This window comes from Capsicum annuum, chromosome 12 (assembly GCF_002878395.1).
Source record: "Capsicum annuum cultivar UCD-10X-F1 chromosome 12, UCD10Xv1.1, whole genome shotgun sequence".
In the NCBI taxonomy this organism is placed as follows: Eukaryota; Viridiplantae; Streptophyta; class Magnoliopsida; order Solanales; family Solanaceae; genus Capsicum; species Capsicum annuum.
The window spans coordinates 58,871,160-58,943,248 of NC_061122.1; positions in this window are offsets into that span (position 1 = coordinate 58,871,160).

Consider the following 72,089-nt stretch of genomic DNA (forward strand, 5'->3'; position numbering starts at 1 on the left):
ATCCCCAAGAATGAATAGAGCAGGGGAAGGGGGTTACCTTTTTTCAAACCTCTAGTAGAATGAAAGAATCCATGTCTGGTACCATTAATAAGAACTGAGTACCAGTTATTGGATAGAGTTCTCCAAATTATGTCAATGAAGGTTTCACCAAAACCAAATCTTCTCAGCACCAAGCAAGTATATGACCAAGACACCCTATCATATGCCTTGGCCATGTCCATCTTTATGACTATATTTCCACCAACAGTTGTTTTCTTAATGTCACTAATGATATCTTGAATAAGCATGATATTCTCAACAATATTCCTACCCCTCAAAAAACCTGATTGGTTACTGGAAATGAGAGTGGGAAGGATGGGAGCTAATCTAAGGTAGAGGAGTTTAGAAATGACTTTGTTGGTGAAATTACTCAAGATGATGGTCTATACTCAGAAAGTTTATTGGGATGAGAAACTTTAGGAAGGAGGACCTGACTTTGTTGGTGAAATTACTCAAGCTGATGGTCTATACTCAGAAAGTTTATTGGGATGAGAAACTTTAGGAAGGAGGACCAAACAAGTATGTGAGAAGTATTTGGGCATTATATATCCACAAACGAAAGCTATCACTACTTGCAGTAAATCCATACCAATGATATTCTAGCAAGTTTGAAAGAATCTCCCATTCATACCATCAGGATCAGTAGCTGAATGAGGATTTATTAAAACTACAACTGTCTTTAGTTCATCCAGAGTAGGTAGTGGCCGTAGGATCTTATTTTGAGCATCTGAAAGCATTTTAGGGATAGTATCTAACATTTCTTCAAGAATATATTCTATTTTTCCAGTAAAAATATTCTGGAAGTGTTGACAAGCAGCTGTAGCAATTGCATCATCCCCTTGAATCCACTCCCCATCATCAGTTTTAATTATATGAATAAATATTTTCCTTCTTCTTTCTCTAATAATAGCATAGACATAACTGAATTTGCATCTTCATACTTAAACCTGTGTAATTAGGACTTCTATCTCAATATAGCATTTTCCACCTTGAGATGCCATATCTATTCAGCTTGTACTCTGTGAAACTCTTGTATGTTCATATCTATGCCGTTTGAGATTGAATTCTCCTCAACCACTCTGAACTTCTCTTCATATTATATTACATTAGCATAAATATCACCAAATTCTCTTTTAGACCAGGTACTTAAAGTAGAGGTTAATCTCTTCAACTTCTGATGAAATTTCCACATAGGTGTTCCATCATAAGGTTTCTTCCAGCAAACCTCCATAGTATTACTAAATGTAGGATTTTCCACCCAGTAGTCCAAGAATTTGAAGTACTTTATGTGTGTTTCTACCCTTTCCTGCATCTTCATAAGAAGTGGACAATGATCAGATCCTACAGAGGACAGATGAGTGATGGTAGTTATTGGTATTTTATCCAACCAGGCATCTAAAACCATTGCCCTATCCAATCTTTTCCATATTCTACACAGAATACCCCTGAAATTGGACCAAGTAAATTTGGTACCATGAAATCCCAGATTTATTAGACCACAAGCCTAAATTACTCCCAAGAACTCAAAGATCTTTCTCATGTCATAAGGGATCCCTCCCAACTTTTCCTCTACTTCAGTATTTATATTGAAATCACCAATTATGCACCAAGGTAAAGGTGTTGCAGACAGTTGGACTATTTGATTCCACAAAGGTCTTCTGAGAGAGTCCCTACACTTGGCATAGACAAAGGTCACCAAATAAGGTTGGCAAAGGGCACTATGAGAAATAGAGCAAGTAATTTGCTAGTCCTAATTGGCAATGATATCATAAGAAATATCCAGAGAACAGAACATCCAAATTTTTCCATTAGGATTACAAATAGCATGTTCCATTTTGAGAAATCTTTTAGATTCCGCAAGGTGAGTAATATTTGAGAAAGGTTCCAAAATTATTAACAAAGAGATTTGATGTATGTGAATGAGTCGTTTATGAAAGTGTGATCTGGCAAAAGGTCTGGCTATGTGAGCAAGTATGCTGTGTGATGGTTGTTTGATTCTTTTTTAGACTTGAGTAACTGTCCCTTGGGAGAAAGACCTTGTTGTATAGAAATCTAATTCACCTCCATTTCCAAATCTTCAGCATTACCTGGATCAAAGACATCAAGCAGATCATCATTAAAAGGATCCTTATGATCCAAGTGACTATCTTTTATATTATCCTCAGAGTGTATCACTCTATATTCATGATCCATCTCTTGTTGAACATCATTAAAGGGGTAGTTTGACTTTTATTAATATTTTGAGCCTTGAATGACTATTCTAACAGTTGTATTAGCTTTGTAATGTAAATTTTGAATTAGTAGCATGGTTAATTCCGGTCCCGAGCCTTTGTTTTGCATTTTGACCCTCCTCTCTCCACATTTAAAAACTAGTTAAATTTGGCTTTAAAAGGGTCCCAGAGTTAATTTTTTGAAAATGATCCGTTTTTAAAAATATGTTGTCTCCATTGGTTCAAAAATGTCACAATTATCCTAGTAGCATTATTGTTTTATTTTGGGGGTCCCAAATAAATCTCGAGGGGCCATTCAGAGAATTTTTAAATTGGGGTGTTGCGGGTTTCTATTGTTTTTGGTGCATGGCTCACCCTTGTTTTCATTTGTGAGCTCCTATATTATGATCACAAAGTTTTTTCATTCTTTCCTTTGCATTTGTGATCTTGCGGAGGGCAAATAATTCTTTCATTATAATTGCAACGGAGGGCACCACAATTACAAAGTATAGTCCATGGGAAAGGTCAAGTTTACTCTTTGTGTTCATTTCCAGAGGCCCACATATGTGTAGTTTCAGATTAGAAAACATTAAGATTGCAACCAAGGGCCCATGTTCACAAAGGCCTTGACCTGGACAAATTAAACACCCCTTTTTCGGCCCCAATAGTATTTTCTTTATTTTTGACTTCTTGAGATCTTATTAAGGTGATTTCAAAGAGGTTTTAGAGGTTTATTTCATGGTTAAGTTCTCCAATCCTGATTCTATCACTCTCCAATTATTTCATCTTCAAAACAACTTAAATCTGTGATTTAAAATGTGTTTTGGGCTTTTTTACCTAGTCAAGTATAAATTAGCTTTTCTTTGATTTGAGTCTCAATTTCTTTTCTTTTTTGATTGGGTTTTCAACTATAGACTCATATAGATATAGGAAACATTATTTTTAAATGCAATTCTAGTTTTACCCCTTTTTAACTCAATTTTCAAACTCATTTTGGACCCATCTTATATATGGTCAATATAGGTATCATTAGCTTTGTTTTGACTTGTAGATAACATTCATTATTAGATTAGATGCATTTGTGGTAATTCGAGGGAGTCAATATTCCAATTGGAAAATTGGATGGTGTTTGAGCTTGTGGATCTTCATTCAAGGCAAGTTGAGATATACCTTGACTTTGTCCAAAGTGTTTATCTGTTGCATACTTGTTTGTTGTATTTTGTATATTGTTTAGAATTGGGGGTCCTACTTTGGTAAATTATGAACATCTCTGTGAGAATCGAAGTCCTTCCTGGATTGTAGTTATATATTTGCTTATCCTAGGTAGTCTTACTATTTGCAATTATCCTTAGAGTAGAATATAGATAAATAACATAGTGATATTGAATCATTAATATTGGATTGCCTATTTTAGACCTTGAATATTATTAGAGGACTTAATTGTGATGATTGTGGTTTAGTGCCTTGTTAGGGGATAATTATGTTATTATCATCATTATTGATGGAATGATTGAGCCTTTAGAGAATACCTATAGTACGAATAGACATATAATCATTGATGAGACATAATATATAGAACAATCTAGGTTTAGGTTATCCACTATTAATGTTACACCCTGAATCTGGTACTCGGAATGCTACATGATGTTCATGACTCCGAAGGATCACAAGCTAACCCATGACTGATATAAGTACCTGTACACTGCATACATCATGTAAAATGCGGAAATAGTAGGCTAAAACATGCCATAAGGTTCAAAAAATGAATAAAACATCTGATAAAACCATTTTCGAATAATGTGGTATCACAATACCAAAATTAAAGTAAATATCTAAAAATACTAAAGTCTGAATCTAGTTCGAAAGCCTCTAACTAACTGAACTGTCTGAATAAGGAGTTAATGGGACATGTACCCAACTAACTCCATCTACTAAAAACTAAGTTGAAATAATGAAATAATTAATCATATCATCCTCAAATGATGAGGACTCACGGCTAAATTTGGCTGCTGAAATCTAGAATGCTACTGATGCTCTGGAGCTCGTGCTTCTGATCCTATTGTATAAAGCACCATAGCACAAATGCGTTAGTACGATTGAATGTACTGGTATGCAAGTGAGGTAGGCTGAATACAAAGGGTTCAAATGCATGAACAATGCTAACTGAAAGTATAACATGAACGTGAGGGTGCATGCATGAATAAGTGACAATAACAGAGTTTGTGAGATTACTGACTACTGAGTTTGAATACTGATACCATGAGATACTGATAACTGATATAACTAATACTGAACGAATGTATATGGTAGTCTAGGGTATGATGGAATTAGTTGAGTTCCATAGTATTCTGAGTTGACTGTATCTAACAGTCCTGAAGGCTGTAGAACTATCTAAGTTCTATTACTGAGAATGAGACTGAAACTGTAACTGTAACTGTGGGAAGTAGTCATTTATCCGACATGTACCAAATAAAACAATATAGCTGAGTTGGGGTTCAATCTATAACCCAATTGGAAGGGTGTCAATACCACGCCACTGGTAAGGAAAAGCTGTGAGTGATCCCTCATATAGCAGGTATTCAAAGGAGAACGGTGGGACACTCTTATAATAGGTTAAGACACCTCATCTACCCTCAAAATAGCAGGTTTGATGTCTCAACCTATGCTGGCTACGTAGTTCTGGAGCGTAAGGACTGCTTCTAAGAATCACACCCTCTAATAACAGGTGAGTTCCCATCATTGGGCTCACTCGGTGCTGAATCCTACTTTCATCTGAATAGTCACTGAACATGATTAACTAAACTAAATTGGACTGAGTTCCTTGGGTTCTGTGGCTGATGGAATACTATTAAGGTTTATCACTGAACATGATTAACTAAACTAAATTTGACTGAGTTCCTTGGGTTCTGTGGCTGATGGAATACTATTAAGGTTTACTAAATTACTGAGCTTTCTAAGATTACTGGGGTTACTAAGTTTTCCTAAGTCACATTACTGTCTGAGTTCTATGGATCATGGCTTGATTGAGAGTATCTTGAAAACATAACACTGGATCTAGGCACACAAGTATATTTTCTTGGTACAAGTACCCCCAGGACTCGATAGAAGGAAACTGACAAGGCATGACACTCTTGAATACATGACCAGCATCAACAATCCATAATACAATAAGTAGGGGATTTCATGAAGTACATGGATATCATAATCTTGTACATGGTAGGAATGCATATAATCAATTTCATAATTCAATATTATAGCATCATGAGTATTTTAACAAACATCTACATTGCACATCAATAGCATGGGATAAATTTGAACATAAGGGTAAAGCATGAATCCACCACTTAAGTCACAATTGAGCTATATTACATAATTTCTAATCTCTTAGGCATTTTATCAAACACTTAGGTTACTTGACTTAGGGCATGACATAATCATCAAATTAACATATCATAACCAACTAAAATTCATGGTTTTCAACTCACATGCTAACATATTTTCATAAAAACACACAAAGGTTCCAACTTGGGAATCATACAACAACACCCACATGAACATAATCAACCCATAGCATAAATACCAAAATTCATAGTTTTAAAACTTGATTCTTGGACTTCATGGACGAAATGAATCCATCAATGAACACTATGCATACCTTGGATGGAAGATTCTTGAAAATTAACGGTAGTATCTCTTGAATTTGAAGCTCCTATGAAAACCCTAGACTTGCTCTTGAGAGTATTTGGGAGAAACAATAATATTTTGGTGAAATAAAAGCTGAATCTCATGTTTTTGGACTTATATATGGGTGGGAAATTAAACCTTTTGCCCTTCAAAATGCGTATATTTAATCACTGAAATTGGGCATCGACGCGATACCTGATACATCGTGCCATGATCTTGCCAAGCCTCAGTAGTTTTACTGGCAGTCCCTGGAACAATGTTAAACAACGCGATGGGCGATGCGGTGCGCCAAGGTCGCATTGGTCCACTATTTTAGGACACCAAACATGGTCTAATCAAGGTTTAAAAAATTTAAAACTTGTCCGGGAACACCTATTGATCTCTCTGATCATGAATTAACAAACATATTGACCATTAAAGGACATTAAGGTGGCAACATGAGATTGCTAACTTTTGAAGGCCAAAAATAAACTAAGTCTGAGAACATAGCTAGAGTTTTCTAAGTCTGGGACCCCTTGACAAGCTTAAAGTACTGAATGAAGCTTAGAAATTTTATGGGGTCTTACACTATCTCCCCCTTGGGTACTTTCATCCTCAAATAAAACTGACTGGGAGGGGAGAAACGATAACTTAAGTACATATGGTACCTTAATAACTGTAACATGATTACATGACTGATAAACTGAATGTATCATACTGAACATGCATATCTGATACATGCGTAACTTATTCAAGAATGCATGACATAGATTTCTGATAAGATGAGTTTCTCATAATGAAGATACATATCTGATGCATGAATACGCGACTGACATAATGCATGGACATATGACTGGATATGCAATGGTAATTTAATACTGAGTTTATAATGAGAATCTGAGTATGAAAATGAATGCCAAGTAGTAACTGAAATTTGGACATAAAATATGCATAAGGTTTAAGAAAAGCTATTACCTTAGGCTGAGTCTGAATTAGGGAAAAAGAGGTGAGGATACTTGGTCCACATGTCTGCTTCTGCTTCCCAAGTAGCTCCCTCAACAGACTTATTCTGCCAAAGAACTTTGACTAGAGTAACTTTTTTGTTCCTATGTTTGCAAGTTTGGTAGTCAAGAATTTTGACTGAAATCTCTTCATAAGAGAGGCTGTTCTGAATATCTATGCCCTCAATAGAGTTTACGACTATTGGGTTACCTATTTACTTCTTGAGCAAAGAGATATAGAAGACTGGATAAACTAAGGCTAGATCTGAAGGCAATTCGAGCTCATAAGCTACCTTACCAAAGCGATTGAGAATTTTGAAGGGGTCGATATATCAGGGACTGAGCTTTCCCTTCTTGCCGAATCTCTACACTCCCTTTATGGGAGAGATCTTTAGATAAACAAAGTCACAAATCTCAAACTCGAGATCTTTTTTACGCATATCCGTATAAGACTTCTATCGGATCTGAGAAGCCCGACGTCTTTCTCTGATCAACTGGATTTTTTCTAAGGCATCAAATACTAAGTAAGGGCCTATAATTGAGGCCTCACTAACTTTGAACCAACCGACCGGAGATCTGCAGCTCCTACTATAGAAAGCTTTGAATGGAGCCATCTTAATATTGGAATAATAGTTATTGTTGTATGCAAACTTAATCAAAGGAAAGTGGTCATCCTAACTACCCTTGAAATCAATTGCACATGCTTGCAGAATATCTTCTAAAGTCTGAATGGTCTTTTTTGCTTGACCATCTATCTGAGGATAGAAGGCTGTACTGAGATGAACTTGGGTACCAAGACCCTTTTGGAACACTTTTTAGAAATAAGAGGTGAAACTGGTACCCCTGTCTGAGACAATAGACAACGGAACACCGTACAATCTGACTAACTCTCTAATATAGAGTTTGGCATATTCCTCAGCTGAATAAAAGGTATGGACTAGAAGGAATGGGATGATTTGGTCATTCGATCTACAATGACCCAAACTGAATCATGCTGATGATGAGTATGAGGCAAACCCATCACGAAGTCCATGTTTACTTCTTCCCACTTCTAAGTAGGAATATTGAACTCTTGCATGGACACAATAGGCTTTTGATGCTCTATCTTAACCTACTGACATACAAAGATCTTAGACACAAACTCTGCCACATCTCTCTTCATCCCACTCTACCAATAGATCTCCCACAAGTTGTGGTATATCTTTGTGGCCCCTGGATAAATAGAGTAGTGCACACCATGCGCTTCTGCAAGAATTTGCTGCCTCAAGTTGTCTACACCTAGCACACTCAGACGAACCTGGCAACGCAATACACCATCTCCCCTTTGCGAGAAAATCTCTACTTTCTGATCTTTGACTGACTCTTTCAACTTGACTAGGCTGGGATCTCTATCCTATTTTTCTTTCACCTTGGAAACTAGAGATGATTCTGAACTATTCTGAACCTATATATTACCCTCTAAAGAATCGACTAAATTGACACCTAGTCTGGCAAGCTAATGAACTTCATGAGCTAGCTTCCTCTTACTGTCCTCAACATGAGAAAACTACCCATGGATAGTCTACTGAGAGCGTCGGTCACTATGTTAGCCTTGATCGGATGATAAAGGACACTCATGTCATAAGAGATCTAACCACCTTCTCTGATGAAAGTTGAGATCTTTCTGAGAGAATACATACTGAAGGCTTTTATGATCTGTGAACAAATCTAGATGAACTCTATATAGATGCCTCTAAATCTTTAAGGCAAAAACTATGGCTGCTAACTCAAGATCATGAGTAGGATAATTCTTCTCATGGGGTTTAAGCTACCTGGAGGGGTAGGCTATGAGCTTAGCTTACTGTATAAGGACACAACCGAAACCTACTATGGATGCATCATAATTCACTATAAAACTATGTGAACTATTTGGAAGAGCCAAAATTGGAGCTAAGGTGAGTCGAGTCTTCAACTTCTGAAAACTCTTATCACAAGGATCTGACCACTGAAACTTGACTTTCTTCTGCATCAATCTGGACATAAGTGATACAATACAAGAATATCCCTCAACAAACCATCTCTAATATCCAACCAAACCTAAGAAACTTCTGATATCAGATGGAGAGATAGGTCTAGGCCAGTGTTTTACTACTTTGGTCTTTTGAGGATCAACTCTAATGGCATCACCGAAAAAGATATGACCAAGGAATGCTACTAACCTTAGCCAAAATTTGCACTTACTGAATTTGGTGAATAGTTGATGATCTCTAAGAGTCTAAAGTATGATTCTAAGATGGTCCTGTGATCACGTTCACTGTGGGAATAGACAAGAATATCATCTATGAAGACTATGACTAACATGTCTAAGTACTGCTTGAACACACGGTTCATTAAGTCCATGAAATTTTCAGGGGCATTGGTATGACCAAAGGACATGACTAGGAATTCAAAATGACCATACCGAGTTTGTAAATCTATTTTTGGAATGTCACATTCCCTGACTCTGAGCTGATAATAGCCTGATCTGAGGTCTATCTTAGAGAAATAGCTGGAACCCTAAAGTTGGTCAAAAAAGTCATCAATTTGGAAAATTGAATACTTGTTCTTGATCGTGACTTTATTGAGATGACGATAATCAATGGACATTCTGAGAGAACCGTCTTTCTTACATACGAAAAAGACTGGTGTGCCCTATAGGGACATACTGGGTCTGATAAATCCCTTTTCTAAGAGATCTTTCAACTGCTCTTTTGGTTCTTTGAGTTCTTATAGTGCCATTCTATATGACGGAATAGATATAGGATGAGTATTTGGAAGAAGGTTAATGCCGAAGTCTATTTCCCTTTCGGGCGGAATCCCTAGAAGATTTTCAGGAAAAATCTCTAAATATTCATTTACTACTAGAACTAATTCAAGATTGGGAGTTTCAGAACTAGTGTCCTTAACTTGACCAAGATGATAGACACATCCCTTAGATATCATTTTCCATGCTCGAAGGTAGGAAATAAGCTGACCTCTGAAAGATGAAGTACTATCCTTCCACTCTAGGATAGGTTCATTCAAAAACTAAAATTGGACAACTTTATTTCTGTAGTTGACTATGGAATAGCAAGAATGAAGCAAATCCATGCTGAGAATGACCTCAAAATCAGGCATCTCTAATTCAACTAAATCTGTTGAGGTAATTTTCTGAAATATAATGACCGAATAGTTTTTATATACCCGTCGAGCTATGATGTTTTTACCCACTGGGGTAGAGACTGAAAAGGGTTTGTAGAATTTTGGAACTGACTCCGAAATCAACTGCTATGTAAGGAGTAACAAAAGATAAAGAAGCTCCTGGATCTAGCCAGGCGTAAAAATGCAAGTGAAAGATCTGTAATGTACCAGTAAGAACATCAGGAGAATTTTCCTGATCGTATCGGGACTGGAGATCATAAATTCTATTTGGGCATTGCCCACTAGTAGCACTAGAGGTGGCACCCTGTTGATTTGGGCGATCGAACTGAGCTGAGGAATAGTTAAGTTGACCCTGAGGACCTGGCTGGGGACAATCTCTGACTCTGTGGCCTGGCTTGTTATATCTAAAACAAATACCACTACCCACTCTACAAGTACCCTAATGGTGCTTGCCACATGTCTGACAAAGAGGATAGGTTCAGGCACTACTAACACTGCCCTAAGATTTAGAGCCTGGTGCCTTATCTCTATTGCTGTCTCTAAATTTTGGCACTGGAGTACTACCTGAAGACGGAGCTGAAATTGATGAGTTAGGATGAAACTGAGAATGGTTTCCTCCCTCTGACTTAGGCTGAGCAAAGTTGAAATTACTTGTCCTTGCTCTCTTATTCTGCTTCTCTCTCAACTTAATTTTTTTCTCTTCTATCTGCTGAGCATGGTTCATAAGCCTGGCTATGTTCATGTCAATATTCAACATCGCGGACCTACACTTATTGAACATACTATCATTCACCCCAGAAATGAACTTACTTATCTTGGACCTGCTATCTGTAACCACATGAGAAGCATATCTGGCTAATTGAGTAAACTTAAGAGAATACTCTTTTACCGTCCTGTTTCCCTGCCTGAGGTTTATAAATTCTAACACCTTAGCTCTCCCCAGCTCTTAGGGAAAGAATCTATCTAAGAATATAGTGACAAACTCCTCCAACTCAAAGCCCTGCATCAACTGACCTCTCTAACTTCCACTGTTTGAACCATGTATGATCCACATCCTGTAAATGATATGTAGCTAGCTTAGCACTCTCAATAGCTAACACTCCCATGATATCTGTAACCTTCTAAACTTGGTCAAGGAATTCCTGTGGGTACTCATCTGTCTTAGACCCAAAGAATGATGGAGGATTCATTCGGGTGAAGTCCCAAATCCTGGCTGCAACTGAATTGGCCACTGGGTTGGTTAGAACGATAACTAGTCATTCATTTTGAGCAGCAACTGACTGGGAAAGAGTAGTGAATGGAGCTCTAAACACTACATCAGAGTCATGTTTGCCCAAAGGATCTTTGGGCTGATGGGCTAACTGATTTCCAGTTCTCTTCCTGGGAGGTATGTTTTGTAAATGGAATAGAAAAGGATTAGACTAAGAGATTAACTTGAGATTATACTCACTGGAACAACATGAATACTGAAAGAAGACAAACTGTCCCTAAAACATCTCATAGCCTCCTGTACATAAATGTGGCGCGCAACACACCCATGTACAACACTCTACTAGATGCGGCTTTCAGACTTTCTAGGACTCTATTGAACCTTAGGCTTTGATACCAAGTTTGTAATACCCTAAATCTGGTTTGCGGAATGCTACACGGTACTCATGACGTCGAAGGACCACAAGCTAACCCATGACTGATATCTGTACCTGTACACTGCATATATTATGTAAAATAAAAAAATAATAGGTTTGAATATGGAATAAGGTTCAAAAACTAAATAAAACATCTAATAAAACCATCTCTGAATAATAGGGTATCACAATACCAAAATTAAAGTAAATATCAAAAAATACTAAAGTCTGAATCTAGTCCGAAAGCCTCTAACTGACTGAACTGTTTGAATAAGAAGTTGATGGGACATGTCCCCAACTAACTCCATCTACTAAAAACTAAGCTAAAATAATGAAATAAATAATCTTATCATCCTCAAATGATGAGGACTCATTGCTAAATCTGGCTGCTGAAATCTAGAATGCTACTGATGCTCTAGAGCTCGTGCTTCTGAACCTATGGTATAAAACACCATAGGGAAAATGCTTCAGTATGATTGAATGTACTGGTATGCAAGTGAGGTAAGCTAAATGCAAAGGGTTCAAATTCATGAACAATGCTAACTAACTGTGTAACATAAACGTGAGGGTGCATGCATGAATAAGTTATTGTAACTGAATTCATAAGATTACTGACTATTAAGTCTGAATATTGATACCTTGAGTTACTGATAACTAATATAACTGATACTGAGAAGTATGTCTGACAATCTAGGGTCTAGTAGAACTATCTGAGTTTTGTACTATTCTAAGTTGATTGTATCTGTCAGTCCTATAGGCTGTTGAACTATCTGAGTTCTATTACTGAGACTAAGACTAAAACTATAACTGTAACTGTGGGAAGTAGTCATCTATCCGACATGCCCCAAATAAAGCAATATAGCTGAGTTGCGGTCCAATCTATAACCCCAATTAGAAGGGTGTTAATATTGTGCCACTGGTAAGGACAAGCTGTGAGTGATCCCTCATATAGCAGGTACTCAAAGGAGAATGGTGGGACCCTCATCTAATAGGTTAATCCACCTCATCTACCCTCAAAATAGCAGGTTTGATGTCTCAACCTACACTGGCTAAGTAGTTCTGGAGGGCAAGGACTGCTTCTAAGAATCATACCCTCTAATAAAAGGTAAGTTCCCATCCTTAGGCTCACTCAGTGCTGAATCCTACTCCCATATGAATAGACACTGAACATGATTAACTGAACTGAACTAGACTGAGTTCCTTGGGTTTCGTGGCTGACGGAATACTACTGAGATTTACTGAATTACTAAGCTTTCTGAGAGAGATTACTGGGGTTACTGAGTTTTCCTGAGTCAAATGACTGACTAAGTTCTATGGTTCATATCTTGATTGAGAGTATCTTAAAAACATGACACTAACTCTAGGCACACAACTATATTTTTGGGTACATGTACCCCCAGGACTCGATAGAAGAAAACTAACAAGGCATGATACTTTTGAATACATAACCAACATCAACAATCCATAATACAATAAGGTGGAGATTTCATGAAGTACATAGTTATCATAATCTTGTACATGGTAGGAATGCATATAATCAATGTCATAATTCCATATTCTAGCATCATGAGCATTTCAACAAACATCTACATTAAACATCAATAACATGGGAGTAATTTGAACTTAAGGGTAAAACATGAATCCATCATTTAAGTCACAATTGAGCTTTATTACATAATTTCTAATTTTATAGGCATTTTATCAAACACTTAGGTTGCATGACTTAGGGCATGGAATAATCATCAAATTAACATATCATAACCAACTAAAATTCATGGTTTTCAACTCATATGCTAACATATTTTCATAAAAATACATAAAGGTTCCAACTTGGGAATCATGCAACAACAACCACATGAACATAATCAACCCATAGCATAAATACCAAAATTCATAGTTTTAAAACTTGATTCTTGGACTTCATGGATGAAAGGATTCCATGAATGAACACCATGCATACCTTAAATGGAAGATTCTTGAAAATTAACGGTAGAATCTCTTGAATTTGAAGCTCTTATGAAAATCCTAGACTTGTTGTTGAGAGTATTTGAGAGAAACAATAATATTTTGGTGAAATAAAGGCTGAATCTCATGTTTTTGGACTTATATAGGGGTGGAAAATTGACCTTTTTTCCCTTAAAAATGCAGACATTTAATGACCGAAATTGGGCATCGACGTGATACCCAAAGATTCATTCCATGATTGTACCAAGCCTCACTAGTTTCACTGGCAGTCCCTGCAACAATATTAACCAACGCGATGGGCGATGCAGTGCGCTAAGATTGCGTTGGTCCACTATTTTAGGACACCAAACGTGGTCTAATTGAGGTCCAAAAAATCCAAAATTTGTTTGAGAATACCTATTGAACTCTTTGATCATGAATTAACAAACATACTGATCATTAAAGGATATTAAGATGGCAAAATGATATTGCCATCTTTTGAAGGCCAAAAATAAACTAAGTCTGGGAACTTAGCTAGAGTTTTCTAAGCCTGGGATCCTTTAACAAGCTTAAAGGACTGAATGAATCTTAGAAATTTTGTGGGGTGTTACAGTTAATTATTATTATGATTTTTGTTTATTTTATGTTGCCCATGTGGGCTTTTGTGAACATAATTAAGGACATAGGTAATTATTTATGATCATGTTTTCAAGTAGGGACATGTATGCATATTACTTGTAGATATTATTACGATGCCTGATTGGGGGCTTTACTTGATGTTATTGGTCAGGTTGTGCATTAAATGTCTTATTTATTAATATGTCACCCTAGAGGGGGCTTGTCTTCTTATTGTAGGCCTTATTTGTGCATTAGAATGTTTTATCTATGCTTTTGTCACTCGAGTAGGGGTTTGATTTGACATTATAGGCCTTATTTGAGTATTTTATTATATTATCATTATAGTGATGCCCGAGTGAGGGGTTGAAAATGATAATATTGATGGCTACATGACTATTTTTTTTGGTGGTGCCAAGTTCAAATTGATATCATGAATTATTAATACACTAAGTTTATTCTAAGATTATTTATGCATGTATTGAATAGATTTTAATCTTTATACTGATTGGTTGTGAGCATTACATCCACATGTCACGCATGCATATTCATGAGACATTAGTACCACTAAGATATTCTAATTTTTGTAAGAAAACAAGACACTTATAAAATACTTATACCGAAAGATGTGCTGGTAAGGTTTATTTGAGACATGAGATTAAAATTATATGAGTATATGGGTTCTGAAACCCCCTCCCCCATGGGTCCTACCTGGTAGTTGCGAGCTCGATGGACATATACAAAAAGTTATGTGATAACTTTCAAAACATTTTATTACTATATCGCATTGCATCATTTGCATTATATTATCATCCTCGATATGGATTGATACTATGTTAGTATTTACTCTTGTATTATGTATTTCTATATTAGGACCTTGTTTGTCATTTTGTTTGAGCTTTCATTTGACTTTATTATATTATATTATATTATATCATTATAATTTTTTGGAAGTTGGAATATTTAAGCGTGGGGTATGGTTAATGCTTGATAGGAAATATAGATGTGTAGACCCTATTGGTAGTATTTACATTTATATATATTTGCACTCTCTTCCTATTTTTATATCATATTACTTGGTTGATTTTAATTGATTTCCCTTATTACTGAATAGAAATAAATAGTATTAACTCACCTAGGTTAGTGTACCTACCCTATTTTTTATAAATATGTTGTCACGACCTAATTTCTCAAGTTATGATGACACCTACTATAACCACCCAGTTGGTAACCAACCCATAGTCTGAAACAACTAGTAAAAGACTACGGGTTGGTTTACCTACTGATGGTTATATTAGGTTTCATTATAAACTTAGAATTGGGTCATGACAAATTTTATCAGAGCCTAAATTTATCAGTGTATTTGTACAAGAGCTAAGTTTTTAGTAGAGCCCTATGGATTGATACGGAGATGATTGTATCCTATCTTCAGGAGGTTACAGGGCATTTTTAGGAAATTTTATTCTAGACTCCTTGTCATGTGTCTATATTTATATCAACTTATAGCACTATATTTTACTTTATTCCTTCCCATATAGATAGAATGAGGTTATTGATAGATATGAATGAAATTTTTTCACGTATTTCTAGAGTTTCAACTTAATGTCAGGCTAGAGAGTTAGAGATAATGCCAAAGATCTCCATCATCAACCAAATAATTTGGGACCATCCCAGGCTCTGATAAAGTTTGTGTTGCCTTAGTTCTTTAGGACTCAGCATTAGCAATTTTAAGTATTTTATTAGATACCTCGCAACTAGAGATGATGTCCGATATATCGAGTGGTTCATAACAAGAGTTGGATTTATTTGTGTTTAGTAGGGTTCTCTATCAATTTTGGAGTATGACATTGGGTTTCTCAGTGGGATAGACATACTACTATACTAAATACATCAAAGCATGAGTTGGTGTATGGATTTTTTAGAGGATTGACTTTGCCACGCCACTTGGCATTGGAGCATTTGATAGAAACTAGGTCATAATATCTTCAGATTTTTGATCATACAAGGACCATAAAGAGTGTAATACCGCGTATTTATCTTAGCTCAATTTCAGCTTATAATGCATGTACAAGGGGCTTAAAACCTAAAAATTTAGCTAAGTATTGGAGACTTAATTTTATTTTTGGCCTCTTAACTTTGATGATTTTAAAAGTGAACTTTCCAAACCTGAGATATAAGTTTTTGAGTAGATTCATGTTCAGGGGTGTAAGTAGCATGTGTCGGGTAAGTTTCAGATTTTTCGGATGAGGTTTGGACCATGTTTGGATTTCAGAAATACTAAGTCCCCGCTATTGGGGCGCATTACAGTGGAATAGCGATAGAGTCCTTGGCGTATTGCAGTGAGGACTCAATCGGTATTCCAATTATGAATTTAGATTTCCCACAGGTGGTCAAGTCTTTTCCCATGGCCCCAATCTGTAAAAACACAAGATTTATTATCTGTTGAGGCATTATATGCCCTATTTCTACAATTTCTCTTTAAAATAAACCCTTTCCATCACTCAAATTCTTTAGGAAAACTCAAGAATTAAAGCTTCACCATCCAAGAACAATCAAGAACGACAGTTCTCTTGCAAGATTAAAGCCTTAAAGTATGTTAGATATTCATCCATGGGCCCTTTTCACCCATGGAGTCCAAGTACCTATTTTTGTGTTCTAAATCATGAATTCACATATTTACAATGAGTTAATTTCATGAAGCTTTTGGGAATTTCAATTATGCATGATGTTTACAAGTGTTTTTAGTTGAAAAGTAGCCTTTACATGTTTGAAGTATGCAATTCCATGTTAAATCCCCCAATTTATAGTTTTAGTGTTATGATTATGTTATTTAGACATGTTTCAATCATTCCCATGCCTAAGTTTATGAATTTCAAGTGTTTGATGAAATTGAGCAATGACTACTTATTATGCTTTTATTGTTAATGTTATTGAGTCCTGGGGTTTACGAATTCCTAAAATTTAGCTGTTTACTTAGTCTTAGTACTTTTAGAATGGTTTTCAGGCATATATGAGTACTATTAGTTCAGTCAGTTATCCTATCATTCAAGTTTAGATCAATTTAGTATTTCGAGTCAATTAAGTTGGGAGTATGATTTAGCACCGAGTGAACCCAGGGATAGGGGCTTACCGTCCAGTTGAGGGTGTGACCTTTAGTAGTAGTCCCTATGTTCCAGAACTACATAGCCAGCATAGGTTAGAGATATTAACCTACCATTTGAAGGTTTACATATATCTTAGTAGAGCACCTGCTAATAGATGGTGACTCTTTAGTCCTTTGGGACTTTATTTCAGTGGATCCACGTAGCTAGAATTATTACCCGTGGCACGATATTGACACCCCTCCAACTGGGGTCACAGGTTGGACCCCAATTAGGTCTTATTGGGGTATGTCAGTTCGATGATAGCTCCCATAGTCTCATTCCAGTATTCAGTTCATAGTTTAGTTTCAGGCTTTCTTGACCATGGCATACATTTATTAATTGTTCAATATCAGTATTTTAGTATTTTTATTTATAGACTATCCCAGTATCATGTCATATGCTTGGTCATGCATTCTCATATTTTACAAATTCCTCGCATACTAAACATTAATTATCTCATGCTATTTATTCAGTCAGTTAGTATTCATGCATATGAGCCATGCATATCAGCCTAACCTCATTTTATCATACCAGTACATTCAAAGTACTGACTACATACTCGTTTCTTGTATGATGATGTCTCATATCATAGGTTCGGATGCTTAGGTTCCCAATCGCACCTAGACATCCTAGCGCGCTAGCAGCAACAACAATGGTGAGCACTTATATTCTGAGGACCTTTATGTTTATTTTAGTGTTTTAGTTCAATAGTCATCCAGAGTTAGTTGGGGAATCGTCCCATCAACTCCACAGTCAGTTAATAAGAGGCTTTCAGGCAGTTAGTCAGTTATCAGTTATTATTGACTGTCTTTACTGTATTATTTTTAGATATTTATTTTTCATGCATATTAGTTCAGAGATATTTTTAAATATTTAAACCTTATGGCATATCCAACTTTGTTTACCGTACATGTGTATCTTTATTATCAGTTTATTTAGTTCTCACATTAGGTACCATCTCATGGGTAAGCTTGTGGTCACTTATGACTATAAGCATCGTGTGGCTTCCAAGGTGTACTCTCGGGGCGTTACAAACTTAGCATCAGAGCCTAAGGTCTTAAAGTATCCTAGGGAGTTTAAAAGTTGCATTGAGTAGAGTCTTGTGCATGGGTGTGAAGTGCACCACACTTATGGACAAGAGGCTACATGATGTTTTTGAAAAAGTTTCTCTTCTTTCAATATTCATGTCGTGCGAGTGAGCATGAGCTTAATTTAAACCCTCTTTCTAATTTAATCTTCTATTTTATTATATAACATGTCTCCCCAAAAGAATAATTGAAGGAGAAATGAGAATCAGCCTGTACCTCTACCTATTTAGAAAGATCCCCTGAACGAGCATGTTTTCCATGCTGAATTCAAAGCTACCTTCACTACTTTAGCTTACTCAGTAGCATCCTAGAATAATTAGTCGACTGCCATCCCAACCATTCAGGTGGCTAATACTACCGCAACAAGGATTCAGGATTTCACCTAAATGAACCCTCATCTGTTTTCGAGATCTAAGTCTAATGATGATCCGTAGGAGTTCTTTAACATGGTTTAGAATGGAACTGATATTATGGTTCTGACTTCTAGTGAGAATGCAGAGTTGGGTGCTTACCAGTTGTAGGATATTGCTCACACCTGGTATAAGTAGTGGAAGGGAGATAAAGGGTAGATGCAAGGCTTGTTAAATGAGAAAAATTTGCGATGGCCTTTTTAGATAGGTTTTTACCCTTGGAGTTAAGGGAAGCTAAGGTGCAGGAGTTTATTAATTTGAGATAGGGAAACATGAGGGTAAAAGAGTATTCTCTTAATTTTACTCGGCTATTTAGGTATGCTTCTAATATGGTGTCTGATGATAGGTCTAGCATGGTCAAAAACTGTAGAACTATGATGTTGATTAAGGAGATGGACTTTTCTAGGTTGATGGTCCATGCTTAATAGATTTAAGAAAAGAAGTTTAAGGAAGGAGAGAGGGAGAAGAAAAGGGCCAGAATAGGCAGTTTCAGTCTTACTCAGACAAGGTCGGAGGGTGGTAACCATCCTCAATTCTATCAGAAATCTTTAGAACCAGCTCTATCTCCAGCTAGTATTCTAATGATGAAGTTTAGAAATGATAATTGGGATAGGGTGCCGGCCCTAAGCCTCAGGAAAGTGTGATAATGGTCGCATAAATCCTCTTTGCTAGAAATGCATTAAAAACCATCAGGGTGTGTGTAGAGCTAGTAGTGATGTATTCTTTGGGTGTGGCAAGCCAGGCCATAAGGTTAGGGATTTCCTACAGAGTGGTCAGAAGGGTCAGTCCAGTCATCCCCCAGTTCTATCCGGTCGCCTGACTCAGCAAGGTGCCGCTTCTAGTGCCACCAGTGATCAGCACCTAAATAGATTGTATCCACTTCTATCTCAGTAGGATCTAGAAAATTCTCCTAATGTGGTTACTGGTATGTTGTAGGTCTTTCATTTACATAATTATTCTTTGTTAGATCCTAGAGCTTCTCTTTCTTTTGTAACCTCTTACATAGCTATTGATTTCAATGTTAGTCCTAAGACTTTAGCAGAACCCTTTTTAGTATCTACCTAGTAGGTGTCTCTATTATAGCCAGGTAGGTATACAGGAACTGTACAGTCTCAATATCCTATAAAGTCACTACAGTTGATCTTGTAGAGTTAGAGATGATGGGTTTTTATGCCATTCTTAGCTCCATTCATGTTATGTTTCAATTGATTATAGAAATAGAGTTGTTCATTTTTAGTTTTTGAATGAACCAGTCCTAGAATGGAGGGGCAACACTTTAGCACTTAGGGGTTAGCTTGTTTCACACCTTAGAGCAAGAAAAATGATATCCAAGGGGTGTGTCTACCATCTTGTTTGAGTTAAAGACTCTAGTTTAGAGACTCTTATTCTTGAGTCAGTTTTAGTACTGAGGGAATTTCTAGATATGTTTCCCAAAGATCTTCCCGAAGTTCCTCCCTAAAGGGAAATTGACATTGGAATAGATCTTCTTCCAGATACCTAGCCTATCTCAATTCTTCCATACTAAATGTCTCCAGAAGTGCTTAGGGAGTTAAAGAATAGGTGAAAGATCTCTTATATAAGGGATTCATCTGGTCTAGTATTTCTCGATCGGTCGCTTTGGTCCTTTTCATGCAAAAAAAGATGGTTCTCTTCGTATGTGCATCAATTACCATAGGTTGAGAAAAGTCATAATTTAGAATAAGTACCCACTCCCCAGAATTGATGACTTATTCAACCAACTTCACGGTACTAGTTACTTCTCTAAGATAGACCTCAAATTTGACTATTATCAGCTCAAAGTCAGAGAATGTGACATTCCAAAAATAGCTTTTAGAACTCGATATGGTCACTTCGAATTTCTAGTCATGTCTTTCGATCTTACAAATACCCCAATAGCTTTCATGGATTTGATGAATAGTGTGTTCAAGCAGTACTTGGACATGTTCATCATAGTCTTCATAGATGACATCCTTGTCTTTTCCTATAATGAAAATGACCATGCAGACCATATCAGAATAGTATTGCAGACTCTTAGATCCCATTAGTTATTTGCTAAGTTCAATAAGTGCAAGTTTTGTATAAGATTAATAGTTTTTATCGGCCATATTATTTTTGGTGATGGCAATAGAGTTGACACTCAAAAGACCAAACTAATGAAAAAATAGCCCAGACCCATTTCTCCATTAGATATTAGGAGTTTCTTGGGTTTAACTAGCTGTTACAGATGGTTTGTTGAAGAGTTATTATCTATTGTGTCCCTCATGTCTAGATTGACTTAGAATAAAGTCAAGTTTCAGTGGTCAAATTCATATGAAAAGAGTTTTCAGGAGTTGAAGACTCAACTCACCTCAGCCCCAGTTTTGACCTTGCTTGATGGTTTAGATAGGTTTGTTGTTTACTGTGAATCTTGCAGAGTTGGTTTGGATTCTGATGTAGAGAGGTAAGGTCATAGCCTATACCTCTAGGTGACTTAAGCCTCATGAAAAGAATTATCCTACCCATGATCTTGAGTTAGTAGCTGTTATGTTTGCCTTAAAAATTTGGTGGCATTATCTATATGAGGTGCATGTTGATGTGTTCACAGATCACAAATGTTTGTAGTATGTGTTTTCAAAGATAGAGTTAAATCTTCATCAAAGAGGTCGTTAGAATTGTTGAAGGACTACGATATAAGTGTTTTGTATCATCTATGCAATGCCAATGTAGTGGAAGATACCCTTAGTAGGCTGTCTATAGGTAGTGTGGCTCATGTTAAGAATGATAAGAAGATTTTGGTTCAGGAGTTTCATCAGTTGGCTAGATTAGGCATTCATTTGGTTGACTCAGCTGAGGGTAGTGTATGGGTTTAATATATTTTAGAATCTTCCTTGGTTGCTGAAGTGAAAGAAAAGCAAGATATAAATCCCAGTCTTTTTAAGTTGAAGGAGTTAGTCAGGGATCAAATAGTAGAGGTTTTCTCCTAAAAGGGAGCTGGTGTGTTATGGTGTCAGTGTAGGCTCTGTGTGCCTTGTACTGATGGGTTGAGACAACGGATCTTAGTAGAAGTGCATGGTGTGTGTTACTCTATTCACCAAGGGGCCACTTAGATGTATTGTGATTTACTGGAAATTTATTGGTGGAGCAAAATAAAGAGGGATATTACAGAGTTTGTAGCCAATTATTCTAATTGTCAGCAGGTTAAGGTTGAGCACCAAAGACCTAGTGGCTCTATGCAGGATTTTAGCATACCCACTTGGAATTGGGAAGAGGTGAACATGGATTTATGACTGGGTTTCCTCATTCACGTCGCCAGCATGATTTGATTTGGGTTATTGTGGACAGAATGACTAAATCATCCCATTTCTTACCAGTCTATACTTCTTATTCAGCTAAGGATTATGCCAAGCTCTATATTAGAGAGTTGGTTAGATTGCATGGAGTCTCATTATCAATTATTTTAGATAGAGGTACTCAATTTACCTCTAATTTTTGGAAGGTTTTTCAAAAGGGTCTTGGTAACTAAGTTCATCTCAGTATATCCTTTCACCCTCAGACAAATGGTCTGGCATAAAGGACCATTTAGACCTTAGAATACATGTTGAGAGCTTGTGTTATAGACTTTAAGGGCAGTTGGGATGATCACTTGCCATTAATTGAGTTTTCTTACAATAACAGTTACCATTCCAGTATTCAGATGGCTCCATTTGAGTCTCTTTATTGAAGGCTATGTAGAACTCCTATTGGTTGGTTTGAGATAGATGAGACTGCATTGATAGGTCTAGATTCAGTGTTCGATGCTTTAAAGAAAGTTTAGTTGATCAGAAAGAGGCTTAAGATAGCCTAGAGCTGTAAAAAATCTAATACAGATATGAGGAGAAGAGATCTTAAGTTTGAGGTTAGAGATTTTTTAGATTTGAGGATCTCTCCTATGAAGAGAGTGAAGATATTTAGTAAAAAGGGAAACTCAGTCCCCTATATATAGTCCCTTACAGGATCTTATGCCGTTATGGAAAGGTAGCATATGAGCTTGAGTTGCCCGTAGATTTGGCTTTAGTGCATCCAGAGTTCCAAGTGTCCTTGTTAAAGAAGTGTATTGGTGACCTAGCTGTCACTGTCCCTTTAGAAAACTTAGATGTTTAGAATATCCTTTCCTACGAAGAGTACCCAGTCAGAATCCTAGATCGCCAGATTCACAGTCTAAGGAACAAATAAGTTCCCTTGGTCCAAATTCTTTGATGGAATCAATTCGTTGAGGAAGCTACTTAGGAAACAAAAGAAGGCATGCGTATCAAGTACCCTCACCTTTTCTACACAAACTTAGACTCAACTTAAGCTAATAGTTTTTCTTAGATTATCTCTTTTCCATTCTTAATCCCAGCCATATGGTCTTTTTCATGTCATTGCATGCATTCATGAATCAGTTTAGTCAGTCATGTAATCATGTTTTCAGTTATGTATATTCATCATGTAATCTTAATACTTCTGTATTTTCTAAGCTTAATCAGTCTCATTTGAGGATTAATGTTTCCAAGGCGGAGATATTGAAATACCCCATATTTATCTTAGCTCAATTCAGCCCATAGTGCATGTATAAGGGATTAGACCTTAAAAATTTAGCTAAGTATTAGAGACAGTTTTATATTTTACCTCTCAACTTTGATAATTTTTAAAGTTACCTTCCTGACCTCGAGACATAAGTTTTTGAGTTGATTCATGTTCAGGGGTGTAAGTAGCATGTCTTGGGTAAGTTATGAGTTTTTCGTATGAGGTTTGGAGCACGTTTGTATTTACAAAATAGTAAGTCACTGCGATTGGGGCATGTCGCAGTGGAATAGCAATGGAGGCCTTGGCGTGGAATGATGAGGGCTCAATTAGCATTCCAGTTACAAATTTAGATTTCCCAGGGGAATTCAGGTCTTTTCCCATGGCCCCAATCTATAAAAACACAGGATTTATCATCATTTAAGGCATTATATGCCCTATTTCCACAATTACTCATTAAAATAAACTCTAGCCATCACCCAAATTCATCAAGTTCAACCATTATTTCTTCTAGTTAACTTAAGATTTCAAGCTTCACCACCCAAGTACGATCAAGAACATCAGTTCTCTTGCAAGATTAAAACCTTAAGGTATATTAAATGTTCATCTATGGGACCTTTTCACCCATGGAGTCCAAGTACCTATTTTTGTATTCTAAATCATGAATTCATATGTTTATAATAGTTAATTTCATGAAGCTTTTAAGAATCTCGATTATGCATGATGTTTACAAGTGTTTTTAGTTGGAAAGTAGCCTTTACACATTTGAATCATGAAATTACATGTTAAATCCCCCAATGTATGATTTTAGTGTTATTATTATGTTATTCCTACATGTTTCAATCATTCCCATGCCTAAGTTCATGAATTTCAAGTGTTTGATGAAATGCCTAAGAGATGAATTTTAAGCAATGCCTAGTTATTTTGCTTTTAAAGCTTTGGTATGCTTTTAGTGTTAATGTTATCGAGTCCTAGGGGTTACGAATACCTAATATTTAGCTGTTTAATTAGTCTTAGTACTTTTAGAATAGTTTTTAGGCATATATGAGTACTATTAGTTCAATTAGTTATCCTATCAGTCATGTTTAGATTAGTTCAGTATTTTGAGTCAATTTAGTTGGGAGTAGGATTTAGTACCAAGAAAACCCAAGGATGGGGGCTCACCTGCCAGTTGAGGGTATGACCTTTAGTAGTAGTCCCTTTGTTCTGAAACTACGTAGCCAGCGTAGGTTAGAGATGTTAGCCTGCCAGTTGAGGGTTGACATATATCTCACTAGAGCACCAGCTAGTAAAGGGTGACTCTTTAGTTCTTTAGAACTTCATTTTAGTGGATCCACACAACCAATGTTAGTACCCGTGGTGCAGTACGACACCTTTCCAACTGGGGTCACAGGTTAGACCCCAATAAGCTCTTATGGTGCATGTCAGTTAGATGATAGCTCGTACAGTATCAGTCCAATATTCAATTTAGAGTTGAGTTTCAAGCTTTCTTGACCTTGGCATATAGTTATTAGTTGTTCAGTATCAGTATTTCAGCATTTCTATTTACAGACTATCCCAATATTATGTCATATGCTTGGTTATGCATTCTTAGATTTTACAGATTCCTTGCATACTATACATCAGTTATCTCAAGCTATTTATTTAGTCAGTTATTATTCATGTATATGAGCCATGCATAACAGCCTAGCCTCATTTAGAATACCAGTACATTCAAAGTACTAACCGTATACTCCTTTCTTATACTATGATGTATCATATCATAGGTTTGGATGCTCAGGTTCCCGACCACAACTAGATATCCCAGTGCACTAGCAGCAGCAGTAGTAGTGAGTCCTCATATTTTGAGGATTATTTATGTTTATTTCAGTGTTTTAGTTTAATAGCCAGTAGGAGTTAGTTGCGTACTTGTAACCTCAATTCCACAGTCAATTAGTTAGAGGCTTTCAGACAATTTCAGATAGTTAGTCAGTTATCAGTTGTTATTGACAGTCTTTACAGTATTGTTTTTAGATATTTGTCTTTTAGGCATATTAGTTCTTAGATATTTTTAAATGCTTAAACCTTATGGCATATTTAGCTTTGTTTTTTTGCATATGTGTAACATTTATTATCAATTTATTCAGTGCTCATAGTAGGTACCAGCTCATGGGTTATCTTGTGGTCACTTATGATTGTAAGCACCATATGGCGTCCAGGGTGTACTCCCAGAGTGTTACAGAGAGGGAATGTATTAATCTATATAGAGGTGGAAGTAATAGGATATGTCATTAATATAGTGTTATTGATATTCCATCTGAGAGTAAGGGTCTTCCTAGCAGGGATCATCATCACTTGCCACCTATTAGGCCTGATTAGGTAGCACCTCAGCCTATTGGTATCTCTTAGATATATTATGCTGGCCTTAGTGGATCTGGTTGTGGTCAGGTATTACAGGGTATTCAGTCTTGATCTTTAGGCTATAGAAGTCATTCTAGATCATTAGATATTGTGTATCAGATAATTCCAAAGGCATGTTTTGACTATAGAGAGGTTGATCATTGGTATAAGGAATGCCCCATATGTGAGTTAGTTGCTTAGATAGGGTCAACATATGTTCCTCACAATCTTAGAGCTCCTAAGGTATGCAATGATTATGGGAGGATGATTATTTTAGTAGAGAGTGTCCTAGGCATCAATTGATTAGCTAGTTAGTGATAGCTTGTGTTTATCATAGGGTTAGAGCTTCAAGGGTTTGTTATGACTGTATAAGGATTGGTTATTGATCTAGAGAGCATTCTCAAAGCAGTATTATTAGTTTGTCAGCACAGCCAAATCAGTCTTATTGAGTTATGGCATCTTCAGCTAGAGGCATTGTCTTAGTGTTTTAATTGGTTATTCAGACACTTAGTTTAGGTTTGGACGCATTTAGATTCATATTTATTTGTGCATTTTAGGGACCATGACTTGATATTCCATCATATATGTATTCTTTTTCTTTTCTATTCTTTTAGTTCTATTTGAATTGAGTTGAGGTTTTCATATTTATCAATGGTTATACCCCTTGATTACTATATTGATTGATTGATGTAAGCTTTTATGTATATTTATGCTTATTTGACAACCCCCATATATGAATTCTCTTAGTGGATAGAGTGAATTGGTATTGTGATTTCCTCTGGGTGTAGCATTTGGGTTAAAGTCCCTTTTCTTTGCATTTGGCCTTATGATGGTTATAGAGTGGTAATGTTGTTATTTTTTTATTTTTATGCCTCCAACACTTATGATAGTGTTGTTATTATTACTATTATTTCTTTGGAGGTAATTAATTCTTACTTGATAGATGGCTAGACTAGTGTCATCTAGTTAGTGTTGCCCTTCTTGCAATTCATATTTGTTTGGCCTCGAGCCTTGGTCATTTGAACTTTATTTCTATTCGAGAGGCAAGGTCTATTGTTAAGTGGGTTTTAAAAGTGAAGGTAGGTTTGGACTTTCATGGGTCTATTATGATTCTAGCATTGATGGCTTATTTTTATGGTCCATTCCTGAGATTGATTAGTTTGGGGTGTGCCCTTCTGGTTGTTAGGGTTTGTTTCCTAGTAGTGGTATTGATATTGGTGTTGGTCTTGAGTTAAGTAATCCATTACTCCAATGATAATCTTATGGATTATTTGAGTCGAGGTTGGTTTTCATGGGGGAATACTAAAATTTCTCATCTTTGGTATTTATAGTATAGTATGACTTCATGGGGTGTTTCTGCTTGGTGGTATGTGCTTTTTTATGATTGTAAGAAACTAAATTGGATATCTTTAGGAGTGAGTGTTCATTACCATAGATTGGGTATTAGTTGATCAGATTAAAGTTGAGGTTGTATTTCTCTGAGTTGCTTGAGTTTCGGCTATCACTAGTAGTATTTGTAGCCTTGGTGAGTTCTTGGCTATGACTTAATGCATTATACGCTTTAATAGTTGTGGAGTTGATTTCTTGTGTCTTCATCTAGTGATTTTCCTTTACTGTGATTATGTTCTTCAACAATATTTTAGTTTTAATTCTTGCGACAATCATTGGGTAAATATTTGAATTTTGATGGTGAGATTGGTTTATGTATTTTAGTTACGTAAACACTCGTGAGCTTTAATTTTAGATTTTGCTCTTTTGAATGGAAGCTTTAAATTTGTAATAGATTTTGGGATATGGATGCTTACTCATCAGCATGATTGATTTAGATAGTTGAGATTGAGTTTTTTTTTCTTTGGTTGGAACATTTTAGCCATGGATTGCAATCCCATTTCTAGCTTTGTTTTAGTTAAGCATTCATTTATAAGCTGACTAAGCCTACTCTTTATCTATCGGTTCAATTATCTTCATTTCAAGTGGATTATATTTGATAAATGCTCGAGGGATAATCTGTTGGTACATTATATTGGTTTCTACTGCTTTTAACCTTGATTCTCAGCTTTCATCAGAATTCTAGATTGTCTACTTAGCAAAAGATATGTGGTCAAGTTAGACTTAGCATGGTTTCATCTATATTTGGTGGGATATTCTAGAGTGGATTAGTCAGTTCTAAGAGTTTGTTCTTGAAACACCTTGGCTTTGAACCCTTAGAAAAAAATTCTCTAAATTGAGTTTCTAGATAAGGTATGGTTTGAGAATACCACTCGTATGGTATGGTATAATTTTGGCCCTCTCTTTCTTATTTTAGGCAATATAGTGGGGTTACATTTTGTCCAAGGTATGGTTTGGCCTCACCTAAGTCGTATGATAGGGTACTAGTCATAAGTTGCCAAGTCGTTTGATGTCTTGAGGTTGACCTAGTGTATTCTTCCTAAGTATGAGTTGTAGGATACTTCTCATACCTTAGGGTACAAGGTATGCATGTGTAGTCATATGTTCGATAGTTTAGAGGTCCATAGTGAGGCCTAGGGTAAGAGATAGGGTACTACTTGTACCCTTGGGTATGGTTGTGTGAGGTGAGTCGTACCCTCCTAGTTTCAATTTTCAGCTTTTAAGTTAAGGACATTTTAGACATTTCCTTCCCCTAAAACCTTATCACCCATGACTTATATCATTGTTTGGCCGTTCATTCTTCACTTGGACAAGATTAAAAACATCCCAAAATGGCATCAAAAGACTTCCCTAACAAGATTGGGGATAGAGTTCATCAAGAAGACCATCTAGGGGCTTGAAGAGCAAAAAAATCGCTCAGTGAATCTTTGTGTATAAGGCATGTGCCTCATTGTTATTTCTTAAATATCATGTGTTTTAAACATTGATTTTGATTCTTGATTGATGGTTTTTGAAACAAATTTTGAGGTTTTTGAGGCATAGTGATGAGTATTGTTTACTCTTGATTAAACTTGTATTTATACTTGTTTTTGGTAATGGTTCGCACATATGGGTTCTTGTTGATTGTGGTTTAACAAATGGGTCATGAGTAACCCTAAGCTTGATGATTTCTACTTTTATTTTGGTCTTGGTAAATATATGCCCTCAAGGTGTTTGTGAAAATGTCTAATATAAATAACTAGTCACATGTTAAATGTATTTTGAACTAGGTTAATGGCCTAATAAGTATGAATGGTTTGTAAATGGTATTTTAAAGGCCTTATTGTCCATGTAATGAGTTAATTGGTGACTTTGGTGGCTTGTTTGGTTAAAGGGGTTAGACTCCCTAAGCATGAAATTGATTAGTGTTTGAACTAAAGGTTGGTGTTAGAATTCTAATGAGGTATGACTTGTTTAGTAAAGATCTTGATGACCACAATTTGACTTAAATAGTGGTTAAAACTAAGGCATTGGTCGATTAAAGTGGTTGATTGATGATTGGTTCATAAAGACCTTGTTTAATGTATGGTGTTGAATTGTAGCATTGATGGCTTGAATTGGATAAGTGGGTTAGAGTCCCAATGTCAACTAGTAATGGACATGATGGGTTGTGGTTAGAGTCCAATTGCTTAGAAAGATGGCTTGTAGTTTCCACTTGTCTAGTAAAAAAACTTGTGGTTAGAGTCCACTTCTTAGTAAAATGGCTTGTGGTTAGAGTCCACTAGCATAATAAGATAACTTGAGGTTAGAGTCCTCTTGCTCAATATAATCGGGAAGTTCAAACTTCCTAACCTACGTGAGTGGGAGGTTAGAGGCCTTCACCTCATGTATCATGATTGGGTACTTCAAAATGTATGTTAAGCCTTGCTCCTTTTTTTGGCACTTTACGTATCTATATATATGTACATACATTCCTATGTATATAAACGTGGTTGCTTATGATGGTTTGACATAGTTTTGAATAATGTTACTATTTTATCCTTACCCTAGAGTTACATACTAGCGTTCCAACCGCTAACTGTGTCCAAACGCTGTGTCCCTAAGCGACACAAGGGCCAAAGCTTCTTCTTCTTTTCTTGCGCAGTGACCAAGTGCTTGAGTGGTTTGTGTTTTGACTTTGAAGTGGCGAGCTTCCATACTTTAGAATAAATAAATTTCATGGTCTTCCTATCTTATGTCATAGACTTGTTTTAGACTTGATTTTTTGCTATTGTCGGGGGCTTGTCCCGACATATTATAGACATCAAATTTGTAGAGGCTTTATGGATGATTGTGGACTTGGCTGTGTTGGTTTAGTATGTTGATATTAATGGAGTGATTAGACATTTCTTAAGTGATGATCGTTAGTCTTGTTTCTGCTATCTTATTACATGGTCAAAGTTCATCCGACATTTGTGGATTGGTATGATGGTTAGGTTAGGTTTGATGGTTAGGTTAGGTTTGCGGGGCGATTTATGGTCCATGTTGGGCTCGAGATACCCATATGATAAGGCTCGATTTTTGGTCATGTCAAGTTGGTATCAGAGCCTAGGTCATAGTCAGTTGGGTGTCTATAAAACCGTATCAAATAATTTTTTTAGGGGTGTATATCATGCCACACATATAAGAGAGAGACTATGAGACATTTAGGAATATTTCACCTCTTTATTGTCTTATTTAAAAATATAAAGTTTAAGGTCTTGGATCATTATGATTTCTGTTTGCTCGTCTTTCAGATAATGCCACCAAGAAGATCTAAAGTTCTCGCAAACCCTTCCGTCCCAACTAACAACAATGTTGATAGGACACACACTACTTATGGAGTCTAAACCCAGTCTAGGGGTTCGGTTCCTGATGGTCCTAGAGTTCCATTGGTTCCCTCTAGTCCTCCCCAAGTTCCTTAGGCTGAAATAATGAATGCTAAGTTTCATTAGTAGATTCATATAATTTCTCGGTTGGTGGCTTCTCAAGCTAAGCATGGTGCATATATTACTCCATCTTCTGAGGCCACAAGGGTTAGTAGTTAATGAGGATGAGTCCTCCGTCCTTTACTAGTTTTAAGGTAGTGGAAGATCCTTAGGGTTTTATTGATGAGATGGAAAATATTTTTAGGGTTATACATTCCACTAATATGTAAGGGTTGGAGTTTGCTGCCTATCAGCTGAAGGATATGGCATACCAATTGTATGAAAAATAGGATCAGACAAGGGGTGATGTTGATGAGTTATCTTTGTGGGAGGATTTTCTAATGCATTTTTGGACCCTTTTTTCCTTAAGAGTTAGGGGAAGCAAAGACATATGAGTTTGTTAATCTAAAGTAAGGTAGGATATCTGTCAAGGAGTATGCCTTGAAATTCCATCAGTTGTCTAGGTATGCTTCTTAGATGGTTTCAAGCATGTGGACTAGATTGCATAAGTTTGCCTCGGGACTGTCTCATGAGTTGTTCCTTGAGAGCAAGGTGGCTTGGTTGATCAAAGACATAGACATCTCTAGATTGGTTGGGTATATGCAACCAGTAGAGGAAGAGAAAAAGAAACAGGTTGAGTTTAGTGAAAGGCAAGGAAAAAATTTAAGCCTTCTGAGCAAGGTGGTAGAGATGGTGGTAAGTGGCTAAGAAAAAAGTGGAGGAGTTTCAGTTCTTTCTTCGTGGTTGTGCTCCTTACTCGAAGCCATCAGGTGATTGGCAGTCTCAATTTAATAGTAGGTTTTGGGCACAGGGTATCCAATCTCAGGATATTAGGCCTCAGTCGGTTCCATCCTACCTTCCTTATAGATTTTATGGTCAGCATCATCGTGGACAGTATGAAAAAGGGAGGAACAAATGTTTTAGATGTGGTCAGATTGGGAACATACGGTGAGAGTGCCCCTCTCTAGTGGCTTCTTGGGCCAATAGGGTCCCTATTGCTACTTCATCTATTTTTAGGCCAAAGGGTGCTAAATCTACTTCTGTTTCTGTTTGTGGTACTAGCACTGGCCAAAATTGGTTGTATGCGCTTGCTACTTGCCACGATTCTGAGGCGTATCCAGCTATTGTTACAGGTATGTTAAAACTTTTTTCTCGTTATGTGTACTATTTACTTGATCTGGGGTCTTCTCTCTCTTATATGACCCCATTTATGGCTATGCATTTTGGTTTTGATCCTATGTGTTTGTCAGTTCCTTTTTGTATTTCTCCCCAATAAGAGATTTTATGGTTGTTAAAAAAGTCTATAGGAGATGTGTAGTCGCTATTGGTAGTAAAAAACCTCTGGTAGACTTGATAAAGGTTGACATTGTCGATTTTGATGTTATTCTGGGGATAGATTTGTTGCATTCGTACTATGCTTCCTTAGATTGTCAGACCTATATGGTCAAGTTTAAATTCCCTAATGAGCCGGTCATTGTATGTGAAGGGGGTTCTTTAGTGCCTAAAGGGAGTTTTATCTCAAGTCTTAGAGATCGAAAGTTGATTTCTAAAGGGTGTTTGTATCATTTGGTCCGAGTTAAAGATTCTAACTTTGAAGGTCCTTCTCTAGAATCTATTCTCGTGGATAATAAGATTCCCAAGGTCTTTCTCGATGACCTTTCTGTTATTTCTCCCTACAGGAAAATTGTTTTTGGGATTGATCTTGTTTTGGACACTCGACCAATTTATATCCCTCCTTATAAAATAGCTCCAGTGGGGTTGAAGGAGCTTAAGGAGCTATTGAAGGATCTCCTACATAAAGGTTTTATCCATCTTAGTGTGTCTCCTTAGGGTTCTCCCATGTTGTTTGTGTGTAATAATGACGGTTCCCTTTGAATGTGCATTAATTATCGTCAGTTGAACAAAGTGACCATAAAAAATAAATATCCTCTTCCTAGGATCGATGATTTGTTTGATCATCTTCAAGGTGTGAAGTGTTTCTCTAAGATTGAACTTAGGTCGGGTTATCATCAACTTAAGATTAGAGAAGTTTATATCCCTAAGACTACCTTCAGGACCTAGTATGGTCATTATGAGTTCCTAGCTATGTCTTTTGGGTTGACCAACGTCCCCGCGGTATTTATGGACTATATGAATAGGGTCTTTTATTCGTTTTTGTTATTGTTTGTCATTGTCTTCATTGATGACATCTTGGTTTATTCTAAGAGTGGGTCGGATCATGTCGATCACATTCGTGCTGTGTTGCAAACCTTAAAGGATCATTATTTGTATGCCAAGTTCTATAAGTGTGAGTTTTGGTTAAGGCTGTGACATTTCTTGGTCATGTTATCTCTAGTGAAAGGATCATGGTGGATCCACAAAAGAATACGGTGGTTAAGAAGTGGCCTAGATATGCGTCTCCAACCGATATTCGAAGCTTCTTGGGTATAACCGGTTACTATAGGAGATTCGTGGAAAGCTTTTTGACGATAGCTGCTCCATTGACTAAATTGACCCAAAAATGGTCAAGTTCTTGTGGTCTGATGCAAGTGAGGGTAGTTTTAGAAGTTGAAAGATAAATTGACTTTGGCTCTGTTTTTGACCTTGCCTAAGGGTAATGATGGTTTTGTGGTTTGTTGTTATACTTCTCACATTGGGCTTTGTTGTGTATTGATGTAGCATGGTAGGGTGGTGGCCTATGCTTCTAGGCAATTGAATGTTCATGAGAAGAACTACCCTACTCATGATTTGGAGTTGTTAGCCATGGTATTTGCATCAAAGATTTGGCGATACTATCTCTATAGGGTTTATGTTGACATCTTTTCTGATCATAAGAGCCTTCAGTATGTGTTTACTCAGAAGAAGATGAATCTTAGACAAAGGAGATGGATTGAGTTGGTAAAGGACTACGATATGAGTCTCCATTACCATGCAGGTAAAGCTAACATAGTTGTTGAAAATCTTAGTAGGTTATCCATGGGGAGCTTATCTCATATGGATGAGGATAAGTGGTAGTTTCTGAAGGACATTCATCGTTTGGCTAATCTTGGAGTTTGTCCCATGGACTCTAAGGATGGTGGTGTATTTATGCATCGGTATCGCATTTATCTCTTGTTGTTGAGATAAAGGAATAGAAAATATTGGATTCTAATTTGATGAAGATTAAGAGTAACATGGGTCAACAAAAGTTTATTACTTTTACGATTGGTGGTGATGGTATCTTGAGGTACCATGGTAGGTTATGTGTTCTTGATGTCGATGGATTGAGGGAAATGATTATGGCTAAGGCTTGTAAATCTCGGTATGATGTTCATCTCGATTCTACAAAAATGTATCATGATCTTAGGGAGTTCTATTGGTGGAATAATATGAAATGAGATGTGGCTACTTTGTGGCTAAGTGTATGGTGTGTCAACAAGTGAAAGTTGAGCACTTGAGATCCGAGGGTTGCCCGAATGGAAATGGGAGGCAATTAATATGGATTATGTCACCGTTCTTTCTCGGTCTAGGAATAAATGTGATTCTATTTGGGTCATTGTGGATAGAATGACCAAGTCCTTTCACTTTTTTCCGGTGAGGACTAGTTATTTGATAGAGTATTATGCTAAGTTGTATTTTGCGGAGATTGTGAAGTTAAATGGTGCTCTGATTTATATCATTTTGGATTGTGGTACTCCATTCTCATCTCATTTTTTAAGTCATTTCAGAAAGTTTTGGGAACTATGGTGTACCTTAGTACCATTTTCCACCAGTAGACGGATGGGCAAGCAGAGAGGACCATTCAGACATTAGAGGATATGTTGCGTGCTTTCGTGACTAGTTATTTCTATTAGAAATTTTCACAAACACTTTGAGGGAATATCTTTATCTATACCAAAATCAAAGTAGAAATCATCAAGCTTAGGGTTACTCATGACCTATTTGTTAAACCACAATCAACAAGCATCCACATGTGCAAACCATCACCAAAACAAGTACAAACACAAGTTTAATCAAGAGTAAACAATACTCATCACTATGCCTCAAAATCCTCAATATTTCTTTCAAAGACCACAAATCAAGAATCAAAATCAATATTTAAAACACAAGATATTTGAGAAATGACAATGAGGGAAGATTCACATGCCTTATACACAAAGATTCATGGAGAGATATTCTTGGTCTTCAAGCCCCTGGATGGTCTCCTAGATAAACCCTAGCCCCAATCTTGTTAGAGAAGTCTTTGGAGAGTATTTTGGGATTTTTTTCTCTTGTCCAAGTAAGGAATGAATGGCCAAACAATGTTATAAGCTATGGGTCGTAAGGGTCTAGGTGTGGGAAATGTCTAAAATATCCTCAGCTAAAAAGCTAAAAAATTGAACCCAGGTGGGTACGACTCACCTTACACAACCATACCCTATGGTACGAGTGATACCCTATCTCGTACCCTAGGCCTCAAAATTGACCTCTAAACTGTCCAACATATGACTACACATGCATAACTCATACCCTAAGGTATGAGAAGTACCCTACAACTCTTACCCTAGGTAGAATACACTAGTTCAAGCTCAAGAATCATATGACTTGGCAACTTACGACTAGTACCCTATCATACGACTTTGGTGAGGCCAAACCATACCTTGGACCGAATATAACCCACACTACACTACCTAACATATGAGAGAGGGGGCGAAAATCATACCATAGCATATGAATGGTATGCTCAAACCATACCTTGTTACGAAACTCAACTTATGGAATTTTTTCTAAGGGTTCAAAGCTAAGATATTTCAATTCTCCCCCACTTGGATCATTCATCCTCGAATGAAGGGTAAGGCAAGAACAAGCATGAGTTAACACATCATAACACATCAAGCTAACCTTTAATCAAGTTAGAAAACAAAGGCATACAACAAGGATAAGACATATGCCATGATCACTATCAATCATCCATTCATTCAATTGACTTTGGGACTTGAACCCATCGTCTATCAAAACACTTGCTCAATTCAAAGTTTAGGGACTTGAAACCATTGCCTATAAAAGACATAAATCAAGCTAAGAATATTAGCACATACCTCAAGCATGAGTTTCTGGAGAGGGTAACAAATGTGGATACTTAGACTTTATGTCCTCTTCCGCCTCCCAAGTGGCTTCCTTAGGGTTTCAGTTCTTCTATAGAACCTTCACCGAATCCACCTCTTTCATTTGCAATCGACAAACTTGTCGATCAAATATCCTTACCGAGACCACCTTATAGGAGAAAGAGTCCCAAATACCAATATCCTCTAAGGGAACAACTAACTAAGGATCAACCATACATTTTGGTAACATGGACACATGGAATAATGAATCGATAGAGCTAAAACTAGAGGGAAACTCCAAATCATAGGCAATATTACCAACTCTCTTCAAAATCAAATAGTGACCATTAAGTATATCATATTGTAAAGCCCTTATTGGCTATGTAATAAGTTAATTGGTGACTTTGGTGGCTTATTTGGTTACAGGAATTAGAGTCCCTAATCAAGAAATTGATTTATGTTTGAACTAAAGCTTGGTGTAAGAATTCTAATGAGGAAAGAATGGTTTGGTAAAGGTCTTAAAGACCATAATTTGACATGAATAGTGATTGAAACTAAGGCATTGGTCGATTAAAGTGATTGATTGATAAATAGTTCATGAAGACCTTGTGGGTTATATATGGTGTTGAATTATAGCATTGATGGCTTGAATTGGCTAAGTGGGTTAGAGTCCCAATGTTGACTAGTAATGGACACAATGTATTATGGATAGAGTCCATTTTCTTAAAAAGATGGCTTGTGGTTAGAGTCTATTTGTCAAATAAAATAGATTGTGGTTAGAGTCCACTTTCTTAATAAAATGGCTTGTGGTTAGATTCCACTGGCTTAATAAGATGACTTGAGGTTAGAGTCCTCTTGCTCAATATAATTGGGAAGTTCAAACTTCCTAACCTATACGAGTAGGAGGTTAGAGTCCTCTACCTTAAGTATCATGATTGGGTGCTTTGAAATGTATGTTAAGCCTTGTACCCTTTTTTAGCACTTTGTGTATCTATATATATATCTACATACATACCTATGTATATAAATGTAGCTGCTTGTGATAGTTTGACTTGGTTTTAAATAATGTCACTATTTTATCCTTACACTTGAGTTACATGCTAGCGTTCGAACCACTAACCATTTTTGGATGCTGTGTCCCCATGCGACACATGGGTCGGAGCTTCTTCTTCTTTTCCTATATAGTGACTAGGTGTTTGAGTGGTTCATGTGTTGACTTTGAAGTGGTGAGCTTCCACATTTTGAAAGGCGTACATTTCATGTCTTTCTATCTTATGTCATAGACTTTTTTTAGACTTTATTTTTAGCTATTATCGGGGCATGTCCCGACATATTATAGACATCAAATTTGTAGAGGCTTTATGGATAACTGTCGACTTGGGTGTGTTGGTTCAGTATGCTGACATTAATGGATTTATTAAACACTTCTTAAGTGATGCTTTTTAGTCTTGTTTTTGCTATCTTATTAAATGGTCGGAGTTTATCCAATACTTGTGGATTGATGCGATGGTTAGGTTAGGTTAGTGGGGAAATCTTCAATCCTTGTTGGGCTCGATATACCATACAACAAGGCCTGATTTTGGGTTGTGTTAGTGCTTTGGATTCCTGGCTGTTAGTTTTAGGGGTCATCTTGACTAGGTGTAGCTTTGGCTAAAGATAATAGTCTTTGCTAATAACGTTATTGGGTTATCTTATGCTTGTCAGTATATGTTTTTGGTAAATTAGTTATAGTTCCTTGAGGTCATTGTGTTGTGATTGCATAAACGAAACTCATTTTATATTCTATGTTGATCAGAGTAGATAATAGGTTTGGAATGACAAAGGTATATTGGATTTAAAAGTTGGATCTTGTTGCATGGTTTATGCCTGTGGTGGTCTTTAGCATGATTGAGTTTCCTCCAGGTATTGCTTGTGTATATGTGATATTAGTATGATGTGGTTTGGGTTTACATGCTTCAGTTATGTTAGGCTCAGCCGGAGGCTAGATGGTCATTGAGGATGAGTTTTTGGTCTATTTGAAAAGTGAAGTAAGAAAGTTGGTGAAAAAGGAATACCATTATTGAAATCTCCTAGAAGCATTGTTTCTTCTTAGAGGTTATCTTGGTAGTCATGCTCGATGCATGCGGGTCCAGTACCTCATCCTATTATGCTTTTGGAATATTTTAATCCATTGACTTTTGCATATAAAAGTTCTTCGGGTAGTGGATATTGTAATTACCCTCTAGGTTATTTTCTTGATTTCTATGCATTTTTTGTGTTTCAAGCCTTCCCTAGTGGTTATAGGTCATTTATGATTCGCTAAAATTGTCATCTTGGTTATTGGATAGTTCATTTGGATTTTAGGTTCATTTCCCTATTTTAGAGCTTTTGCTATTATGTCACGACCCAAAGACTAAGTTAATGATGACACTTATCCCAGCTGAGCCTTTATGAGTAAGCAAATCACCCAAACTAAGAAGTACGAAGAAAATGTAACACAACTCCCATGGTGAGACTTCTAGAGTGAAGTTAAATCACGAATGTATAATAATAGCAAAAGTCTGATAATAAAGATACCATAAACCATCCCAAAACCTGGTGTCAGAGTGTAATACCAATATGAATACAACTAAAAAACTGGAAAATACAACTAAAATCTAAAACTACAAGTCTGTCTCTAGATAAAAATAAGGACATTAACTGGATAGGAGAAAGTCCGAGGTTGACTATGAAAGTATATAGTTATCCAATACGCAATTTTAGTAGTCGCACATGATCTTAGGTGGATTTTTGCACTGAAGTGCTGTATCTATGCTTACTTGGCTTAGTTTTGAGGACTTATCGTGTGCATAATGAGTTAATCTAGATATAAATGAGCATCTACATTTTAAGTTATGTATTTAAAGCTCTAATTAGTGGTGTATATTGATGTATGAAGATTGGTGTGATGAATAAATTGATACATGGATGATGTACAAGTTGTGTTGGAAGAGGAAACACAACTGCAAAGCAAGGACTTGAAGACCAAATGCAATGAGTAAAGCTTGACGAAATCGGGAATTTGTGGACTCATTGGCATGCCACAATGCCTAAACACTGCTATAATGGCATGTCACATCCTTGGATGCATTCTCAGAAGTCCATTCCAGCATTTACAAAAGATATCATCGTGCTATGCTAACTAGATGGTGCGATATTTGTGTGGCACACTGCTATGTCAAAATTGGGCAGCTTGGTCCTATTATAAATTGGACACTCCCAACTATTTTTTTAGAACATTAGAAGATTTATGGGGATTAACATACGCTACAAAAGGAATTAATTAGGATTTGACTCTCTTTCTTTAGTTTATTCTTAGATTATTCATGTTATACTCTTATGATTCTTGTTATGTTCGTGAATGGCTAACACCCTTTTGCAGAGTTAAGGCCAAGAACATGATTACTTTTGCTATGTAATTAAGTTAGTTGATGTTATTATCCTAGTTGGTTGTTCATATACTCTTGTTTTAACTATTATATAGATTCACGACCCCTAGGAAATATGCATAATTCTATCACAAACACGGGAGGAGGAATGATGGAATAGAACGTGGGATATATGTAGTAGGATCGTAATCATTCACTAAATTGAAGTTATGTTTTATTTTAATATAGGAATATACCTAAATAACCCTATTAACTTCATATGTAGGAAGAATACAAAGGCGTTTAGCTTAGTTCTTGCATCCCACTCTACAATGTAGTTGTCAGGCTAAGTTAGATAATTGATTAATGGTTTGAAAGACCATAATCAAGCTATACACCTAGTGATCCAACGACTAAGATAATTAACTAAACCAACAAAGTTATATAGCTAAGTTGGATTTTTTGCAGTGTTATAACCCTAGGTTTCTCCTCATTATAGTCCAAGAACCATTTTATTACTGCACTATTTCCGTTTACCTAATAATTGTTTTAGCTACCTTAGCACTTATTTTAACTTAATAGTTGAACTAGAATAAGATAGTTGTTTAACACTAGTCCCTGTGAGATCAATACTTGGCTTTTAATAAGGCCACTATATAACATGGGTGGACCATGCACACTTTTGTATGCAATTGGGTGTAATAAGTTTTTTTGGTGCCATTGCTAAGGACATGTATTTTAGAAAATGTCTTAGTTTTAATTTTGCTTTTTGATTTCATAAGTGTTAATTACTTTATCTTAGCTATGGAATTTGTAGGCACAAGTTTGTAAAGCAAGTAATCTGGCATGATATAGAGAGTTAGTTGATACATATCTCGAACTTAAGTAATGCTTACATAACTAAGGTGAGAAGTAGTCCTTCTCTAGTGTAAGAAGTTATTCCTGTTCCCATGGCTAAAGATCCACCAGCTCACAAAATAGTACACGAAGTGGCAATCCTACTTGTAACTAATGTCACCTTTGTTATCTGCAGATCGACAGTTGGAGGTTGATTTGAGTTAAAGAAGGACATGGTACAACTTTTGCACAATAGTGGTCAATTCATCGGGTTTTCACATGAAGATCCACAGGTTCACTTTCAGAATTTCTTAGAAATCAATGACATATTGTTCCTAACTAGAGTGTCCATTGATTTTGTGAGGCCAACATACTTCTCCTTCTCACTTTTAGGGGAAGCAAAGAAATGGTTCAATGTTGAACTGGTAGCTTCTATAACTATATGGGATGGATGACTTGGGTTGGGAATTCCTCATCTAATTCTTCCTATCCGACAAGACTGCGAGGTTGCACAATGAGATATTGTGTTTTAAGAAGAGATTGGAAGAGAACTTTTATAATGCTTGGGAGAGATTTAAATCACTTCTCAGGGACTTTCCACATCACCATTAGTCCAATAAGGTATTAGCTCACACCTTTGTAGAAGCTCTTGATCACAATATAAAATTTTTTCTAGATATAGCTGCAGGTGGTCAAGCACTGGAGAAAACTTATGATGAGCATTATACCTTGTTGAACTAGATTACACGAGGTAACATTAACTAGAATGGTGACGTATCGAGATGTGCAGTGAAAAAGTCTATAAGGATGATAGAAGTTGATAGTGTCACAACCTTAGCTGCTTAACTATTTACTCTCCAAGATCAAATGATGTCACGGTTTAGAAAGTTGAGTGTGAATTGGTCCCAAGCTAATGTTTGCATTTCAATATACCCCATCGTGGTGTGAGATTTGTGGCAACAGTAGCCACTCTGCATACTTGTGTGGAGCTGTGAACTTTCTAATCATCCACATCAGTTATAGCAACAGCATAGTACACAGGCCTGTGATATTAAGGAAACTTTAAAGAAGATCCTATTTTCTCTATTTTAGTTTTATCGGTGTCTAGTAGGTGCACACTTCATCTACCCTGTGGTTGTTCTTTTCAGTTTTTTCCACGGGTGTACCCTTTGAACGTACTATCATTTTTCTTTTTAGGAGTAAATTTAAAATTTTATGTTAGAAATTAGTGATATGCTCTGGCTATGTGCTATGTATGATTGCATGATGCAAGTTTGTTTTGATTGTGAAGTATGTTGATTGGTTGAATAACTACTTTTGAGACACCTAGGCTCATGTTTAGGATTTTTGTACTTTGTTGACTTAATGTTTAACTAATGTTGTTGCCTGGTTTAGAGTCTATAATGTTCCTAGTCGAGTTAAGCATGTGCCATGTGCGTGAGGTTGTTTGTATATTCCTTGTTGCATATGGTGTCTAGAACTTGCTTGGTGTGTGTACGAAGTAAAATAAGGAATGAGGCTTTCGGAGATGATATATGCATTTCTTTGATAGCCATGATTATACCCTCTTCTACCTACTGGTGGGCATAATCTTAGTTAGCCCCATTAAGCCTTAGTTTATTTATTTGGTAGCCTTATATCTAGCCTACTCCCCTTCTTTGATCGACCTTAATTTGATCCAAAGCTCCTAAGCACTTTAGTTGAAAAAATAACAAGGCTAAAGAGTGTGAAATTAAGAAGGAAGAATATGAAAATGAATCCCCAATTTAGTATCTAGTAGTGTTGAAAAAGCTTAAGTGTTGAGAGTGGGAGTGATGCAATGATGAAAGAAAAATTGAATCATGTAGGAATATAAAATACTCCCTTACCAATGATCTGTGAACTAGCTTTAAGAAATGAGGCAAAACAAAGAATGTGTGAGGTAGATGTGGGGAAGTTTGTTTTTTTTGAAAGGATCCTAATGTTAGAGTAATGTATTAAAGCGCTTAGGAAAGATAGTCACTATTAACGTCCAGAATAGTTCCTACCCATCCCTTAGCCTATATTAAAACCCTTTAAGTCCTATTTGATCCTAAGCCTTAACATTCTTATATTAGTGGAGTACCATACTAAGGGAAAACTTATGGTTCATCTTGTGTAACTTGTGAATTCTTAGTGAGAGTAAGCGTAGTTTGATTCTTATATCCATTTTTATGATGAATTGTATATCTCTGTGAGTGTATATGCGTAGCTATATTATCATAAAGGCACATGTTTTATGATATTTAGGTGATTTAAGTGATCCCTTTAAGTGAGCAATATGTCTGAGTTTACCAACTTGGTTGAGTCAGTTGTTGAGGCTAGGATGTTTCAAAGTAGTGTTCATAAGCTTTCAATTGTATATGACATGCTTGTTGTGGCACTTGTAATCTTTGTAGTCATTGTAGTGCTAGCTTGACTTTCTTGATAGTTGTAGTAGTCGTGTGGAGTCTTTTCATAATATGATGCTTGAAGTGAAGAGTTGTTAGAGGAATAACATGGCTTTAAGTCTGGGGTGATGATTTTAGGTGGATTTATGCACTAAGTATTGTATCTATGCTTACTTAGATTAGGTTTGAGGACTTGTCGTATGTGTAATGAGTTAATATTGATATAAGTGATCATGTAACTGTCAAGTTATGTATTTATAATTTTTAAGGTGTGTACAAACCAAAGTTTTAAGAAAAATATGCAATCAAAGTTCAAACAAAATAACTTGTACTCTTAGCTTGTGCTATGTCTCATTCTAGTTCATCTTGTATGATTATATCTTATTTAAAGCTCTAATTAGTGGTGTGTATTGATGTAGGAAAATTGTTGTGATGATTAATTTGATACATGGATGATGTACAAGCTATTTTGGAAGAGGAAATACAACCACAAAGAAAGGAGTTGAAGAACAAACGAAATGAGCAAAGCTTGACAAAATTTGGAATTTGTTGACTCATTGGCGTGCCACGATACCTAAGCACTTCTATAAGGGCATGGAATTCCATTGGCTGCATTTTAATAATTCCATTATAGTATCTAGGCATGATAGCACCGTTCCACTCTATCTAGATAGTGCAATATTGTCATGGGATGCTGCTATATCAAAATCGGATAGCTTGGTCCTGTTATAAATAGGACACTCCAACTATTTTGTTAGAACCTTGGACGACTTGTGGGGATTAACATACATTGAAAAATTCTTAATTTATGGTTTTTAATCTCTTTATTTAGTTTATTCTAGTATTGTTATGTGGATTATACTCTTATGATTCTTGTTATTTCCATGAGTAGCTAAACACCCTTTTGCTAGGTTAAGGCAAAGAACAAGATTGCTTATGCTATGTAATTAAGTTGGTTGATGTTATAACCCTTTTTGGTTGTTCATATATTCTTTTTTTAACTATTTTATGAATTCGTGACCCCTAGAAAATACGCATAATTCTATCATGAACCTTGAAGGAGGAATGATGGAATAGAACATGGGATATATGTAGTAGGATCATAATCGTTCAATGAATTGAAGTTATGGGTTGATTTTAGGATAGGAATATACATAATTAGTCCTATTAGGTTCATATATGGTAAGAATACAAAGGCGTTTATCTTAGTTATTGCATCCCATCTCAACGATGTAGTTATAAGGATAAGTTAGATAATTGATTAAAGGTTTAGAAGACCATAATAATGCTATGAACCCCATGATCCAACAACCAAGATAAATAACTAAACCAACAAAGTTATATAGCTAAGTATGATTGTTAACATTGCCTTAACTATGGGTTTCTCCTCATTATTGTCCAAGAACCTTTTCATTACTGCACTATTTTAGTTTACGTCATTATTGTTTTGGTTACCTTATCACTTGTTTTAACTTTATAGTTGAGATAGAATTAGATAGTTTTTTAATGCTAGTCCATGTTGTATTGATAGTTGGATTTTAATAAGGACACTATATTACTTGAGTGGACCACGTACACTTGTGTGTGCACTTGGGTACAACAACGCGACACACTTGTACCTTGATCTACATCGAAAGGGCACAGTGGGGGTGAGTCTAGTCCATTTTTACTTAGTAGGTATCATAGGATGATTGAGCAAATTAGAAAACAAGGTATATAAATACATACAGTGAGAACATCACTTGCAAATTAAAAATGTCCCAAATGGTAGCTCACACTATCTCCACTATGTTGCGTCCAACTACATACGCAAGTGTAGGTGGTCTCCCAAGTAGTAAAGTGGCCTTTGAAAGCCAAGTATAAATCCCACAAGGACTTTTTCTCATCAACAATATTATTCTAGTATTACTACCAAGACTAAACAAGTGAAGAGTAACCAATAACGTTTGAGAATATAAAATTTAAAGTAACCGTAAACAATTTGAAATTATAAAGTCTTGGATACAATAATGTGGGGGGGGGGGGGGGAATCTAGGGTCAAGCCTTTATGAACAATCCTACCTATCTATACAATCTTGTTCGTTTAGTTAACCATCTTTGTTGTTGATTCACGGGGTTAATAATATGTCTTTGGTCTTCCATGCCTCTAATCGTCTATCTAACTTAGACCCCACAACTATATGGTTAATAGGGGATGCGAGAACTAAGTTAAATACATTTATATTTCATATCGCATATGAACCAAATATGGATAATTAGGTATATTCCTATCCTAAACGTAAATCCTAACTTCAATCCCTTGAACATTTAAGATCCCACTTCATACACCCCACGTTCTAATCTATTGTTCCTCCTTTCGGGCTTACAATAGAAATATAGATTTGTAGTAAGGGTTGCCAATCCATATAGTAGTAATAAAAAGAATATATGAACAAAAAATTATGATAATAAATATAAACCAACTAAAATATACTCTTAACTAATCATGTTCTTGTCCTTAACCCTAGATAAGGGTGTTTAGCCGTTCATGGTCTTACAATGAATTGCAATGAAGAAATTCATAGATAAAAAACAAAAATAAACTAAGAAAAAGATTTAGAACCTTAAAAGAAGAATAATAAAGAATATTTCCATCCCTAAAAGTCGTCCAAGGTGTCTACAATAAGATATGAGTGTTCTATTTATAGTTGGAATCAAGAGTCTGTTTTGAAGTCTTGGGCATGCCACGCTCGTGAATTGGCGTGATAAGGGAATAGAACACACTTATCACGGATGATAAATGTTAATCAATATTATGGTTTTTGTCCAAGGGGTAGGACGGCTTTATCTCAGAGTTTAGAGGGCGTGGCATGCCCTAGTGCTCAGAAATTCCATATTACATCCATATTTGCTCCATCCATTTGGCTTTGGGTTCCTCACTTTGTGGTTATACTTCAAATTTAAATTCATCTTGTGTAGCATCCCATGTAGATTTTAACATCAAAAAAGTCTTCCTATATCATAAAACACCTCAAATTATTGCTTAAAACACAATAGAGTTCATCAAGATAAACTATAACAACACACAACTCAAGCTAGTAGCACTAGTTTTCTCATCTAAACGGTAAGTGACAAATATGATTCCAAATTTGTTTGGAGTACACCTTAAACATTATAATCATGTACCTTAACACTTAGATTCTCAATTATATTAATATAAACTCACTAAGAACATAAGAAGTCCACAAAACTAGGCTTTATATGTAGAGATTATGACACTTAGGTGCATAAGTCAACCTAAGATCATCACCCCATACTTAACGCCTTATTTGTTCTAGAACAACAATTTACATTAAGACTAATTTATATGGAAAATAAAAATATTACTACTACAAATAAGACATTCAAGCTATCACAACAATGACTACACGAATAGCAAGTTCCATCCTAAGTATCTCACATACACTTGACCTATGGAACACTACTCCCAAAACATCCTATTCTCAAGAATTGACTCCACCAAATTAGCAAACTCGTGTGTAGTACTAACTCAAAGAGGTAATACAAGTTTCCTAACTATCCTCAAAGATATGCCCTCACCACAGGAGATTTAACTATGTTCACTCATAGAGATATAGTTTAGCATAAGAATGGGTGTAAGGATCAAATTACACTCACTCTCACAAAGAATTCTCATGTCACACAAGATGAACCGTAGGATTGACCTTAGTGTAGTACTCTACTAATATTAGAATGTCAAATTTCAAGATCAAATAGGATGTTATAGGTTATGACATAGGCTAAGGGATGGGTCAGAACTATTTTGGCTAGTAATAGTGACTATCCTACCTAAGCACTTTAATACATCACATTATACATTGAACTCTTTTCTCAACAAGCAAACTTTCACCACCTCTCCTTTCATACACCTTTTTTATTTTTTCCCATCTTTTTAAGATAGTTCATATATATTAAGGCGGTCGTATTGTCTATCAATAGATGATTCAATTTTAATTAATTATTTCTCTTTTAATTACATCACTCCAAACCATAAGACATCAATATTTTCACACTAATATCTACTCTTTTGGGGCTTCACTTTTATGTATTTTCTTCTTAAATTTCACACTCCTTAACCTTGTTAATTTTTAAACTAAAGCACTTAGGATCTTTGGATCAAATTCAAGTCAATCAAATAAAGTGAATAAGCTACATATGAGTCTACCAAAAAATATGCTAAAGGTTCAATGGGGGCTAGCTAAGATCATGTAATAAGGGTAGGTAATAGGGCATGAACATAGCTATCAAAGAAATTCCTATATTATCTCCTAAACCTAACACTCTGTATTTCAATTTGCATACACACCAGGAAAGTTCTAGACATCAATATGCAGCCAACAATTTACAAGCGTCATAGAGATGAGCTTAGGTGTCTCAAAAATAGTTTTTCACATCAACCAACATGCTTTTACATTCAAAACAGCTTGCATTATGTAATCACACAAGCAACTAGAAAGAACATCTCACTTATTCCTAACTCAACAATTTTAAAATTTTCTCTTAAAAATGAAAAAGGGATGTCGAGTTCAAAGGGTGCCTCTAAAAAAGGATCGAAAAGAAAAATCAAGGGGTGGGTGAAGTGTTCCCCTATTAGGATGACGTCAAAAACTAAAACTAAAACAAACAAAGAGATTTTTTTTTGTAATTTTTCAAATTTAACTAATAACTAGAAAAACAAATAAAAACAAATCCTATAGTAGCACTTCAACCTAAACCATTAGAAGATTCCCTACCCTACACTTAAAAATACATTTTGTCCCCAAAGTATAATTCAAAAGTATGGATAGAAATATTTCCTGAGGCCTCTAGGCCTAACTAGCAACATCTTAATTATCAATGTGGCTCATCTAACCTCACACCCAGTCTCTTCCATGCTTCTTAAATTACGTTTCAGGGCTCAGTATTCCCTTCAAACTATGACTCAACAAAAACAAAAACAAATATGAAATAGAAAGAAAATACAAAAAAAAAACAAATACCTACCTTAACTTGGGTTGCCTCTCAAGCAGCGCTTGATTTAGTGTCGCGACACGACCGACATCACTGCTTTTTATCCTTATTCCTTCATCCTTTCCTCCAACTCAGAGGTCATCTTCTAACTCTTTTCTAACCTCTTGAGTGTGTACTTTAAAGGTCTGCATCCTTGTCAGCAACATCCTTGTCAGGATTCTACTCAAGTTTTTCAACTTTGGGATTAAGAGGTGATGTGTTATGGTTTCATAGAACTTTCTATGCTTAAAATAATGAAATTATGCAAGTACTTAGGTCATTTTGGTAGATGTGATGTGTTTTATATTTTTTTTTGTAGGAAAACAGGGTCGGATGTGAGTATCATGAATAAAAAATAGAAAAAGCCCTAGAATTATGATCTTCTTCTTTGATAATAAGTCATTGGGTGATGCTACAACTCATTATCCAAGTCATTGGGTAAACAGTGAATGAATACAAGAATAATAATAAAGTTAATACGGGATACAACTCATAGGATCTGACTATGAGTCATAGTGAAGGTCATTATGAGAAAATTGTGACAAACTCTTAAAAACGGTAAGGTTTAATAGAAGTGGAGATGATAGAGATGATTAGTTGTAGGGCTAGGCTATGACTCATCGTGACCAATGTTATGAGCATATGGAGTAAAAATCTAAAAGTCAAAAAAATCAATAGAGATGCTATGAGTCCAACAATGACTCATCTAGTGACACAATGAGTCGTTAACAACTGAATTAAAGCCGGAGCTGAGAAGTAGTCATCATTAGTCTAGATGACTCGTTGTCTAAGGGATTACCACTGTTGACTTTATTTTCCTATTTGGTTTTGGTTAAGATTTGTAGGTTTAGTTATTTAATTATAAATACCCAATTTATGTTTTGTTATTAGTTTACACTCTTTACTTATTTACAATATTATATTGAGTTCTAAGATACACTTTTGATCTTAAAATTCTTGTTCTTGACTTTTATGGTTTGAAATTAATTTCAGATTCTGGTTTTCATTATTAATTCATTGTGAGATTATTCATATGATTTCAATTATGAATTCTATAGGTGTTCTTGAAAACATGAGCGAATAAACGTCTTAACTAGAGTTGTGGGAAACCTAATGGAATAACAAAGTAGAGAAAGTGCTAAGTCATTCTTGATCGGTGTGTATGCATGTATTATGATTTTCTTTATTATGATTGCTTTCTTAATGACTGTAAATGTTAAGAACCTACCTGTATATGAAACTAACTTGAGAGAGATATTAATATTAGGAGAACAAGTCTACAGTAGTAATTTGAAGTTACCAACTTTCATCTACTTAACTTGAGACGGAGAGGAGATAGTTAATTTAGGATCTAGGACAAAGGTTAGTAATGTGACCTTTGATACTAAGGGAAGATAAGTGAAATTCACCAAAAGTTGTCAACATATGGTTGGTGATACATAACTTGTTAGTTTCTGCATGTTTAGAAAGTCAGGGAACACAGTCCTAGTATTTTTCTCATATTGATTTCAACCTAAACTGATCAAGCATTTCCAATATTATTGTTCTTATAAAATCTTCCCATTTAGTTTTTGCACTTTTCAACTATAGTAATAAGTTCTTGAAAGAGATTTATCATATTCCTTGTAAATTTGACTCCAATCTTTATCGGGTTGTTTACTTAACAATGATTGTGTTATACTTTTTATGAGGTGTAATTTGGGCATAATTAAATTTTGCCATCATTGCCAGGGAATACAGTTACGAACTGATTGATTGAAGTTATTGAGGTTGTTGGTTTTTGATTTTCTGTTGTTCTTGGGGCATATGCCGGTGTATGGCAGTATTCAGAGCCCAAGAAATCGCTTGATCCTAATGGATATTGAGATAGAGTAAACCTTATGATAGAATCATCAAATAGAAGTGTATGAGCATGGACTTCAACACGATGGGGTTCAAAATGATTTGAATCCTTTGAATTTACCACCGTCTAGTGTTTAAGAAATAGTTATGCAAACCACTGCTTGGTTATTAGATGGAGAGAATAAAAGGTTGGTAAATATCCATTGTACAGCTCAAAACAAAAAAGTGAGAGAAGAAGAAGATAATCGAGCAGCAATAAATGAAGACATAGCTAGAAGGGAAAGAACTAAACTACTCTCCGCTTATCAGTATTTACCAGTTTTTATGATCTATAAAAAAACTTTGGGTATGTTAAGCCTATTGAAATAGGAGCTATCATTTCACTTGATTTACACCAAGAATTTGAGTTTGACATTACGACTGCAATATTTAGTTGCTTAATCTGAAATGTGTGTTTACTGGTTTTTTGGTTGATGACGCAAGCATGCACACCAAAAATTTTATTGGGATTTGCACTTCATATTCCACCTGAGGTGAGTCAGGAATATTTGAGACTTAGGTTGTTCTCATTCTCTCTTACATTCAAAACAACTTTATGGTTAGGGGAACTACCTCATGGGTACACTACCTCTTGGAATGAGTTATAGACACTATTCTTGGATAGATATTTCCCACCTTCTAGAATATTGTAGTTGAAGGATGAGATTTATAATTTTAGGCAATTGCATTCATAGGCTATGTATGAGACTTGGTTGAGATTCAAGTGGAAGTTAATGATTGTGCCTAATCACATAATCTCAGAGAGGAATTTACTTGAGATATTCTATAAAGAAATGAATTCAAAGACCAAATTTGTTGCTGATACTATTATTGGTAGGGCTTTCATGAGCCTTAGTTGGGAGCTAGCTATAAAAATCTTAGACCGGGTATCTAAAACCAATAAAGGGTGGCATACTCAAGAGGTATAATGAAGAGCTGGAACTTATTCTATTGGTGCTTTCAATGAGTAGAGAGCCCTAGATGATACAGTGGCTCAAGAGGTAACACAACTATAGATGAAGATTTGGCTACTTACCAAGAAGTTTTCAACCATAGAACTAAATATGTAAATGTTATGGGTGTATAAGGTAAATCTTCTAGGCATTATGAATCTGATACCGAGGAGGAAGCTAAATACCTAAATAGGTAAATGGTGAGTTTTTTATCAAAGGGTCAAGGGTCTAATCAAGATACTTAGAACTCGAGGTGAGGGAATCAAGGTCGAAATTATTATGAGGATAGATATACGGATAGGAATAGAGAGAGGGATTGTGAATAGAGAAGAAAGAATGATTATAAGGAGAAAAGTTATGTGTATGTTCCATAGGGAAATTAAGATTCTATCTTTAGGAAGGAAACAATGCTTGCTAAGCTAGATAAGGGTCAAGAGAGTTATCTTAAGGAGATTAAGGAAGATATTTTAGGAATTAGCCAAAAAGTGGATCACATACTACTGTGATTAATTAGCTTTAGCAACAGTTTTGTCATATGTCAGTTACTTTGAATCAATGTCAACTTGGAAATATTCCAAGCAATACTGTACAGAATTTGAAGAATGACAGCTACTATTTAGCCATCACTACTAAGAGTGGTAAGGCTACTATTAATCCTTCTATGTTGGTAATTGATAAGGTAAAGGATGATACTATTGAACTTAACAATGCCCCCATAGTTGAAATTGAAAATTTTGTGACCAATGCTGAGATTTTACAAAAATTGATGGGTGTTGAAAAACACATTAATACTGATAAATAAAAGGGTAAGGAGGTCAAACCAGTATTGATGACTAGCCCACGACCTACCCCACCTTATCCTCAAAGGTTGAAGAAAAAAAATAAAGAAGGGAAATATAAAAAATTTATGTCAATATTGACAGAATTATTTGTGACTATCCCTTTTGTAAGTAACACCTTAGATTTTTGGTCCTCGGAAATTTCTAAAATTTTATCCTTATTGTCCTGACTAAGACTTACCCTATGAGTCATAGGGAGTCCTAACGAGTTATTAGGCCCAAATTATAGCATAACCAATGTATTCCGTTAAGTCCTCTGTTCTGAGTATTAGTGGCTCCCAACGAGTTATGAGTACTCATTATGAGTCATTATATACAAATCGTAGGATGTCTAGTGTATACTCAAATGGTTTTTGTGTTGACTATGACTGGACCTATAAGTCATAGGGTCTAATTAGGAGAAATAGTATACGAGTTATAAGGTCAACAATGTATGTGCTTGGTGATATTGTCTTGATAATAACTCATGTATATGAGTCGTAATGAGTCGTAATAAGACCCATAATGACTTATAATTTATTTTTCCAGCTTTTTACATTGGGGTATTTTAGACATTTACCTCTTATCCTATTTTATTCGATAACATACTCCAAACACTCTTTCTTCTCTCTCAAGTATCTCAGCATCCATACTTAGGATTTTCAAGAAGTGGTACAAGTAGAGCTTCAGGGTTGAATTCTCTCCATAATCTTAGGTATTTCAGGCATGTTACTCTTCTCAAATTATTACTCTTGTAAAATCATGTGTTTTAAAGTATTATTTATATGCTTTTAATGTTGGTTTTGAACATGGATTGAGGGTTTTGAATGATTATCATTTATGTGATGTTTTATGTTTGTATATGCATTGGTTATGTTTAAATTGTGGTTTTGAAACCAATTAGATGCATAGGTATGGTAAATAAACTAGGGGATTATGAATTCTACAAATTTTGTGAAAAATAACAGTTGAATTGGTAATGACCTCAACTCCTATTGGGAAATTTATTTTGAATATAAAAAGTATGCACATTGAATTTCTCTTAAACTGTTGCATAATGTGAAGAGTTAATAAAGTATAATGATTTTGAAAGGAACCTTATAGGGTTGTGAAATTCCCCAAGCTAATGTAATTGAACCAAGAAGTTTATGAATTTTCCCAAGTGATGATAATTGTTTTGGCATGTTGATTTTACCTTGCAAGAGTAGTTGGTATGACGATACCAATAGTATATGCTTGAATATGTATCATGGTTCAATGAATGGGAATGTATGTCAAAGGTTTTAATTGGTATTTAATGTGGGTTGTGTAGCTTAGTCATGAAAGTGGAGGTCCTAAGGTACCGACACTGGAAACCACGGTTGCTGATGTAGGGGTCTATATGACTAGGTGGTTTGGGTCTCTCTTTATTATTATTACATAATTAGGAGGTTCGAGTCTTCCATATTATATTATATGAATGGGTATTTAATTCACATTGGTATACCAGGAGGTTTGAGTCCCCCATGGTCCATACGTACATCCTCTGGTTCGTGTGGCTATATGCGCTGGGGCCGTTCTTGTTGGGGGAGAGCTGGGCACATATAGCCCATGGGTGCCTTCTTATGTTATGACGGTTGAGCTACACAACCCAGGTTAAGATTTTAAATATTCATTCTAAGCCTTATTCCCTACCTCGGTATGTGATATTATGTATATATGTGTTTGCATATGATTATGTGCATTGGATTTTAACTAATTTTGAAGTATTGATCAAGTCTTTATTTTGCTCTGTTACCCCTAAGTTAGATGTTATTGCTTTACCTACCAACTATTTTTGAATTTTGTATCCCCATGTGATGCAGACACCAAAGATACTTCTACTTTTTAAGTGCAGAGTTAGGTGGATTACCTCAGTTCATCGATTAGTATGGTAAAATGGTGAGCTTTCTTTCTCTAGAAGACACAGACTTAGGTATTGATGTTGGTTTATTGTGTTTGGTCTATTACTTGTTATCAGTTATAGATATGTTTTATATTTCTTGAGCTCATCTTATGACATCTTGTTATATGTTTTAAATTCATCCAATGTTTGGGTATTGTGTTCAATATGGTTAGGTGTAGGGGTGGTCTTTGGTCCTCGTTGGACCTGAGATACCCATTCCGGCCAGTACCTAGTTTAGTTCATGAAAAAGTTGGTACCAAAGCCTAGGTTTAGTGTTATTGGGTGTCCATAAATCTATGTCAAGTAAAGTTTCTTTTATGGGTGTGTAGTATGCCGTAATTATAGGGAGGGGCTATGAAGCATTTAGTAATGTTTCTTTTTCTTGTTGTTCTATTTCAACCTATAGAGTCTAAGATCTTAAAATCTCTTCTAAATATCATATGTTTACTTTTCAGATCATTTCTTTAAGAAGATCTGATGCTCGTGAAAACTCATCTGTCCTATCTGAGGATAATATAGATAGAGATCCTCCTACTTAAGAAGTTTTAACCCCATCTAGGGTCGTTGCTTTTGATCACCCTAATTACGTTCCACCGATTCCCTCTAGCACTCCTTAGACACCTTAGGTTGGTGTGTCTAACGCTGAGTTTTGTCAATCGATCCAATTGCTGATCAAGTTGGTGGCCTCTCAAACTGAGTGTGTTTTATTCTATTGACCCATCTTCTGAGGCCACTATAGTTGGTTAATTTATGATTTTAATACTCCAACTTTTACTTGTTCTCAAGTTAAGGAATATTCTTAAAATTTCAGTGATGTGATGGAAAAGATTTTATGTATGATTCATGCTACTGATGTAGAGGGTGTGGAGTTTGATGCTTATCAGTTAAAGGATATGGTGTATCAGTGGTATGAGGAATAGGACCAGTCTAGGGGAAATGATGTCGAGTCCTCTTTATGGATGTCTTCTCTAGTGCTTTTCTTGATTGCTTCTTTCTTAAAGAGTTGAGGGAGGCAAATACTGAGGAATTTGTTAACTTGAAGCAAGGCAAGATAATAGTAAAGGAGTATGCCTTGAAGTTTCATTAGTTGTTGTGTTATGATTTGGAGTTAGTGTCTAGCATGAGGGATAGAATGAGGAAATTTGCTTTCGAGTTGTCCCATAAGTTGATTCTGGAGAGCAAGGCGGCCTTGTTGAACAAGGATATGGACATATCTAGACTTATGGTATATATGCAACAAGTGGAAGAGGAAAAAAAAAAGTAAGAAGACATGAGTGAAAGGTAGAATAAAAAGTTTTGATATTCGAATTAGGGTGGAGTACAGCAATAGAGTGGTATAGACAGTCGAAAATAGTCTAAGAAGAAGTGAGGAAGTTTTGGTTCCTACTCAACAGCTAGTGCTCCTTATTCGAAGTCATTGGGTGATTGCTATTTTTAGAGTAGTATTGGTCCCAGGGTACAGGGTGCCCAGCCTCAGGCTAGTGGAACTTAGGTAGCTCTATCATATCCCCATTATAGATTTTATGGTTAGGTGTATCATGGTGTTTGTGAAGAAGGGAGGAACAAGTGCTTAAAATATGTTTAGATTAGTCATATACAGAGGGATTGTCTTTCCAAGGTTGTTTTTGGGGAAAATAAGATCCTTGTTGCTAATTCATCAGCTCTTGTACCAAAGGATAATACTTTTGCTTTTGGATCCAGCACTGTTTGAAATAGTTTATACACTCTTGCCACTCACCATGATTCTGAGACGTCCCCCAATGTTTTTACTGGTACACTAAAACTTTTCTCTTGTGATATATATTGTCTACTTAGTCCCAGGCCTACCCTCTGTATGACCCTTTATATGGATTTTTATTTTTGTTTTGATTTGAGTGTATTCTGGATCCCTTCTCTGTGTCTACCCCAGTGGGTGACTCCATTATGGCTAGAAGGATCTATGAAGGTTTTGTGATTTCGGTCTGTGGTAGGGAGACTTTAGTGGATCTGCTAGAGTTGGATATGTTATTGGTATTTACTTAGGGATGAATTAGTTGTATTCATGCTATGCATCTCTTGATTATTGGATCCAAAGGGTCAGTTTCCACTTCCCTAATGATCCTATGATAAGTTGGGAAGTTAGTTCCCTAGTGCCTAGGAAAAGGTTCTTTTCATATCTTAGAGCTCAGAAATTGATTTCTTAGTGGTCCTCTATCAATTAGTACTTGATAAGGATTCTAGATCTGAAGGTCTTTCCTTGCAGTCAATCCCTGTGGTCTATGAATTCCTCGAGGTTTTCCCTAATGATCTTCCTACTGTTTATCCTGATAGGGAAATTGATTTTGGGGTTGATCTTTTTTTGGACACTCATCATATTTCTATCCCTTCATATATAATAGCTTCATCTGAGTTAAAAGAACTCAAAAAGTAATTGAAAGATCTTCTAGATAAGGGTTTTATCTGCCCTAGTATTTCTTCTTGGGGTGCTCCAGTTCTATTTATGCATAAGAACGATAGGTCCCTTTGGATGTGTATAGATTATCGCCAATTGAATAAAATGACTGTGAAGAATAAATATCCGTTCAAAGGATTGATGATCTCTTTGATCAACTTTAGAGTGCTAAGTACTTTTCTACGATTGATCTTCAGTTGGGTTACTATCAGCTGCAGATTAAGGAGGTAGATATCCCTAAGACTATTTTTCAAAAGCGATATGGTCATTTTAAGTTTTTGGTGATGTCCTTTGGTTTGATAAATTCCCCAACAACATTTATAGATCTTGTTAATTAGGTAGCCATCAGTTCTTGGATTTATTCATGATTGTGTTTATCGATGATATTTTGGTGTATTCCAAGAGTGCGGAAGATCATGTCGATCACCTCCCCTTTGTGTTGCAAACCTTGAAAGATCTGTAATTCTATGTGAAGTTCTCCAAATATGAGTTTTGGTTAAATGTTGTAACCTATTTAGTTTATGTTGTTTCTAGTAAAAGAATCATAATGGTTCAACAGAAAGTTACCGTGATTAAGAAGTGGCCTAGACCCATGATTTCAACCAATATTTGGAGCTTTTGGATTTATCCAGTTATTATATAAGGTTTATGGAAAGTTTCTCTTTCATTTCTACCCCATTGACTAAGTTGAATAAAAAAAGGTGAAGTTCTTATAGTCTGATGCTTGTGAGGGTAGTTTTGAGAAGTTGAAAGATAAGTTGACTTTGGCTCTATTGTTGACTCTACCTGAGGGTAATGAAGGGTACTGATGGTTTTGTTGTCTATTGTGATGCATCTTGTGTAGGACTGGGTTGTGTGTTGATGCAGGATGGGAAGGTAGATATGTATGCTTCTAGACAATTGAAGGTTCATGAGAAGAACTATTTGACACATGATTTGAAAATGTCAGCTGTGGTATTTACATTGAAGATATGGAGACATTATTTGTATGGGTCCATGTAGATATTTATTCTAATCATAAGAAACTGCAATACGTATTCACTCAAACAGAACAAAATCTCAGACAAAAAAGGTGGCTTGAGATGCTAAAGGACTATGACATGAGTCTCCACTATCACTCAAGTAAAGCTAATATGATTACTGATGCTCTTAGCAGGTTGTCCATGGGGAGCTTATCTCATGTGATAAGGAGAAGTAGGATCTAGTGACCGACATTCACTATTTGGATAATCATGGAATATATCTCATGGATTTTGATGATGGTGGTATGATTGTTCAAGAAGTGCCAGAGTGATCTCTTGGTGCTAAGGTGAAGGAGAAGCAAGTGTTGGATCCTATCTTGATGCAAATTAAAGAGGATGTAGGTTGGTAGAAAGTGATGTCTTTTGATATTGGTGGTGATAGTATCTTGAGGTACCAAGAAAGATTATGCGTTCCCGATGTTGATGGGTTGCGAGAAAGAATTTTGGTTGAAGGACATGAGTCGTGTTATACGATTCATCCTTGTTCGACAAAAATGTATCATGATCTTAAGGAAATTTATTGGCGGAATAATATAAAGTGGGATGTGGCCAATTTTATGGCTGGGTGCTTGGTCTTTTAGCAAGTGAAGGTGGACAACTTGAGGCCTAGTGGGTTGACTCAAGAAATCAAGCTGCCGGTGTGGAAATGTGAAATAATTAATATGGATTTTGTTACTGGTCTTTTGAGGTCTCGCCACCAGTTTGATTCTATTTGAGTCATCGTGGATAGGATAACCAAGTCTTCTTATTTCTTTCTTGTGAGGACTAATTTTTTTTACTGAGGACAATGTCAAGTTGTATATCTAAGAGATCGTGAGGTTACATGGTGCTCCAATTTATATCATTTTCGATCATGGTACCCAATTCTCATATTTCTTTTGGAGGTTGTTTCAGCAAGGTTTTAGAGCTAAGGTAACCCTTTATACTGTTATCCGCCCGCAGATGGATGTGTAAGAAAGATAGACAATTCAGGCCTTCCAATATATGCTTTGGGCTTGTGTATTTGATTTTGGTGGTAGCTGGGTTGATCACTTTTCTCTCATAGAGTTTTCATATAACAACAGTTATCACTCTACCATTGATATGGCACCGTTTGAGACTTTGTATGGTAGGAGGTGTAGGTCTCCTATTCAGTGGTTTGAGATTGGTGAAAATAGGTTAGTTTGCCTTGATTTAGCTCACCAATCGATAGAAAAGGTGAATGTGATTTGAGATAGGATTAAGACCTCCCAAATTTGCCAAAATTCATATGTGGATGTAAGACAAAGGGAGTTATGGTTTAATATTTATGACTGGTTGTTCTTAAAGGTGTCTCCCATGAATGGCATAATGGGATTTAGGAAGAAGGGAAAGCTCAGCCCCCATTATATTGGTCTTTATTTGATTTTGAAGAGGGTTGGCAATATTGCATATGAATTGGAGTTTCCTTCTAGCTTGAGCTCCATTCATCTGGTCTTCTATGTTTCGATGTTGAGGAAGTGGATGGGTGATCCTTCACTAGTTGTTCCCTTAGAAGGTATGGGCATTTCAAATTCCTTATCTTATAAGGAAGTTTTGGTAGAGATCTTGGATTGGCAAATCTGTCGGTTATGGATGAAGGACGTGGCTTCAAAAAAGGTCCATTGGAGGAACCAAAAGTATGAAGAAGATACTTTGAAAGCTGAGGAGGACCTGAAGTCGAAGTATCTGTTCATATTCCCTACTTTGGAAATCATGTTTAAGTTATGTGTGATCCTAAATCTTTATCTTTTTCTTTGTTAAAGGTAAGTGTGGGAGTGTTTTTGTGTTAAATTGTGATAACGTGTGCCATGACCTATTATTCGAGGATGAATGATCCTAAGGGGGGAGAATGTAATATCCCAGATTTTTGGTCCTTAGAAATTTTTGAAAATTTATCCTCATTGTCTCGACTACGACTTATTTTATAAGTCGTAGGGAGTCTTAAGGAGTCGTTGGACCTAAATTGTAGCCTAACCAGTATGTGTGGCTAAGTCTTCTACTCTGAGTACAGGTGGCACACTACGAGTTGTGAGGACTCATTATGGGTCATTGTGTGAAAATTATAGGATGTCCAATGTATACCTAAATAGTTTCTGTGTTGAGTATGACTGGACCCTATGAGTCATAGGGTCGTAGGTTCTCATTACGAGCCATGGTATATGAGTAGTAAGGTCAACAATATGTGTGCTTGGTGACACTTTCTTGACAATGACTCGTAAAGATGAGTCATATGAGTCATGATGAGTCATTATCAGACCCATAACGACTGATAGTTTATTTTTCTAGCTTTTTAAATGAGGCATTTTAGACATCTCCTTCTTATCCCAATAATAACCCACTACCTATAACCATACTTGGGTCCCTATTTTCCTTGATAACACACTCCAAACACTTTTTCTCTCTCTCAAGTCTCTCAAGCATCCATACTTAGGGTTACCACAAAGTGGGTTAAGTAGAGCTTCAAGGGTTGAATTCTCTCCATAATCTTGGGTATTTTAGGCATGTTACTCTTCCCAACTTATTACTCTATTAAAGGCATGTGTTTAAAAGTAATATTCATATGAGTTTGATGTTGGTTTTGAACATGGGTTGAGGTTTTTTTAATGATTATTGTTTATGTGATGTTTCATGTTTGTATACTCATTGGTTATGTTTAAATGGTGGTTTTGCAACCAATTTTATGCATGGGTTTGCTGAACAAACTAGGGGATTATGAATTCCCCAATTTTGCAAATAATGATAGCTAAATTGGTAATGAACTCAACCCCTATTATGAAATTTGTTTTGAATAAGAAAATTCTGAACATTGAATTTCTCTTGAACTATTGCATAATGTGAAGAGTTAATAAAGTATAATGATTTTGAAGTGAACCTTATGGGGTTGTGCAGTTCCCTAAGGTAATGTATAATTGAACCAAGAAGTTTGTAAATTTTCCCAAGTGATGATAATTGTTTTGTCATGTTAATGGTACCGTGCAACAGTGGTTGGTATGACAATACCAACAGTGTATGCCTGAATGTGTATCATCGTTCAATAAATGGGAATGCATGTTAAAGGTTTTAATTAGGCTTTAATGAGGGTTGTGTTGATGAGTCGTGAGAGTGGAGGTCCCGAGGGACCAATACTGGAAACCGCAGTTATGGACACAGGGGTCTACATGATCGGGTGATTTGAGTCTCCCTTGATTATTATTATCACATGATTGGGAGGTTTGAGTCCCCCATATTACATTACATTATTGGGTGTTTCAGTCACCTCGGTATGCTGGGAGGTTCGAGTCTCTCCTGGTGCATACGTACATACTATGGTTCGTACGGCTACATACACTGGGGCCCTTCCAACTTGGGGAGAGTTAGTCCCATATAGCCCGTCGGTGCCTTCTTGTGTTATGACGATTGAGATACATGACCTAGGTTAAGACTTTAAAAGTTTAGGCTAAACCTTGTTCCCTACCTTAGCATGTGATATTATGTATATTTGTATTTGCATATGATTATATGCATTGGATTTTAACTGATTTTGTAGTATAGATTATATCTTTATTTTGCTTCCTTACCCCTGAGTTACATGCTAGCTCTCAACCCACTAACCGTCTCTGGATGATATATCCCCATGCGATGCAGGCATCGGAGATACTTCTATATTTCATGTGTAAAATTAGGTGGATCAGCTCAGTTCATCGGTTCATGTGGTGAAGTGGTGAGTTTCTATTTTTTGGAAGACTTAGACATTTCATCAGTTTCTTTCATAGAGTATAATTAAGATTTTCCATTATCATTAATGTCATCATCATTGTCAGGGTTAGGGGCATGTCCCGATGCTTTGTTGATTTTGATTTGTTTAGAAGGCTTTATTGGATTAGCGTGGGCTTAGATGGTGATGTTGGTTGGCTATGTTTGGTCAGTTACCAATTATCGATTATAGACATGTTTTAAATTCCTTGAGCTCATTGTATGCTATTTTGTTATTTATTTGGAACTCAAATAATGTTGGGGTATTATGTTTTATATGGTTAGGTGCAGGCAGTGGTCTTCGATCATCGTTGGACCTAGATACACATCACAGCCAGGCCCTAGTTCGGGTCATGATATTGTAGAATTATTAGAGAAGATACCTGGTTATAGAAAGTTCATAAAGAATTTAGAAATAAAGAAACAAACAATGAGTTTTGAGCCTATTGATAATATGCACCACTGTTATGTTATTGCTTTTCGATCTTTAGTTGAGAAGAAGAGGGATCCCAATGCTTTCCCTATTCTTTGTACTATTGGATCTTTTAACTTTTCACGAGACTTATGTGACTTATTAGCCAGTATAAATCTTATGTTGCTAGTTCTGTACATACAGTTGGGATTGGGGTAACCTAAATTGACATTTATGAGATTACTGATGGCAGATCGCATTGTTAAAAGTTGGTTGGTATTTTGTTTGATGTATTGGTAAAGGTTTCTTCATTTATATTCCCAGTAGATTTTGTGATTCTTGACTGTGAGGTGGATTTTGATGTCTTTATCATCTTAGAAAGGCACTTCCTAGTTACGAGTAGGGAATTGGTTGACATAGAGATGGGATAGATGAAATTTAGGCTCAATGATGAACACGTTACTTTTAATGTGTGTTTTTGGATATGATAACCAAAATATATGATGGTAGTATCTATTATGGATACTATAGATAAAGACACACTAATTGTACCCATTGAGGAAAGACTTAGTGTTGAGGCATTGGCGGCAGTGATCATGAACTTTGACAGTGACGATGTTGATGAGTATAATGAGATGGTGAGCACTCTCATTGGCATAAGGTGTTAATATTCTGAACTAAAGAAGATGGATCTTGGCATAAAAAATAGAGCGACTCCACCAACTCAACCATCTATAAAGGAGCCACCGATCTTGGAATTGAAGGCCCTCCCTTTTCATTTATGTTATGTATTCTTGGGGGCAACAATACTTTACCAGTTATCATTGTTGTAGTTTTAGTCGATACATAGGTTGAGGCCTTAATATTAGTATAATAGAGCTTTAAATGGGCCATTGATTGGACTATTGTGGATATGGTCGAGATTCCACCCAAAATTTACACTTATAAGATTCTGTTTAAACTAGAGAGTGTGCCTAGCATTGAGCATCAGCAATGTCTAGATCTACCAATGCAATATATGGTGAATAAAGAGACTATCAAGTGGTTAGATACAGGTGTTGTTTACCTTATTACAGACAACAAGTGGGTGAGCTTGGTTTAGTGTGTACCGAGGAAGAGTGGGATCACTATGGTCCTAAATAAGATGAATAAGTTAGTACCCATGAGACAAGTTATAGGATGGAGAGTTTGTATGGATTATTAAAAGTTGAACACTTAGATGTAGAAGGATCATTTTTCTATGTCACTCATGGATCAAATGGTAGACAATATTGTTGGTAAAGGATGGTTTTGTTTTCTTGATGGTTATTCTGGGTATAATCAGATTTCTATTGCCCTTGATGACTAAGCTAAAACTACTTTCACATGTTTGTATGGTATGTTCGCATTCAAGAGGTTGCCTTTCAAACTTTTAATGCTCCTGCTACTTTTTTGTGTTGTATGTGTCCATTTTTATGTATATGGTGAAGGATACCATAGAGGTCTTTGTGGTTGATTTCTCGATTGTGGGTGACTCTTTTGATGATGGTTTGGCCCACTGGCAATGCACTTCAAGATCTGGGGAGTGCAACTTACTGTTAAATTAGGAGAAGTGTCACTTCATGATTAAAGAGAGAATAGTTTTAGGGCAAAGGATTTCAAAGAAGGGAATGGAGGTTTACAGGGCTAAAATTGAAGTGATTTAAAAATTGTATCCACCTATTTTTGTTAAAGGTATTCAGAGTTTCAAGGGTCATAGGAGGTTCTATAGGCAGTTCATCAGGGGATTCTCTAATATCATAAATCCATTATCCAAATTACTAGAGAAAGAGGTGAAGTTTGTGTTTGATGATGCTTGCCTTAAGGCCTTTGAGTGCCTAAAAGAGAATTTGATTTTTGCTCCTATCATTGTGTCTAAAGATTGAACTCTTCAATTTGAGGTGATGTGTGATGCCTGTGGTGTGGCCCTAAGAGTTGTCCAAAGCCAAAGACATGAGAAAATACTTTATCCTATCTATTATGCTAGTAAAACACTCAACCCTACATAGAAAAATTATACAATGACTGAGCAGGAGTCACTTGCAGTGGTGTTTCCTTTTGAGAAGTTTTAGTCTTATTTGATTGGCACCAAATTCATTGTGCATACTAATCATGCAGCTTTGAGGTATTTGATGGCTAAAAAGGATGAAAAACCTTGGTTGATTCGGTAGGTACTATTTCTATAGAAGTTTGATTTTGAGGTCAAGGACCGTAAGGGTTTATAAAATTAGGTTATAGACCATCTATTCCTCATAGAAGAGGAGGTGATGTTTAAGTTAAGGGAAGAGATTGAGATTGATGATACTTCTCTAGATAAAAGGGTCTTGGCAGCATCACAAGATTTAATCCCCTAGTTTGTAGATTTTCCTAACTATTTGGAAAGTGATCTCATCCTTGAAGACATGTCATTTCAGCAGAGAAAAAGATTTATGCATGAGGTATAAAGTTTTCCTACGACGAGCCTTACTTATTTTAGGTGTGTTCAGATGGTGTAATTTGAAGGTGTATTCCCAAAGTAGAGATGATGCACATTCTTGAGGCATGTCACTTATTTCTACTTAAGGACCGCCCAGGGTGGTACTCACATGGCCTACAAAATCTTGTAGTATGGTTATTATTAACTAACTATTTATAAGGATGCATATGATTATGCTTGAACCTAGGACTGATGCCAGAGCTAAGGAAATATTTTGCAGAAGCATGACCTCTTCATGACACCTATTCTTGAGTTTGAGTTTTTTGATGTGTAGGGAACTAATTTCATGGGTCCATTTGTGAGTTCTTATGGTATGAAGTATATTTGGTGGTAGTCGACTATGTGTCTTAGTGGGTGGAAATGGTTTTGCTTCCTAATAATGAGAGTCACAGTTTCACAACATTTTAGAAGAAGAATATATTCTCTCGATTTGGCACTCCATGTTCTATTATTAGTGATGTTGGGTCTTATTTCTACAATCATGTGTTTAAGGTCCTGCTTGATAAGTATAGTGTGAAACATAAGGTGACCACACCTTACTATCCACAGACAAGTAGGCAGGTTGAGATTTCCAATTGTGAGATCAAGTCTATTTTGGAAAAGACTGTGAATGCCTATTGGACTGATTGGTCTAGAAAGCTAGATGATGCACTTTGGACTAATGAAAAAGCATTAAAAACTCCCATAGGTGCCTCTCCCTATTAGCTTGTGCATAGTAAGGCATGCCACTTACTGGTTGAACTTGAGCACAAGACACTATAAACATTGAAGAAGTTGAATTTTAAGTGGAGTAATATTGTAAACTTGAGAATAAGAAAGATAAATGAGTTGGATGAACTGTATCTTTGTGCTTATGAGAGTTCTACTTGTACAAGAAAAAGATGAAGTTGTACCATGACAGAAAGATTTAAAAAGGTATTTTAGCCTGGTGATATAGTTTTGTTGTGTAATTTGAGATTTTGCTTGTATCCCGCAAGTTGAAGTCTAGGTGGTCTGGAGCATTCACCGTAGTTGGAATATTTCCGCATGGTGTAATTGAGCTAAAACAAGATTGAGATTCCCCATTCATGGTGAATAGGCATCGATTTAAGCACTTTATGGGAAGTATGGAGGAGTTGAAGGTTTGTGAGGATGTAAGCCTTGATTAAGTCTGAGTATCCAAGGAAACTGAGGCATGCCATGATGTAAATTAGGTACTTCATGGGAGGCAACCCATGGACTTGTTGGTGAATTCTGAGCACCCAACATATCCGCATCATGCCACAATATAAAATCATATGTTGTGTGGAAGGCAACTCTATATTTTGTACTTATTACATTAAAGGGTAATTTATGTGTTTAGTGTATAGAGCTGGAAGATTAAAGAATGTAATGACCCTTCAAGTCATTTTCCATATTTTTGCTTACTTTTACTGTTAGAGCTTTTCCATAGCTGCCCTAAGTAATTTATAACTTGTTATGACTAACAGTTTGGTTACCAAGCAGTTTATTTGGAGTTTAGAGCCAATTCACTATTTTGACATCTTAGTTGGTTCCAAATGGCCACTGGGAGTAAACTTTAGTAAAACAATCTTGGATGCAAATTTTGACTCACCGGCAGGTCTAAAATATCAATTTTAGGCTAGGTTTATCCCTTGTTAGATTGAGCTATGTCAAAGTATGTTTATGATATCTTGTTTAATTTGGGATGGGTTTTAGGTGTTGGATTGATGAAATGCAAAACTTGGGTTTTATTGGATCGCTTAGGCTAAATGGAAATCGTTGATTTGAAATGCTTAGCTTGTTACCTTGAACCTTAGTGTGTTAGACTTCATTACTCATGTTTAGCATGAGAATGACTTAGCTTGCTCTAAATAAAATAAATGTCCTAGTTACTCATGCTTAGGGTGAATTGACCTTAGTTGTGTACACCAAATGAAGGTTGCCTTAGTTGCTATATTGACTAATTGTTGTTCATTATAAGAACATTTACCTTAGGACTAATTGTGCTTGTTATAAATCTAAGAGTGTATTTGGGCACCTTAGCCTAGTCCAAGGTTTATTTTAACCTAGAATAAAGTTTAGGGATTTAGAAGTGGGCTCTTTGACTCATCATTAGTCAAGATTAGTGTTAGTTATCTTGAACTCTTTGTACACTTGTTAGATTCTTACAGAATGCCCTTGTGAGGCAATATAGAGTAACCTTAATACTTATTGGTTATGATGAATGACATTGAAGTAATGCCTAACGAATATGCCATATGTATAATTTATTGGTTAAGCTTATGATGAGTTATTAATCATGCTATTGTTGTGGTTATTGATGGGGCTATCAAATATATTTTTGAATGAGCCCTTGACGTGATATTGGCGAAGCCATAAACTATATTTTGGACCATGACATGAATAATCTATAGATTATGCCATGAATTATCTATTACTCGAGTAATTGATGAGCTATCTTAATGCTAATGATAGGCCATTAGGTAGGCTATTAATGAGTCATTTTTCATGATATTTCTTAATGATCATGATCATGGTAGAAAACATTTCTAATGATGATATTAGTAATTATTCCATGAATTATGCTAGAAGTCATGCTTACTGATTATTTTGGGAAGTTATGCCATTCATTATGTGTAAAATCATGATACTTCATTATATGATTTCTTATGTTATCGATGTTGTAACTGATTATGATTATGATGATATATTGATACCTGCAAGGCCAGAGGATATTATAATGATATATTGATACCCAAAAAAGTCAAAGGATATTATGATGATATGATGATACTCGGCAAGGCCAAAGGATATTATGATGATATGATAATACCTGGCAAAGTTGGAGGATATTATGATACAAGGTTGGAGGATATTATGATGATATAATGATGCTTGATAAGGCCAGAGGACATTGTGATGATATTGATACCCAAAAATGCCAAAGGATGATTATATTGATGTGCCTACATGTACCTCTACCGATTCGATTCTGATTTTCCCTATGTATGACAATTATGTGTTTATATTCACTTATATGAAATATGGGTATATTGTGGATATTAGTGATGTCGGTTATAACCCATAAGTATTTAATGTTTATAAAGAGGTATAATTGATAATTAGTGATGATTTATGACTAGTGATATTAATGATTTATGATAGTAGAGGATTAGTGATTATTGATGATTAGTGGTGGATTTTATTTAAGTGGCCAATAATGACTACTTGGCAATCGAGACTTGTTGATAAATGTGGGCAAGATAATAAATAATGCTATAATAGTAATGACGATTCTCCTAATGAATAGTGGTTAGTAGCTATATGGTAAAAAGTTATTGAATGATGGTTAGAGGTTATATGATGACAAGTAGTCAAATGGATTAGTTAATGAGAGTGGTTAACTAGTAAATGGTGGCTAGTGTATATTGATGCTAAGATCCTTAAATGATGATGATATTATGAAATATGAGTACTTTATCTGCTGTTGGGCAGTTATGATAATGTTGGTCAATGGTATACTGATGAAATATATGGAATGATGATCAAACAATGATGAAAGTTGACTATTGAGTTGGTTGATTGCTTTATTTTTATCTTGAATGTTTTCTCTGGTCGTATGGGAGGCTGTAATGAGTTCGTTACTTTTCTGCACCAATTAGCGTATGGGGGCCAATTTTTTAGTTATTGTTGCCTATGATGATTCTTATTGATGCTTTATTTTTTTGAATCACTTATATATGTTTGCACAACGATATTGGCATGTGTTGATGCATTATATTAGATTGTTTTTTGAGTTTAATTACCTATTATGTACAGTGATATGGGAGATGATTTGGGTTCATTTCTATACCGTGACTTAGTTTATGCTATCTTGCATCTTATCGTTATTATATCATTATTTAGCTAAGTTGGCCGATGATGCCTACTGAGTAACCATTGTTTTGGTACTCATACTACACTTCTATACCTTTTTAGTGTAGATCGAAGTACTAGATGTCGTCGTTGACCCTTTTTCGTGTAGAGTTGATGTTGTAGAGATAGGGTAAGCTCTTAGAGTTTTGAGTTACCCATTTCCTTCTATGTTATTGTTATTCAGTCTTTTGTATCAAGACAGATGTATTAACAATATTCTAAGTCTCTTGGGTTGTGTTATTGACATAATTGCTTTTGTACTTACTCTATCAGGTTGTGGGATTGGTATCATATATTGTCTATGTTAACTATTTAAAACACTTATCTAATTGCATGTTGTGTTCTTAAATCTTTGCCTATGTTAGGCATTTCCTATCGAATTAACCTATTGTGTTAGCTCTGAGTTATGGTTTGGCTTACCTACTGACAGGATTTAGTAGGTGTCATTACGACACGTAAATCAAGTCATGACAAATTGGTATCAGAGCCTAGGCTTCACCAGTATTGTTGGTACAAGCTCAAGTGTCTAGTAGAGTCCTATAGATAAAAATAATGACGTCTATTTCATATCTTTGGGAGGCTATAGGACATTCTTAGGAGTTCTTCACTTCTTTCACCCATATCATGCTAAGAGTCTGAGTTTGTTTGTTAAAGAATTCCCTTCATTTTACTCTTTTGCAGATAGCCAGGACAAGTGGTACCACTATAAAAGATAAGGGTTCCAAGACCGATCCTAGGGATCCTACTCTTATTTGTGGACAACCCAAAGGTCGTGGATAGATTCGTGATGTGTCCCTAGCTAGGGGCTAGGATAAGCCGTCTTCCTCAGGTCCTATTATCGCTCTTGAGCCAGAGGATATTCTACCTTAGTCAGTGTTAGGCCAGGGACAGCCCAGGCTCCACCTAGCTTATTTCTTCTTCATTGGTTAGAGATGCATATGTTCAACTTTTGGGGATAGTTAATGGTGTGTCGTTTAATGATGCATAGTCAATTGATAGAGTGGTACTAAGGTAGGGGTGTAGCCTATAGCTTTGGCTCTTTGAGTTGAGGTTCCTCCTGCACTAGTGGTTGCTCTACCGGTAGTTTCTCAGCTAGTGGTTGCTTATCCTATTATGTCTTCTGATAGAAGAAGATATTGGGTAGATTCTTGAGATTGGCTCTGCCTAGGTTTTCTGGTGCACCGGGCGAGGATGCATATGAGTTTCTGATTGCTTGTGAAGACAGACTTTATGGTTTAGGCATTGTGGAAACTTGTCGTTTAGATTATACCGTATTTTAGTTGGACTTATCTACTTATTATTAGTGGAGAGGTTATATGGAATATAGGCCAGTTAGATCTTCTCCCTTATCATGGACTTAGTTCTTTGAGATAGTTTTGGAGAAGTAAGTACCTCGCAGCCTTAGAGCTCATTTGAGGGATTAGTTCTCTAGATTGAAGAAGGGCTCCATAAAGGTTCTAGAGTATGAGGCTCATTTTCGTGAGTTGGCTAGACATGCGACTTCTATTCTAGATACTGAGTATGAGATATTTTGTTTCTTTATCAGATGGTTGACACTCCCTATCCATATGTCTACTTAGAGATTAGTTGCTACGGATGGGTCTTTTGCTGAGGTTTCAGATCATGCTAGGGTGATGAAGGAGATACACCATGAGGGTCGTGAGGGTTATAATAAGAGGCCTAGGTTTTAACCCAGATTCAGTGGGAGTCATCGTAGTTCCCAACCCAGGGATGGCAATGCTTGAAGTAGGTATCCTGTGCGTCTATCCTACCAGACTAAGAGTAAGCCAAGTCAACCGATTCAGAAAGCACTTCAGATTACTAACAGAGGTTAGTTAAGTCATAATGATTGCCATGGTAAGGTAAGTGATCAGCATTTGAGGGGTCCACTTTTAAGTTATTCTAGTCATGCTGTTTACTCTAAGTCAGCCAAATCTATTGGTTCTGGTTCAGCTCATGTCTCCTATTTTACTTGTGGGCTTCCTGGTCACTATTTAGTTGATTTCCCTATTTGTGGTCCAATTATTTCTTTAGCTCAAAGTGTCCCCCCTATTAGAGTAGTTTATCCCTCATCTAGAGGTGGCTTTCATGGTTGTATGGGTGGTTCCCAAGGTACTCCAGGAGGTTCTCAAGAAGGCAGGACAAGAGGTTGGTCGGGTGCCCAGCCAGGTGGTGGGCGTGGTCAATTGTACTTAGTACCTGCTAGATCTGAGTCTGAGACTTTAAATGCTTTATTTACAGGTATGATTTTGGTGTGACATCAGTCGGCCCTTGATTTATTTGACTTGAGATCAACTAATTCTTTTATTTCTACTTATTTTGCACCATTATTATAGTTAATTAGTGAATTATTATTCATGTGATTGTGTGTATCTACTCCCATGGGTTAATCTTTAGTAGTGGATCGAGTATTTAGATTATGTGTTATGACAGTTAGTGATGTTGATACATGTGTTGATCAGATTTTTTTGGATATGATGGATTTTGATATTATTCTTGGCATGAATTTGTCATCCCACTATTATGCGGTCATGGATTATTTTACTAAGACCATTACCTAAGCCATGCCAGGTATAACCCTAGTCGTGTGGCAGGGAGATGTTAGCCACGAGCCGATGAGAATTATCTCTTATATGTGTGCTTGTAGAGTTATATTGAGGTATTGCAAATCTTATCTCACTTATAACCGTGTTACTTGTGTGGAGAGTTCGTCGTTTAACATTGTTCATACTATTTGTAAGTTTCTTAATGTGTTCCCTACCAACCTTCCTAGTATTCCCCATGTCCATGAGATTGAGTTTGCTATTTATCTTGAGCCTAGCACCTGGGCCATTTCTGTGTCACCTTATAATATGGCTCTTACCGAGCTTAAGGAGCTAAATTCTCAGCTTCAGGATCTTCTTGGTAAAGGTTTTATTAAATTAAGTGTGTCCTCGTGAGGAGCTCTTGTATTATTTGTAAAGAGAAAAGATGGTTCCATGCGTCTATGTATTGATTATAGGTAGCTTAATAAGTTAATAGTGATGAACCATTATCCTATGCCTTGCATTGTCATTTGTTTGACCAGCATCAGGGTGCAACAATGTTTTCTTAGATTGATTTAAGTTCTGTTTACCATCAGTTGAGGATTCAAGCTAAGGATGTCCTGGAGATACCTTTTAGGACCTATTATGGTCATTATGAGTTCTTGGTGATGTCTTTTGTGTTGGCAAATTCCCAATCCACATTCATGGATTTGATGAATCGAGTATTTATGACTTATTGGACTCCTTTGTGATTATGTTCACTTATGACATCCTTGTGTATTTGTGGAATGGTGAGGAGTATGTGCAACATTTGAGGATTGTGCTCTAGATTTTGAGAGATCATATGCTTTTCGCCAAGTTCTCAATGTATGAGTTTTGGCTTATGTCAATGACATTCCTTGGCATGTGGTGTCTAAGGATGGTATCATGGTTGACCCCGCTAACATTGAGGTGATTCATGATTGGGCTATACCTACATCTTTGACTGAGGCTCGTAGCTTTATTGGTTTGGCTGGTTAGTATAGACGATTTGTCAAGGGCTTTACAACTATTTTAGCCCCTATGACCCAACTGACTCAAAAGGATATTCATTTTCGATGGAACAAGGAGTGTAGGTCGAGCTTTAAGAAGCTTAAGAATTTTCTCACTTCATCTCTTATGTTAGCTCTCCATGTTGAGGGTGAGTGATTCATCGTGTTTTGTGATGCTTCTGGTATTGGCCTAGGTTATTTATTAATAAAGTAGGGTAGTGTTATTACTTTTTCTTCTAGACAACTTAAGATAAATGAGCGCAACTACCCTACTCATGATTTGTAGTTGGTAGAAACAGTTTTTGTACTTAAGATTTGGAGGCATTATATTTATGGTATGCATTGTGAAATTTTCACCAATCATTATAGTCTGCATCATCTTATGACCCAATAGGAGCTAATTCTCTATAGGGTAGATGGATGGAGTTGCTTAAAGACTATGATATTTCCATCTTGTATCATCCAAGCAAGGCAAATGTGGTTGGAAATGCCTTGAGTTGCAAGGTAGTGAGTATGGGTCCCTTTGCTTGTATTTTAGTTTCTCAGAGGCCCTTCACATAGGACATTCATTCTTTAGCTAAGTTGATGGTTCTCCTTTATATTTTGGATCCTAGGAGGATTTTGGCTAGTGTGGAGGTGAGGTCCTCACTATTTGAGAAGATTCGTGATTATCAGTATGAGGATAGCAAGCTTTGCTTCCTTCGTGATCGAGTGTTGAGTGGTAAGTCTGAGAGGTACACTATTGATTCTAGGGTATTTTGATGTTCAATGTCGTATTTATTTTTCTCATATTGATGACTTGATTCAGTTGATTTTGCATGAGGCTCATAGCTCTAGATATTCTATTCACCCTAGCACAGCCAAGATGTATAGAGATTTCAGACAATACTATTGGTTATGTGGTATGAAGAGAGATGTCATAGACTTTGTAGCACATTGCCTATGTTGTCAGCAGGTTAAGGCAGAGCATCAACGGCCTGGTGGTTTGACTCAGAGGCTACCTATTCCCGAGTGGAAATGGGAATGGATTATCATGGATTTTTTTAGTGCCTTGTCTTGTACTTCCCATGGTTCTGATGGTATTTGGGTTACTGTAGATCATTTGACCAAGTGAGTATATTTCATTCCCATTCAGATGTCCTTCAGTGCTGAGAGATTAGTCTATATCTATGTTTCGGAGACACTCTATTTTCATGGGGTGCCCATTTCTATCACTTCAGACTATGCTGTACCTTTTTGGTACAGATTTGAGTACTAGTTGTCGCCATTAGACTTTGTCCGTATAGAGTTGATCTTTCAGAGATAGGGTGAGCTCTTGGAGTTTTGAGTTTCCTATTTTCTTCTATCCCATTGTTATTTAGTGTTTTGTATCGAGACATATGTGTTAACTATATTCTAAGTCTTTTGGCTTGTATTATTTACATTAAATGCTTTTGTACTGACTCTACCAGGTCATGAGATTGGTATTGTGTATTGTCTATGTTAACTATTTGGAACACTTGTCTATTTGCATGTTGTGATCTTGAAATTTGGCCTGTGTTGGGAATTTCCTGCTGGATTAACCCATTGCGTCAGCTCCAAGTTATAATTTGGCTTATCTACTAGAGGGATTTAATAGGTGCCATCATGACTCATACATTGGGTCATTACAAGGAAA